General features: G+C 34.9%; 1 protein-coding gene across 2 annotated transcripts; it reads left to right on the forward strand.

Annotated features, from left to right (window-relative positions):
• Nucleotides 1-843: 843 nt before the first annotated feature.
• Nucleotides 844-56,876, forward strand: Pcgf5 (polycomb group ring finger 5). 2 transcript variants are annotated; one of them, XM_015500115.2, is made up of 9 exons: nucleotides 844-1,211; nucleotides 18,469-18,565; nucleotides 23,954-24,009; nucleotides 24,121-24,180; nucleotides 25,235-25,383; nucleotides 34,272-34,370; nucleotides 36,633-36,722; nucleotides 43,747-43,806; nucleotides 51,171-56,876. In XM_015500115.2, exons 1-9 carry the CDS (start codon nucleotides 1,100-1,102, stop codon nucleotides 51,216-51,218), a joined length of 771 nt encoding a protein of 256 aa, XP_015355601.1. In that variant the 5' UTR covers nucleotides 844-1,099; the 3' UTR covers nucleotides 51,219-56,876. The 2 variants fall into 2 exon arrangements, with proteins under 2 accessions (XP_015355601.1, XP_015355602.1); XM_015500116.2 differs by lacking the exon at nucleotides 43,747-43,806 and having other exon boundaries at nucleotides 847-1,211.
• The last annotated feature ends 6,243 nt before the right edge of the window (nucleotides 56,877-63,119 follow it).

The raw sequence follows: 63,119 nt of genomic DNA on the forward strand, positions 1-63,119 counted from the left end.
AAAAAAAAAAAAAAAAAAAAAAAAAGCCCTGAAACTTAGAAAGTAACAGTGCTTAAGCTATATACTTACTAAATGTTACCGGTTTCTATTGAGGATATTTCAGTCTAATAGAGGAGATAAAGAAAGAATATAACTAAAAAGGGAAATGTAATATAAAAAATAAGGGTTAAAAGGAAGGAGAGATACATTGAGGATGGCATTGGAGAAGGGTTTTGAGGGTTGTGTAGGAATGCAGAAGGAAGGCTTTTAGTAGAGCCTGCAGAGACTGGTGAAGGGAAGTGATCCCTTCATTTGCCTTAAGAAAGTTGTTGAAGGATATGTTATGTGTGTGTGGGTGGAGGATTGTGTTATGTGACAGAGCAACTTAAAGATTTTTCCTTTTTGTAAAGAGGAGACACATTCTTTTGAGATGAAGACTCGATTGTAGGAGATATAATAAAATAAATCTGATAGCAGAATATAAGATGGGCTGTAGGTGGAGAGATACTATACAAATAGAGTGGAAAAATGGAAATAGGAACATTCTGATTGGGAGAAAAATGAATTTGGTTTTGAATCTTTTAACTTGTAATGACAGGAACTCCCCTGAAAGAGCGGTCAACAGATTAACAACAACTAACCTGGAGTGATTACATAGATGCCCTCCACCTTTTCATGCATTTGAAGTTAAAATGCATTACTGAATCAGAGTTAATAGCTTTGTGTGTCATTAGTATGAGGTGAGAATTGGAATTCCAAGATTGGATAAATTTGTTATTATTCTGAATTAGAGTATAGCAGATTTGCAGGTTAACTGCATAGTAAAGGATATGTTCTATTCACATTTGAACCATGCAATATTTTCTGTTAGAATAATGATTTTAATATGGTATGAAGAAATTGACACCTTTTTCTCTCATTTTCTTATAATGATTATGGAAACAGATATGGCAAAGCAGAGCTCCCGAAAGGAGTGATGATCAGCGATCTCATGATAAATCTGGATATTAGTTCTCATGCCTCGGGACATCCTATTGGGAACACCACGCCAGCTCCTGGGATCAGACTTTCATCCACTTAGTACCCGTTTGTCTGAGCTACTAAAGCCAGCTAACTACTAATGGCTACCCAAAGGAAACATTTGGTGAAAGATTTCAATCCTTACATTACCTGCTATATCTGTAAAGGTTATCTGATCAAGCCAACTACAGTGACAGAATGCCTCCATACTTGTAAGTATCCTTTATGTCATCTAAAAAATTGTACCTATACCTATATTTGTTCTTTTAAAACTGCCATGTTTTATTTTTATCAAAATTTAACTTTTTAAAAAAGGAATTCTAAGAGTTATCTTTGAATGGATTTTCAGATTATTTGTCATTGAGATATCAGTGGCATATACTTTTTCTGTTATTTGAATCTCAATACATAGTGGATTTTTATTAAAATACAAAATGTTCTAAAAATCAGAAGCATACTATTGATTATGACTTTTTAAAAAAAGTGACCTATTTTAGATTTTTATTTTAAAAAATTGTGCTGAAGGAATTAATGTGCTCAGAGATTTTGTTAGACTTTTCATACTTCACCTCATTGGTTCTCAAATTGTGTGATTCCTAGACAGGCAGTGCCTTTATGAGTATACCCTGGGAACTTGTAAGAAATGCAGGTTATTGGCCCCACTCTAGATTTTCTGAATGAGAAACTCCAAGAGTGGGCCCAGCAGTCTGTGTTTTAAGGTGCCTTCCAGGTGATTCTGAAGCATGCTTAAGTTTGAGAATCACTATTATAATATCATATCTTCAGATATGATATTATCTCATATTTTCTCATGTTGCATTCTCACCTGTCCCATCAGAAGAGAAAGAAACATTTTTATAGTCACTTATGCCATAATTACACATACTTATGTTTTCTTATTTCAATGAAAATAATTCTTGTAAACTCAAGTTGAATGCCTATTATTGCACCAAAGTAGATACTTTGTATGCTTGATTTCATTTTAGCTGTACAGTAGCCTTGAAGCTGTTTGGAGTAGATCTAGAGGGAGAGAGGATATACAGATTTATCTTCATTTTAGGAAATTAAGAGTTAAGTAACTTTCCTGGTCTCATAGTTACTGAGTGGTAGACCTGAGTTCAGCTCCAAAACTCATGCTTTTTCCAATATAGCTTGGTGGGGTTTGTTTTTCACTTGTTTGGTAAATCTTCCTCTGCTGAAGTGAAGTGGTACAAAATAGAATAACCTAGAAGTTGTTAAAATGGTAAATTTTATATTACATATATTTTACCCACACACACACACATCCCCACCCCCACTCACACATACAAATAGAATCACCAGGGGAACTGTTTAGATATACACATGCTCAGGATCTTACCTGGGAAGATACTGTGGGTTTTATGGTAAAGCCTGGGCATGTGTATTTTGGAAAAGCTTTCCCACTAATGCTGCTGTATCATTGCCTCATTTTGTTCAATTAGCAGTTAAATATGAAATGTCATATTATTAATTTGCCATCGCCTTGTTTAATTATTTTAACTTGAATGGTTCATAACTAATAGTCCTTGAACATACATTGATTATCTACTATATGTCAGGCACTTTTCTAGACACAGAGGGTACAGTAGTCTCAAGATAATCAAAGCTTTGTGCTCAGAAAGTTTACATGCTAGTAAGGAGAGGTAATATAAATATGTACTATGTTATGGTTAAATACTGTGAAGAGGAGCAAAGTAAGATTGTAGGTAGGATTTGGGGGTTACTTTATATAGAGTATCCAGGCCAGCCTCTTTGATATAATGATATTTGAATAGAAACCTGAAAGGATTGAACTCTCTGAGTATGTGGAGAAAGCATTCTAAGCAGAGGGAAGAGCAAATACAGGATTTGAAGTAGAAATGTTTGGGAGGTTCAAGAAACAGCAAATCAGAAGTCTGTTACTGTAGGTCAACTGAAAGATTATAGGGCCTCAAACAAGGTAATAAGATGTGAGACTGACATTGTGAAAAGTAGTTAGGTTATGGATATTTTTGAGGAAGAGCTGATAAGATGTGATTATTATAGAGTAGGGACTTAAGCCAGTTGTCTGGCTACTTTTCCTATTTTACCAAGCATGGTACATGGTTTGTAGTTTATCTGGTTTTGCTACTTCTAAAATTTGTGCATTGTTTTTATATTTGGATCTTTCCAGAAAAAAACTGCCAACTCTGGGAAATAAGGTAATTTCCTCAGTTTCTATCTGTATACTACAAATATTATAAATGTCCTTCAGAAAGAAAAATTTGAAATAAAATTCGATCTTAAATGTCCCCTTTTTTGAAGTAAAAGCAAAAGATTCTGCAAGTATACACAGTTTATAAGTAATGATTAGTTTTACGTTCTCAGCAGCAGTTTAAGGCCTGAGAGATAAATGATAATTTAAACTGCTAATTCATTCTGGCCTAAAAGATCTTTTGGCATTCGTCAAGCACCAACATGGAAGAAGTATGATTAAAATACATTGGTAAATAACAAATGTAGCCTTTATCATCAACAGAGAACCTGGGACGATAGACTAAATGATTGAGTCAAGTACACAATCTAGTGCCTGAGTAGAACTAAGAAGTCTGTAGCACTAAATTCTTGGATTTCTGTTTAGTTTTTTAAAAATTATTTATGTTGAGGTTTATAGGCTAAACTAACATACTTGCAAAGTATTTCCTTTTTGCATTGATAGTATTAATAGTACCATATAGCAGTGTTATGCAAACTTTTGATGAGTCTTTGGTGTGTGGTGATACTCTCTCGGTTTTATCTCTTCTGCCTGGTAGAAGAGATAAATTATATATGTATCTATCGTAAATTATATATGCATATATAATTTAGGATAGATACAGTGGTAGTATGATTTGGAATATAAAATTAAGTTATATGATATAAAATTAAGTTAAATGACCAAATGGGAAAGGCAATAAGAAATATTAAATGACATTGTGATATCCTATAATATTTTTAGATCTTGAGTTAGTTTTATTAAAAAATTTTATTAAAATAATTTTGCACAAAGATTACAATTGTGTAACACTATAATTAAAGAATGAGTAAACACTAGTTCTTGTTATGAAAACTTGTAAGAAACTTAAAGATTTTGGTGTTACTATCCAAGTGAGAAATATATAAGTGAAGCTTTATTGTTGATGAACAAAACCAGAGATGGAATCTATGCTCCAGACTATGTAGTCAAGTGAAGAAAGAGTAAATGAGTTAATAAACTTATGAAACAAATTCATATGCTATAAGTGTAATGAAGATAATGACACAGGGTGATGTAATAGATATTGGTGCAGAGTGGAATCTACTGTAATTCAGAAGGAATTAGAATGCTTCTGAAATTCCTAAAGCCATAGACTCTATGGATCAGATGCCCTTGGACCTGGCTTCAGTAAAGATGCCGAGGGCTTCATTGCTGTGGGAGGCAGGGGTCATCCTCACTTTGATGTGGATACACAAAGCTGTTTCAGCCTTCTCTCAAATTACTATGCAAACATATTTCAACTAAATTTCTCTTCCTCAAGCCAGATAGATTGTTGCTTTTCCATTTTCCATAGAAATTCTGGAGCTAACACTGCCTGACTGCCCTGTGGTTATAGAAGGAAGAACCAAAGGCCAAGCAGAATGGTGCCTACAGCACTCTAGCTATGTGGAAGAAAGAAAAAGGGACAAACCTTCCCCATACACACATACAAGGAAGAAGCCCCGGTGCAGTGATACAATTCTACAATCCCAGTGAGAAGGATGAGACAGGAGGGTCACAAATTCAAGGCCAGTTTGGGTAACTTAGTGAGACCTTCTCTCAAAATAAAAATTAAGAAAGGGCTAGGGATATATGTCAGTGGAGAGCACCCCTAGGTTCAATCTCCAGTATTGCAAGGGAAAAAAAGGAAGTAAGGAAGGAAAGGAGGAAGGGAGGGATGGACAGACAGAGGGAGGGACAGAAATGGTGGGGCATCTATGTCCCAGGCTCCTGGCAAGGAAATGCAAAACATCATAGAAGTCACACCTTTAACTAGACTCCCACTCCTAATATCACTTCCCTTATATAGGTCAAGACATTTAATAAATAGATAAAACTTTAAAATGAATTTTAAATTTTCAAACACAAGTGATCACTTAATACTAGATGAACTAAATCTACATTAACCATGGTGAGATAATTTTAATAACCTGGTCTAAAGGAAAAAGCTGTTCACACAAATAATGTCTTAATTTTTAAAATAAACAATTCCATGTCAGGAGCTTTTCTAGTAACGGGGGGTAGAGTGGTAAATAAGGTAAATTTGGAACTTATGCTCTAACAAGCAAACTTTTCATAAACCAAGAAGAGATTCTGACACATATAGTATTTGGATATATCTTTCTTTTCTATGTGTACTCATCTATTCTGAGACTTCAGCTAACTATGCTGATGTCTCCTAAATCTTTCTGTCTTATAGCTGTCTTCTCTTGGCTTTAGAATCCCAATTGAATGTCCTAAGCCCACTTGAAACACAGCATATCTAAAAATGGACAAGTGGGATACTAACATTGAATTGTAGCAAAACTGTGACAGTCCTGTCTGGTCTCTCTCTTTGATATTTCTCAAGACTGTCCCATCAGTTCCATCCCTCTGTTACTGTTCTATTTTGGACACTTCTTACTTCTCACCAGAACCACTGCAGCACATTCTTAACCTGTGTCAGAGTGGTGGTACTTAAAAACTGCTTACTATCTCTATCACTGTGACTTTTAAGCCTACCCCAAAATTTTATAAAGGTACTTTCTTGCCCTTAAAACTACTTAGCTGTGATTGGTTTCTGCCCGTCTCTTTCTGCCACACCACTTGGCACACACATATGCAGATACTTAGTTCAGCTGTTTATACTGTGCTTGGAGTGAACTACTTTTCCTCTGGGCCCAGCTAACAGTTAACCATCTTTTAAAACTCATCCCCCCAAAAATGTGCAACCCACTTGCTTCCAAGACAGATTTGGGTGAAATGTCTTCTTGGTATCTTGGATTTGAGTACTCAATAAAAGCTTAAATTAACTTATGAATGACTAATAAATTATTATTTTATTGTGTTTTTTTCTTTCAAAAATTTTAATGCAGTAGTAGATAATCTGAAAGGCATGTAAGCAGTGTTGGTTAGGAATTATAATTTTAGAAATACTGTCTTGGATAATCTATGTAGGTGTCTTATGGGTCTCAGGAAAAGGGAAAGACTCTGGGGACTAGAAATAGGTGGTCCTAGATTAAGGGATATTCCATCTCTTGCACCAGGATCCTGAGAAATTTTCTGAAGCTGCATAGAGTGTTTGCTGGTGATTGTATAGGTTGTTGACTTAAAATGAAAGACTTTTCACTTAAACTAAGGACAAAGGAGCTTTGTTCAGGCAACTCAAATGTGATGAATGCTGTGCATTGGTTCTTAACCCTTTTGTGAACAGAGGCCCCTTTAGGAGTCTGATGAGTCTTTGCTCAGCACAAAGTATATTTATAGACATGAAATTCTGTGGTACAGGAAAGAAAAGCTTTCTGTCCTTTCAGAGATTATGGCAGTAATCCCTTACCACAGAATGAATTCTTTGGAAAAACACATTATTGTATTTATTTTTTTATTTATACAAAGAAGAAGGGTTCATTGATAAATATAGTTGATGTTACAGTTAGAAGACCTGGATATTTTATGTGGCCATGTGTAAGAGTGAAGGAATAACTTAATCATATGATGGCAAATTGAAGTACTACCAACCACTTAATTGTTTTTGAATAAGGACTTAAATACACAAGTATTAAGGCACAGAGAACTCATGATTATTTGAAATTTAGCATTTAAAACTCTTATGCTACGTACACTTGCTACTCAAAGAGCAGTCTTCAGGCTGGCAGCATCTACTAGCAACAGCATCACCTGGGAACTTATTAGAAGTGCAAATTCTTGAACTTCACCATAGACCTACTGAATCATTCTCTCTGGGGAGACGGCCAGAAATCTGTAATAACAAACCCTCCTGGTGACTCTGTGGTTTACTGAAGTTGAAGAAGCACTGCTCTGGACCAGACATTTATAATACTGACATCTCTGAAACTGGGTATTGTACTTTTAATCATACATAGTTAAAATGAGTGCTAATGAAAGATTAAAATAGCAGCTATTGTTTATTGAATGTTTCTTATGGGTTTTCTATTCGTTGTCTTATTTAATCTAACAAAGAGCCCTCTAGCTAGATGGTATTATTTAATCATTCAGTAAATGTTTATTAGCACCTACATGTCATGCGTCAGTATTTTCTAGCCATATTCTAGGAACACAGCAGTAAACACAATAGGCATAGTCTGAACTTTCTAGAACCTGTGTTCTGACAGGAAAGACAATAAGCAAGTAAAGAATGTAATTTTAGAGTTTGTATATAACAAATGCTATGAGGAAATGAAGCAGAGAAAAATCTTTCTTGGGAGTTGCTATTTGAGAAGACACTAAAATAATAGAAGGAAGTAAGCTACATAAAGGTTTGAGGGAAGAGTACTTCACATTCTTATTCCACATTTTTTTCCGAGACAAGATTGAATAATGTTAAGGAATACAGGCAATAAATGCTTGAGCTGGGTTCTGAATCTGCAAAGTGCATTGTGACATTTCCCTATTTTTTTTCTTAGTTCTACTTAGTTTTATGAAATTTCTTTAAGCAGCATGTTAATTGGTATGCATGATGGGGGGACCTCTTCTATGTTTTGGTGATTATATGAATAGTTATTATGTACCTAATTAGGATCTGAATTTATTATCCTGAATGAATAGTCATTATAATGAAGAAAAAATATATATATAAATTTGCAGTAATGCATTCTTTACAAAATTTTAATTTTAGGGTTAAAAAATCCTACTTTTAGAATAAAAATCATATGCCTAAGTAGAAATTATATTTATTGTATCAGTGGGTTTAAATAAAATGTTTTAGATTACACTCAAAATCTAAGTCATCAGCGTACGTTACATGTTTCAAATAGTATCTTAGCAGAAATATTCATTTATTAAAGTGATTGTAGTGATCATACATACATTTTGATGACTTTAAATATGAAGAAAATTATAGGTTTTAAATAATATGGAAATCATTTATTAGTAGTAATAATATTAAAGATGAAATATATTAGGTGTAAGGTTATTTTAGCTTTTAAAACTGCGTTGGCTAGGAATGTTTCAATAGTTGAGCAAAAGCATCATAGCAGACACTAAAGGACAAAACGGGGGAAGAGCAGTAGTGAATAAGTGATATTATATTCTGTATTGACTTCTTAGGGTAAATAATATCTAGGTCAGAATGAGTTGGGACTGATATCAATGTTAGACTGAGGAAAGCACGTTAACCAAGTGCAAAAGTATTCATGTAATCATGGTGAGTATGTAAGTGTTTTAATAGTCTAGCTAGAAAGTTGGATGTAAGCATTATGAATAAGTACAGTCTAACTTTGTAAAAAAAAAAAGATATTTTCTTTTGATTACTCTGAAGACTTCATAGCTACTTTTGTACATATTGGATTTTATCAGACTATTTGATATTGAGTCAAAAAATTTAAAACCAGTAAGTAGAACTTATTTCTCAGAATACTCAACCATTGACATTCCTTTACTGAATTAATACAAAATTACCAATGTTAGATTTTAGTTAATATTCAATTAGCTCATTTTTTATTTTATACTTATTTTTATAATTCTAATTTGTTATATATGACAGCAGAATGCATTACAATTCATATTACACATACAGAGTACAATTTTTCATGTCTTTGATTGTATACAAAGTATATTCACACCATTTGTGTCTTCATACATGTACTTAGGGTAATGATGTCCATCTCATTCCACCATCTTTTCTACCCCCATGTCTCCTCCATTCTCCCTCCTCCCCTTTTCCCTATCTAGAGTTTGTCTAATCCTCCCATGCTTCCCCTCCTAACCCCACTATGAATCAGCCTCCTTCATTGTCAAAAAAGTCACTGGTAAACTCAAAATTTCTTATCTTGCGTTAGTTGGAAATGTAGGCTTCTTTCTGACTTAACTATAGTAGTATATGAATAGGCCCTTGAGTCTTGAGCCCCCTTTCTATTCTAATCCTCTTTCCTCATTTATTCCATAAATATTTACTGTGCGCTTCCTTTCCCAGGTCCTGTTCTAGGCATTTGAGACACATCAAGAAACATAGTAGGCAAAAAGTAGATCATAATGTATATTAGAAGATGATAAACGCTGTAGAGAAAAGTAAAGTCAAACTGGGCAAGGAGAATTGGGCAGTCAGTGAGGTGCTACAATTTAAAATCAGCCTGTTTCAGGGTGGACCTCACTAAGTTAGTGACTTTTGAACAAAAACTTGAGGTAAAGGAGTTAGCCAATCAGATATCCAGAGGAAGAGTGTATCAGGTAGAAGGAAGAGCAACATGCAAGGGTCTAGGGCGGAGTGTGTCTGACATGTTGAGAAATGGCCTTGAAGCCAGTGTAGTCCAACATCAGTGAGTGAAGGAGTAGTCAGAGAATTGATGGGAATGGGTGTGGCCACAGGCACAGTTCTTAGAGGGCCACTTAAAGGATTTGGGCTTTCATTCTGAAAAAAATGAATACCCCTTTCAGGGAAGGTTTTAGGTAGGAAAATGACAAATTTTTTTCTGTCTTATGTTTAAAAGAATCACTTAGACTGCTCTGTTAAAAACAGACCTATTAGGAGACTACTGTGATAATCTAGGCAAGAGACGGTGATGGCTGGCATCAAGGTGGTGGTGGTGGTGGTGGTAGACAATTGTCAGATTCTGAATATGTTTTGAAGGTAGATCTTTATTTACCTAGTGAATTATATGTGAATTATGAAAAGGATAGCTTTGAGATTTTGGCCTGAGAAACCAGATGGATAAAGATATTGTCAAATAATATAGGGGGATGGGGTTGTGACTCAGTGGTAGAGCACTTGCCTAGCACATGTGAGGTACTGGGTTTGATCCTCAGCACCACATAAAATAAATAAAGGTATTGTGTCCATCTACAACTAAAAGAGTTTTAAAAAATGATACAGGAAATTCTAAGGGTGGAAGTTCAGGCTATTTAATGTTATTTTTTAGAAATTGAATGTAAGTTATTTCTTATAAATGGAGGTATCCAGCTGAGAGTTGGACATATCAACCTGAAAAATCATCTGCATTATAGGTCATACTTAAGCAATGAAAGTGTGAAGGGAGTGTACCTAGGAAACAGAAGAGGAACAAAGACTAAGCCCACAGCAGCTTTAACCCCTCAGGAAGAAAAGGAGCAGTCAATGAATAAGAGAAAAATGGAAAAAGTAGAGTCCTTCAAAGGAAAGTAAATGTGTAGCATGAAGGAGGAGTTGTGTGTGTTGTGTAGCATGTTGTATGTGTTGACTAAGATAGTTCTGAGAACAGACCACTGGATTTAGCAATGCTGATCTTATTGAGCAGTTTCAGTGGAGTGGGAGGAGGGCAAAAAATTTAATTCCTGATTTTGATCATTATACTGTAAAAATATAAACATTTAACTTCAACAAAAGTAAGGATTTTAGAAATGAGAAGAGAGAAATTAAAAGAATAAGTATAGGTAGCTCTTTCAAGGAGTTTTAGTGTAAAAGAGAACAAAAATAGAGTGACTGCTGATAAGGGAAGTATAGCCAACAGAAGTGCTTGTTTCACACTGAGGAAACGATATGTTTGAATGTTAATAAGAATCTTCAGAGGTTTTCGTATAGGTTATGGAGAGGGGATCTTGTGAACTGGGCAGAGATTGACTTTAGATAGGTACATGGTATTTCTGGAAACAGGCAAGAGCATAAGTATAGATGCTAATAGGTGAGTAGGTGTGGTGGTACAAATTCTCTTTGATACAGTTTTTCCCCCTTTTTCCTTTTGTTTTCAGTAAAATAGGAAGTGAGGTCTTCAGTGGAAAGTGAGGATGGAGGAGGATATGATGGGGGTTTGAGAGAGAGGAGAAATATGAAGTACTGGCAAGGAGTATAATGGACGTGGGTCATTGAGTATGGCTGCCTGGCAGATGAAAAACCTACGTCATGAGGTTCATGGTCATATATTTAAGGTGAGAGACCAGTCAGCATGGTTGTATGTTTTTCTCCTGTGATGTCCAGCCATCATCTTATAGAAGCATTATATAGAGAGATTTGGATTTAGACAGAATTGTAGTTTAATTGAGCAAGTATGACCAAGGAAGAAAGGGCATTTTATCAGATTTTTATTACTATAATGAAATACCTGAGGCAGACTGCTCATAAAAGAGGTTTTTTTTAGCTCACAATTTAGGAAGTTTAGAGTTCAAGATTGGGATATCCTCATTGATTTGGCCTCTAGTGATGGCAACAGATGGCATCACATCATGACCAAAGCAGGTGTAGGAGCAGGTGGTCACATCTCAAACCAGGAAGCAGGGAGATGGAGGTGCTGAACCTTCTCTTTTCATAAAAGCCCTTTTGTGAGAACTACCAAAGGATTACAGGAGAGCAGCCTTAATCCCTTTCAAGGTTAGTGCACCCAGTGACCAAAGGACCTCCCACTAGTTTCCACCTCTTAAAAGTCTCACCACCTTCTGCATCATCATTCTAGAGACCAAGCCTCTAACATATGGACCCTGATGGGGGACAAACCACATCTGAATTATAGTAGAGGAATAAAAAAAAAATAGAAGTAGAGAAGAGCAGAGCTATCAAAGTTATATGAAGAAGTAATTATCTTGAGTGATCATACAATTTATATTGGTAAGGAAAGAAGTAAGGCCATCACAGCACTCAAGCTTTATGCAACTATCTAGACCTTGTAGTTCAACTTGACTCCACAAGCCAGACTAAGAAGTAGGTAGTCTTGGGCTGAGGTTGTGGCTCAACAGTAGAGCACTTGCCTAGCATGTGCAAGGCCCTGGGTTTGATCCTCAGCATCACATAAAATTTTAAAAAACAAATAAAAATAAAGGTATTGTGTCCAACTACAACTAAAAAATAAATATTAAAAAAAAGAAGTGGGTAATCTTTCCTATCGCCCCTGGCCTGCTCAGTCTACAGTCTCCAGACCATGCTTAAATCAGACTCTGTCTTGACCCTGATCAAAAGTCTCTAGTCTGCTGCTGTTCCTTTATCCTAGCAAGACAAACAAAAAACAAGAACAAAAAGGAATATAGTGTTCTACTCAGAAAATAATGCCATCCTCAACATTCTCCATGAAATTGCAATTCATGTCAGTCTTTGAAAGAGATGTGCCAGATGTAACAGCATAAGAAAAATAAAGATGTTCATTGGTTCTTTAGGTAAAATAAGGAGATACTGTCTCATGGAAGCAAATTACAGCTATTCTGGATTTTTAAAAATTAATATTAGTTTCACATGTAGGAATACATAAGAAAAGCAGGAAACTGATACCTCTTTTCTTTGCACATGACTTTATCTTACTTATAAACTGTTACAGATAAAGTTTTCAAGACAAATAGTATATAAAATATTGTCAAGAATGGTACATAGAGTTGGGGTCAAGCTGTATTGTTTTAAAATGAAGGAATTTTATTACCGTGAATATAAATAATGTATGTAAAAAGTATGAAGATGGCACAGTGTTAAAATCATGTGAAACTACAATATTCAAGTAACAAGTTGTGGGACAATGTTCTAGGGTTAAAGTGCCAAAGCCATTTCTGTACTGATTGTTCTCTTGTTCAGGTACCAGGGGAGAAGGATGGCCCTTCCTTGTTCTCCAAATCATGTATCATTGTGTTCTAGCAGTAGTAAAGACCTAGCTCTTTTCTTATAAAAGAGGCAGAAACCAGACAGGCTGGTTCAGAAACAAACCAAACTTCTCAAATAGAATCTATTTCATAACTCAAAAAAAAAAAAAAAGAATGGTACATAGGGGCGGAGTATCTAGCTTAGTGGTAGAGTGCTTGCCTAATATCATGAGGCTCTGGGTTTGATCCCCAGCAACACACAAATACACAGAACAAAAAGACAGTCAAGTGCTTAAGAAAGAAGGAAAAAGCATGCATCTAAGTTAACAGATAAAACCAGCACAACCAGATGATTTTAGCAAAGAAAGTCAGCCCTTGGTCAGCTTTCATAACAGAGCATTAGCAATGAAAGACAATGCCAAGAACATGAGAGAAAAGACTATTCTTGTTTTATTATCCATGATATAAGAATTTGTGCTCAAAAAGAAGAATATGTATAGATTGTTTTATGCTATCAAAATTGGTAAGCTTGTTCTGTGTGATACATAAAAGAGATAGGTGGGTCATATATCTAAGACCCACAACAATAAATAGTCTTATACCTGTTGTGGGGATGCCCCAAGCATTTGAAAATACCCCTTTGATAATTCAACTATGAGATCCATATATAATAGTGTGTCAAAGCAGGTATATTCCAAGTGATTGGTGAGAGACAAAATAAGCTAGCTTTTACACCAGTGGGGCTTGACTAGTATTGGCTTAAACATGATGTTAAGAGAAGAAGCCTAACAGAGAAGTGTTGGTGACTCTTAGAAACTCACTCCACCCCATCCCAGAAAAAGAAGTGTCCTACATGAAAAGGGAGGCAGTTCTATTGAGGTGAAACAGTGTGCCTGAAACATCATACATGAGTTTCAAGACTAACCCTGGGTGGGATTGCCTGCAGGGAATTAAGACCAACAAATGAGAGACATTCCATTGTTTCAGATAGCATATCAAAATAATCATAGTTGATTCTATTCAATACTTGATTATCCTTCTTATGATTTTATGTTCATTTAGCAATCTAATTTATAGTGATGGCTTATATTTATTAAGTGCTTCCAAGTTATCAGACAATGCAAACCAATAAACATTACATGCATTACCTTACTTGATCCCTATGAGAACTCTTACTTGATCCCTATAAGAACTCTGTAAGGTAAGTATCTTCGTTACCTGCATTGTACATAGAGGCACAAAATAAGTAATTTATCTAATGGCAGACCTGGGGTACAGAACAAGGCAGTATGCCTCAGGGTTCTTTGGAACAACCATGCTATACAATCTTAGCTTTTCACATAGATCTTCATTGTAGGTACATTAGTCACATATTCTTTCGATTGTATATTGTCCTGTGACTGTGATTTCCTAATGATGATAATAAAATGACTTCTGACTGTGGTTTAGCAGAGAGCCAGGTCCTGGAATGGAACCTAACAAAGAAAGGTACTAGCCAGGAAAGCTGGTTTTATTGTTGTTGTTGTTGTTTGTTTCTCTTTTTGTGACCATCTCCTGGCCTCATTGGCCAGTGTTTCCCAGTTATATCTGGCTACATCAGTGAGAAGTCTTTGCAGAGTCCTGGTGCTAATATCTCAGATATTCTGATTTAATTGGTCTATGGTGGAGACTGCAAATGTATTCTTTAAAAAATCTCACTGGTGGTTGTGATGCCCATCTGAGAAAAACTGCTTTAGAAGGCACGGTGGAAATTTCTCTGTTAATTTGTAAACAACTTGTTCAAATCTAAGAAATGGTAAAAGTAAGGAATTCATGGGGTAGTTTTAAGTTAAATGATATCTGTGATGAGCTAAAAATAAAGATCAATTGAAGATATAAAACCTTGATGCCAGGAACCAAATGTTATTTATTCTAAGATACAAATCACATAGTGGTTTGGATTTTAAGTCTGGAGCTGCACCATCTGGGAATGGATGCCATCTCTGCTACATGGTGGACAGCTGTGGACAGCCTGCTCAGACTGTCCATTCTGAGTTTGTGTTACTCATTTGCCAAAGGGGGATGGTAGCAGTCCATCCTATAATCCATACAAAGCTCTGATCCCTGAGCCTGATATTTAGTTAGTGCTCAGTAAATGTCAGCACTTGTTATTTAAGTGTTTTTCCAACTGGGGATGTTCTTTGGTGAACCTAACTCCATTTCTGACCCTCGTGTTTCATGTGGCTATAGCATCTGTCTTTAGTCTGGTTGGTGAGAATGGAGACTGTAGTTGGTTTTGATTCTTAGACTCAACTATAGACTAGAACCTTTTCAAAATAATTCTGGGACCAGCTGAGTTAACCAGTACAGCATTTAGAGAGCTTGGATTAAATCTTTATGATGTTTCTTAAATGTGCTCTACTGCTAGTATAGATTTCAAATTATTAACTAAGACTCACAGGTCAGTTTTCTGGTCATTAGAAGTTTTTCAAGCATCTAAGGGAAACCAGTTTCTCATTTTACTTTTCAGTTTATTTGAACTTGTGTCCTGGATTTCCTCAGGTTTTAATTTATACAAGTTTATACTTTAATAGCTTTTAAAGCTGTATGGAAGATGTATTTTCTAGATTTTTTTTAAAAAAAGAACAAATAAGCTACTTAAAGGGGATATTTTATGCAAAATATACTAAAAAGAGAGCTAAGTCTATAAATTGACATATGTAAGGATTTCTAAGGCATTCTTATTCTATATATTGTAGATCTATAGAAATAAAATGAAAAGCAAATGTGTCCTATACACATAACGTTGGTTAAAATAAAATGGACTCTAGATTCAAATTCTGCTTTCACTACTTTCTGGCTTCATGACTTTAAATAACTTGCTATAGTTCCCTGATTATTTTCTTCATCTAACTAATAGGGTTATAGTAAGGATCAAATTATTAAATTGTGTGGAATTCTGAAAAAGAAATTTTAATGAAAACAAATTTTTGACCTAAGCCTCTGGAAAAAAACTTTTAAAAAATTTATATCAGAAAACAAGTTGACAGGTGACATCTCCTACAGAAACCTCTCCCTTTTCATCTGCAAAAGTGGAACAATATACTTTACCTCAAATGTTGGTATGAAAGGTAAACTCACTTCTTGATGGGAGTTTCTGTTTCCATCTAGAATAGCACTCTTTCAGTAGAAATAAATTTATTTCTCTTTCAGTAGAAATAAATTTTGAGCCACAAGTGTAATTAAAAATTTTCTAGTAGCCACATTTTTTTAAAAAGAAACAAATGAAGTTTATTGTAACAATGTATCTAACCCAGTATCTAAAATATTGTCATTTCAACATGTAATTAACAAAAACTGAGATTTTTTTCACATTTAATGTTATAGATATAGTATGTGTTCTACAATTACAGCATGTCTCAACTCGAACTAACCACATTTCAATTGCTCAGTAGCCACTTATGGCTGATGATTACCATATTGAACTGTCCAGATCTAGAATATAGATTAGTATTCCCTATCCTTGGTTACTGGTGCTTGTTTTGCCCGCAAGCAATTAGCATAGCCTATTCTTAAAACCTATTCTTTAGATGCTTGAGCCTTATATCTTCATCAGGCAACTTAGATTAGTATCTTTGTCCCTAGTAGGATTGGGTCCTATCCTTAGCCTTTTGGCTGACCTACATGAGGATTTGCTCTGGGCATTACGTGTACCTCTCTGTTTGATCAAGGCTGGTACACTACCAGGGAATGCTAAATCCATTGAGTGTGATAAACATTTGAACCACAAGGATTAGGGCTTCAGGTTAGGCTTTGTAAAACCCCTTCACTCTTGTTTCTTCTCTGTCCTTCCCCCCACCCCCCCCCNCCCCCCCCCCCCCCCCCCCCCGCCTCTTTCCCAAAGTTCAAAGACTAATCTAGTGTTTCTGGGAAAAGAGCAAATACTAGTAATCTTTAAAGGAATTCAGCTTCTCTCTCCTCCACTTCAATTTGGCATAACAAGGCAGCACTCTCTTCTTAGAAATTATTTTTGACTTTTTGAAAGATATTTAGAAAGCTTTTTGGGGTCAAGAGATATGGGGAGCAGTGAAGGTATTCAATTGCACATGTTTACACCAAGTTAATTTTTTGTATCTAAACTTTAAAAAATATTTTTTTCTGATACTTTCACCCATATTTTGGGAGAATTATAATGAAGGGGGTGTTATCCTAAATAGTGATATGAAGTGCAGAAAGGTAGGGAGTATGGGATTCAAGTGTACTCATTCCACAAAAATATCTGCTCAGCTGTCACCTTCTTAGGGAAGCCTACCTCATCATTCTATATAAATAGCTTCCAACCCCCTGCACCCTATCTCTACCTTTTGGGGAAGAAGAAGGTGATAAAAATATTACTTATCACTGACTTAAATTATTTGCTTGTTTTTCTGAATAGACTATAAGCTCCATAAGGATGGGACTTTGTTTTGTTTACTTCTTCATCCCCAACTCCTAGTATAATGCCTAGCATTCAATTAATGCCTATGGAAACAATGAATAAATATGTGAAAATGCAAAGATGTTGTTTTCTATATATACTAAATGATTTTAAAATTAGAATTACCTAGTAAAGTTCTTGTCTGACTATTATTAGTTTGGCCAGTATACGTGATATGTTTGAATTTTCAGACCTAATTTCAATGGTAGAATCCTACTGTTTGCTCTTGACCATACATTTAGGTAAAGTTTTCTTTCTTTTAGAGTGTAGGGCATGAGGAGGGGGAAAGGAGTAGCTTGGAATGCAATTGTAAAAAGAGGGTGCAGTAGCCAGTCTATACCAGATGAGAATTTCAAATTATGCAGGGTAATAACATAGAGGAAGGGTATTAGGATAGGGAATTGGATTATATAGTGCAGGTACTACAAATGTATCCAAAGTTTGAGGCAAGACTGATGGCATAATAGATAAAAGGTGAAAGAGTCATAACCATAGAAATTAGTATTACTCAAAAGAAATGTGGGGTTATATAGGGTTATGGCCCCAAATCCACGAATCATGTTTCCATTGTCTTGTTTAGAATCTGTGTTTAAAATTTTAATTATCCCTCTCAGTTGTTCTTCCGGTTTACTCTCATGCCTTTCTACCAATATGATACTATTTCTGTACTTGGTGCTCCGCAGAACTATGGTACTTTGAACACAGACTCTTCACATTCTGCAAGGACCAGAAATTTCATTGTAACTCCCTACCATTAAAACTAACCCAACATGTTGAGAACTCTCAAATTCTATTAAGTTGTATTAAGAACTATTTATGTTTCATCCAAACTGTTAGCAAAAGTAGTAAAAGCAAATTTATCAATTTTTACTTTTCTCTTTCTTAATTCTTTAAATGAGAAAAATCTCTTTTGTGTACATGCACCAGGTTTTTAAAGAAATATGAATAGAGTAGTGTTTAATAAAAACAATAAGCAAAGATGTTATTTTCTATATATATTTAATGATTTTAAAATTAGAAATACCTAGTAGAGTTCTTGTCTGACTATTATTAGTTTGGTCAGTATATGTGGTATGTTTGAATTTATCTAAATATTTTTATGTTGTGGTAATAGGCTTTCATTTCAGTTGGATTTTTTTAATAATGTTATAAATTTAAGGTTTTATAAAGTTTGATTAGTTAATAGTATTCCAATTGTTGTAGGTAATTTTTTTTACTATTTCTGATTACATTTAATTTAACTTTAAATCAGTGTTCAAATGATGCATTTTTTACCTTACCTCTTCTTTCTTCTTAGTCTGTAAGACTTGTATTGTCCAGCACTTTGAAGATAGCAATGATTGTCCAAGATGTGGCAACCAAGTTCACGAGACAAATCCATTAGAAATGTTGAGGTAAGGAAATGTATTTCATAGTTCAAACTTAAATGAATTGTATAAGCTCTTAGATTTTATAATACATCATGTTTCTTAATATCTTATGGCTTATGAATTTTACGACTTTTCTTTTAAAGAATTTTTTAAAGTATTTTATTGAGTTAAAAATTAAGACTATATACCTTAAATATTTAGGAAATACAATTATAAAATAAAATTATAAGTTTCTCTTAGCTTCTTAGAGTGATTTTTTTAAATGCAGTTATTTTCAGATAACAGATGCTATGGGTAGATATAGTGGCAATAGTCTGTGCAAGTATGTTTTCCATTGCTTTATTATTTTCCATTGAGGAGAAAATATTCATTAGCCAATAGCAAGAATGATAAAAAAGGATATGGAGGGCTAAGGAGAGAAAAAAAGGAAGTTGTCCAAGAGATAAATTGACAAGGAAAGTGTAGTATGATTCCTATTGGTTTTATTTTTCTAATTTGTTATACATGGCAGCAGAATGCATTTCAACTGATAGTACACATATAGAGCACAATTTTTCATGTCTCTGGTTGTACACAAAGTAGACATCATTCATGTCTTCATATATGTTCTTAGGGTAATGATGTCCATCTCATTCCACCGTCTTTCTTACCCCCATTTCCCCTCCTTTTTCTTCCCTCCCCTTTGCCCTATCTAAAGTTCCTCCATCCCTCCCATGCCCCCCCCACATCCCAATTATGGATCAGCATCGACATTTCAGAGAAAATATTCTGCCTTTGGTTTTTGGGGATTGGCTAACTTCACTTAGCATAATAATCTCCAACTCTATCCATTTACTTGCAAATGCCATGATTTTATATTCTTTTAATGCTGAGTAATATTCCATTGTGTATATGTACACATACGTACATACACACAATATGTGTGTGTGTGTGTGTGTGTGTGTGTATCACAGTTTTTTATCCATTCATCTACTAAAGGGCATCTAGGTTGGTTCCACAATTTAACTATTGTGAATTGTGCTGCTGTAAGCATTGATGTGGCTGTGTATTACTATGGTATGCTCTTTTTAAGTCCTTTTGGTATAAATTAAGGAGTGGGATACCTGGGTCAGATGGTGATTTCATTCCAAGTTTCCCAAGGAATCGCCATACTGTTTTCCATGTTAGTTGCACCGATTTGCAGTCCCACCAGCAATGTATGAGTGTGCCTTTTTCCCCACATCCTCAAGACTTATTGTTTGTATTCTTAATAGGTGCCATTCTCACTGGAGTGAGGTGAAATCTTAGTTTTGATTTGCATTTCTCTAATTGCGAGAGATGTTGGACATTTTTTCATATGTTTGTTGAATTATTGTATATCATCTTCTGAGAAGTATCTGTTTAGGTCCTTGGCCCATTTTATTGATTGGGTTATTCGTTTTTTTGGTGTTAAGATTTTTGAGTTCTTTATATATCCTAGAGATTAGTGCTCTATCTAATGTGCTGAGAATAAGCTTTTCAGTTGGAATCCATCCCATTTATCGATTCTTGATTTTATTTCTTGCGCTTTAGGAGTCTTATTAAGGAAGTTGGAACCTAATCTGACATGATGAAGATTTGAGCCTACATTTTTCTTCTGTTAGGCTCAGGGTCTCTGGTTTAATTCCTAGGTCCTTGATCCACTTTGAGTTTTGTGCATGGTGAGAGACAGGAGCTTAATTACATTTCGCTGCATATGGATTTTCAGTTTTCCCAGCACCATTTGTGGAAGAGGTTGTCTTTTCTGCAGTATGTTTTTGGCACCTTTGTCTAATATGAGATAACTGTATTTATGTGGATTTGTCTCTGTGACCTCTATTCTGTACCATTGGTCTACCAGTCTGTTTTGGTGCTAATATTATGGTGTTTTTGTTACTATTGCTCTGTAGTATAGTTTAAGGTCTGGTATAGTGATGCCACCTGCTTCACTCTTCTTGCTAAGGATTGCTTTAGCTATTCTGGGTCTCTTATTTTTCCAGATGAATTTCATGACTGCTTTTTCTATTTCTGTGAGGAATGTTATTAGAATTTTGATTGGAATTTTGATTGGAATCTGTATAGTGCTTTTGGTAGTATGGTTATTTTGACAATATTAATTCTGCCTATCCAAGAACAAGGGAGATCTTTCCATCTTCTTTAATTTCTTTCTTTAGAATTCTGTAGTTTCTATTGTAGAGGTTTTTCATCTCTTTCAGTGATTCCTGTTGGTTTTAAAAACACATTTAGGTTGTAGTTTTGCATTTGAAGGGAGATTATTGTTTTCTTTTCCAGGCATGAGTACACAGTTGATGGAGAGCTGAATTTAATTAGAATTGTGATTATACCAAATAATTTGGAGCAAATGAGAGAGGGACATGTAATCAAGGGTATGTGCAATGGAGTGATTTTAATGACTGCCTGTGGATCACATCACTTTAAACTGTATTAAGAGAGCAGTGAGAATATCAGAATGGTGAGGAATGACCAGGCATGGTGGCATATACCTTGTAGTCCCAACAGCTTAGGAGGCTGAGGCAGGAGGATCTCAAGTTCAAGCTAGCCTCAGCAACTTAGTGAGGCCCTTTTTCAAAATAAAAGATAAAAAGGGCTGAGGATGTGACTCAGTGATTAAATAACCAGGTTCAATCCCCAGTACTGGGGGCGGGGGCGTATGTTGGGAGGAATGGGGATGATGGGATGATATAATTATTAAATTATATCAGAATTTATAGACAGAATTAAACTTCTGTCTTCCATAAAAGGAAGTCAGAAAAACCTAGACAGAAAAAAAAAGTATGGCTTTTAAAAAGTAGAAACATGAAAGTAAATACTAGAAGAAAAAGGTTGGATTTGAAAGTGGTTGCCTCTGGGATTGTAGAAATCATGAATAGGGAGGATGGTGTGTGAGAATGTTACGTTTTAATATAAACTTTGTAGGGAAGTTTGATTTTGAAATTATGTACATGGTTTGGTTTAAAAATGTTAGGAAGGGGGAAAGTACTATTTATTGTGTATAGCAACTATTAAATTGGGGGAACTTTGTAAATGAGTTAGTATTTGAGTTATCTTAAAGAATAAGATTAACATTGGTTTGGTTAGAGAGTAGGAAGAGCATCTGAGCCAGGATGAAAAACATGAGGGAGAAAAACAGATTTGGAAACAGAAGGAATTCTTGGGATAACTGAATAATCCAATTGGCTAGAGAAGAGAGACATGAGAAAATAGCACCAGTTATGATTTATAAGTTGGACTCAAGTTATATAAATACTTGATAACAGGTAGTAGGGAGAAGTTAGTCTTTGAGCAGAGAAACAATCAAATTAGTGCTCCAGGAAGAATCATTGTGAATATCTCAAGTAAAAGGAAAATAGCTCTTTGTCTTGGCCTAATAGGGTAGTGGCTGAGAGAAAGGAAGGGGGAAAGGATAAGTGAGAGAAACCTTGAGGAGCTGTGAGTGAGGCTTGGTGAGAAGTGTATGAATCAAGAGACAGAGAAAAGTTAAGATAATCCTTTCATTTTGAACTGATTTGGTACAGTGTAGTGTCATTTAGAAATTCAGTTTTAAAAAGTGAGACAGTGGGGGCGGGGAAGTGGGATGGATACTCAGTACTTTATTGTAGGAGGGTTGATGAAGTAGTCTGGACCTAGATGAACAAAAGGAGTTGATGGACGTATTTAGCTTCTGTTAGCAATATGGAACTGGAGCTCAGTAGAGATGTGATAGACTCAAAGTTAGTTGCCTAAAAGTGGCTGAGGTCCTTAAGAAAGATGGCTTATTGAGAAGTTCAAAGAGTACAGAGTTTGGAGCAATGGAGAATACTCAGAAGTACAGTCAGTCCTCTGTGTCAGTAGGTTCTACAACCATGTATTGAACTAACCGTGGATTCAAAGTATTTTGGGAAAAAAATTGCATCGCTAATGACATTTACAGACTTTTTAATACAGTATTTTAACTGTGACCTTTACATTGTATTAGGTATTGTAGGTAATCTGGAGATGATTTAAGGTATATGGGAAGATGTGCACATAAGGTATATGCAAATTATACCATGTAAAAGGTTTGACCATCCAGAAATTTGTATACCTGTATGTTGCGGGGGTGGGGGTGGGTGTCCTAGACCAATCCCCTGCCCACATTGAAGGACCACTTTTGTAAAAAGAAAGATACTAAGAAACAAAGAAAGAACAGACAAGAAGAGAGAGGGAAAAAAAACAGGAAAGGAAGTTTTCAGAGAGGCGTATTAAGCAACACTGTCAAACTGCTACAGAGCAATATAGGAGAAAAGTTAATCTTTAGCAATTGAAAACTTTTATAACTTTAAAAAGTTTTAAAATAACATAGATTATGCTTTCAGATTTCTTCTAGTTAAGAGAAAAGATTGTGAAACAGAGTAATAGCTTTGGGTTTGTTGTTGTTGTTGTTTTGTTTTTTTAAAGGTGTGAGAAACCTGTGCATGTTTGAAGTCAGAGGAGAATAATGTTGAGCAGGGTCAGGGAGATGGAGGGAAAAGAGGGTATTGTTGGAGCAAGAGAATGGGTTGAAGAAATAAAACCATGAAAAGGAAGGGTTATTATAGCAGGAAAAGAAAACAAGAAAAAAAAAGAAGTCAAGATAAATATTTGAATATTTTCTCTAGGAAAGTACGATAACTAAATGGTCTAAATTTCTAAGAAAAGAGGAATGGAGGTAATTTCCTTTTTAGGAAAGAGCCAGAATTGTGGTAAAAATCTTGTGAGCATATCCACCTGTTGCTGCATAGCAGATCACCCCTAAATTAATGCTTGAGACAGTTTGCATTCATTATTTTTCATAATTCTATGGGTCAGCAGGTCATTCTGGTTTGAGATGGGCTCACTGCTATGACTGCATTAGCTGTACATTGGGTAGGCTGCTCTGCTGCTTTGGGCTAAGTTCTGTCACATATTGGGTGGACAGTCTGTGGACTACTCTAAGACAGCCTGAATAGGGCCACTTGGCTCTCCTCCACATGGTGTCTCATCCTCTAGGCTTTTTATTTTATTTTATTTTATTTTTATGCTAACAGGATTCTGAGAACAAGTAAAAGTGTTTGATGGCTATTGAGGCAGGGTCAGAACTAAGCACAGGGCCACTTTTGCCACATTCTCTTTGGCAAGTTTCAAGGCCAGCCTGTATTCTTGGGGTTGGAAAATAGACTACCCCATAATCAAGGGAGGATGTCGAGAGATTTGGGGTCTGGTACCATTTTTTGAAATAAGTATCTCACTGGGGAAAGCTAGAAATTGGTGTGCTCCACATGTAGCAGAGTTTGGTGTGCTAGATATGCTAAAATCATCTGTGTTCTGTATTTTGAAATATACAAAATATAAATTGCAAGTATTTACATATGTGATTTTGATGTCTTCATTGTTAGTATATTCTTCCCCTCCCCAAAGGTTGGATAATACATTGGAGGAAATTATATTTAAGCTGGTACCTGGACTACGAGAACGTAAGTTGCTCTTTAGGTTCTTGGAGACTTTTGTGTTTTATGAAATCAACATTTCTCTTAAAAATTTCATGATTGTTCTTATAGTTTTTATACTTTTTTCTTTTAAATTAGAAGAACTTGAGCGTGAATCAGAATTTTGGAAGAAAAATAAGCCTCAAGAAAATGGACAAGGTAACTTTTTATTGTCTTTATCTGATAGCATTTCTCAAATTGGCAACATTTTGTTGCTTTGGTGAACCAATATCTTTCTTCAAACTTAAATTTTCTCATGCGGAAAATTCATGCATCCCTTTACTTGCATTATTAACCTATTTTTCTTCATGAGATTTTACATAAATCTATCAAATCTAGAGTCACTCTGAGAATAATTAAAAATATTGGAAACCCAACTTTGGGGCTTGAAAAGGGAGATAAATGAGGAAACTGATTAGTTGATTATAGCAATAGTTTCTGGAGAGAAAAGAAGTAAGAAATAGCCATAGCTTTCAATCACTTAATCAGGAGTTTTACATTTTTATTTATTTTATAAGTTCATTTTATTAGGAAAGGGAACAGATGTGGCTGAGAGCCAGACCAGGGGATTTTTCTATGTTTTGATCCTCTGGAATGAAGTTTTCATAGGCAGAACTTAGATGACACAAACCCATGTGCCTAGTGAGGAGTGCATCCCTGTACAGTTGCAGTTTTTATAAAAACACAGGTATTAACATGTTAAATACTTTGCCATTCAAGTTTCTCTAATGGAATTTTAACATGTTACATAGTTACATACATGTAAAAAGACGAATTCTACTCATTTTTTTACTAGCTGACTTTATGCATATCTAATAATTTGAAATTTTAAGAACTCAAAGAGAATATTTTATAAAACTTAAAAGTAAATACTTGGTTTTTAATTTAAAGACTCATATATTAAATTTGGAAGTAATTTTATATCCTGTCTGCTTTCTAAAATGGTCTTAATCACTAACTGCAGTCATTCTTGTGACCAGATTTAGCTAATCTAGAATCTTTCCTTTAACTGTCCCAATAAACTAGAAATCTTAGGCCCTGGTAAGTCTCTGATGAGTTCTGTTTGTTTGTTGAGTTCATTAGAGCAGTTAAAAGATATTAAAACTTTTCATTATTCTTCAAAAACTATTAAGAAAGTTGATTTTTGTTGAATGATGTTGATTAATTTGAAATATTCTGTTCCATCTAACTTGATTTCATTTAAATTATGTAGACGATACTTCAAAAGTTGACAAACCTAAAGCAGATGAAGAAGGTGATGAAAATCAAGATGATAAAGACTATCATAGAAGTGACCCACAAATTGCCATTTGTCTAGATTGTTTACGAAATAATGGACAATCAGGGGACAACGTAGTAAAGGTGAGCGGACAAATACAGTTGTACTTTTAAATGATAAGTTTATAATAAACCTTTGATAATTTGTTAGGGAATTGTCTAATGTTTCAAAATATTCTCAAAGTTTTTACTAATATATCCCATTAGAATGTTCTTCTCTGACAATCCTATATCTACAAATGGTCAAGCAATTGTTTTTACATCTGGTTTTTCTCAAATGCTAAAATTATATTGGGCCAATGCCACCATCTAGTGGCTAATGCAAGAATCACACCTCCACTTCTCCACCTCCTTCTATACCTTTGTTGGGAGTTCACATGCATTGTTTCTCCCCTTTTTAAAGTCTGGTAACCTACTCAGGTAATTTCATGCTAGGCAGTGACTCTAACCTATTAATTAATTCTCATTTAATTTTGTCCTTTTTTTTTAAGTTTTAATTTGCAACTTAGCAAGTTTTCCATACCCAGGCTAATGTTGTATGAATAATATAATTAATTGGTTTTGAAGTATTGTAAAGTGCCTATGAACACAAATTGAGTGTTGCAAAGTGCCTGTGAACTTTAAAAGTCCTTGAAGGCTTTTTGATTCCTGTAGAATCTCCATTTCTGATCCTATTTCCCTCTTTGTCTATTAATTGAACCTTTTCATAAAGCATCTTAAAATACTTTCTTGATTTTTTTAGTCTTTATTGCTCAAATGATGTTTTCTGTTTCTTGTACTGCAGTCAACTTTAATTGCATTATAAACATGTACTACTTTTACTTTTTACTACTTTATAATCTCTTTAGATTTTGTCACTTTGTTCTAGCTCATGTGAGCCATTAAAGATTGTTTTTTTCTTTGTATTCTCTGTATTTTTCAAATCCTATATCCATTATTCATTTCCTCTCATTTATTTTACTCCCTCTGTATAAATCTGAAGGCCTGTGTGTTAAACTTTTTAATAATACATTTAATTGTATGTTTCTCTTGGGAAATGAAAAACAAATAATTTTTCAATTCCCTTTAAGTTTTCTCAGCATCTTACACCAATAATATATATGATCAATAATATATATGATCAATTATTATTTATCCACCAGATATCTGTTTTTTCTCAAATGCTAAAATTATCCTGGGCCAATGCAACTTATATCATCATTGCCAATGGATATTAGGCAATGATGATATAAGTTGTAAGAAAAAACCTATTGCTCCAGAAACTTGTTTAGGTCTTACGCATACAAGGAGCCAGAATACATTATGATTGTTGATTTTGTTAATGGGGAGTTGGTTTGACATGGTATGAAATAAAGTATAACCACCTTTAGAGAAATGACCACTGTCCCTGTTTGTCCTTCCAGTCTTCTCTGTTGCTTTTTATATTCCAGAGCAGCCTCTCTCCCCTTTTGTAAGTGTTTTCATCGGGGTCTTTATGGCTCTGTTTCTCTTCCCAGCCACTTCTGTATCTCCTCTTAAAAGTTCTTCTTCAAAGAGATTGTGGTCATCCTTTAGCTTTCTAATGCATGAGTTGTTATCTCATAGTGAAAGTTAAGTAAATACAAAGGCCAAATGTAGTTTCATAAATAATTGGGAAATCATGATTTCTAGTATGAAGGTTAGAAATTTATCTAAGAAAGTAAGTACCCGCTTTAATATCCTCCTTTTTGACTTCTGATTCTTCGTATTCCAGTTGACCTTTTATCCATTTTCTCTTTCCTTGGTAGACTTTTCATCATCTTTATACATTCACTCTCAAAACAACTTTCTTGGCTTATAAGTGACTTCCATGCTACCCCAATTCTAACCTTCTCTCCCAGGCCTTTTCTACTTTGTTTCCACTGGCTCTGCTTTTTGACTTGCACTTGATATATGTATATCCCAAATACTTTAGGTCTCTTCCATTTTTTTTTCTCCATCAGCTATGCAGAGAACTTTTAAATCCCTATTACCAATCCTGCCATTTCTCCTAAGTTGAAGCATTGTAAATACTTTTAAATGCTCATTGGGAGTTTCATTAATACCTCAGACTTAATATTCCTTAAGGCAAATTCATTATACTTTCAACCTAACTTAAATCCAAATATTCATTTGTGTTTTGACTACCATCTCTCAACTAGTTATACAGTTTCAAAACCTTGGGATCATCCTTGATCCTTTACTCTTTTCCTTCGACCAGGCACCAAGTCCTGCAAAATTTCTCCCAGTTTAGTGCCACTCAACCTTTATATCTAATTTTGGAACATATTTTCTTAAGTGTTTTCTATACCCTTAATTTCTCTTGTTATAGAGGGATAGTGTCACTTGCTTGAGTGTGGGCAAGTCAGAAGGTAAGGTCATGGATCATGACCAATTTCAGGGTCAGAGAGTAAATGTTTTAGGCTCTGTAGGCCAGATGGTCTGTGTTATAGCTACTCAGCTTATTCATTGCAGCACTAATGTAGCTGTGGACAATAGTGAATGAGTGGGGGCTTGTGTTCCAATAGAACTTTATTTAGGAAAACTGGTGACTAGCCAGATTTGGCCAGAGGACATGGCCAAGATTTGCCACCTTTTTGCCTACAAACTACTGTTTCACTATTTACATTAGCATTCAGGGCCCTTTATAACTAGCCCATCTCTTGCTACTTTTATCTTTTATTAACCTCCCCCCCATTAAAATTCCATTCTCAAGACCAATGATGGTTGCATTACATATAAGTTGTGTGTGTGTGTGTTAGAAATCATATATCTGACAAAAGATTTGCATTTAGAATGTATAGACTTATGTTATCAATTTTTCAAGGCCTCTAAACCTTTGACTAATTCTTCCTTTTTGGTGTTTTTTCCTCTTTTTCTCACCACTTTATGCTTCTGTCCAGACCCAAGCAAAGATCCTTATTCTTTTCATTAATTTTTATACCTAGTTGAGTCCCTTTTCTGAAATTATGTAAGGCTTAACATTTATCTCTCAATTAGAGCTTAGTTTGTTATTTATGAAGTGTGTTCCTAAGGGTGGTAGGCATTAATAATTATCTTTTAATCATTAATTTTATCTTTTGTGATGTATGGTTTGTCCTTGAAAACCCCTCAGAGGAAGAGATACCATCTGTATTGCTTCATAGCTTTCTCAACTGTCTTATTCTACTTTAGTGGGTTGTGATTCTCAAATGTGGTGGCAGGGTAGTTGCATAGTTTATACAGTATACCTTACTGCTTTTATAACATGAAAATCAAAGTCAAGAGTAAGATGTTAGTAAAAACAGTGGAGTAAGAACCTCCAAAAATTTGTGTTTCCATAAAAGCTATGAAAAAAACTGGAAACAATTTTTTAGGATCACATTTTTCAGAGATCTGATACTTAACCAAAGATTTATAGCAACCCCTGGAGCATTAAATCAAGAAGATGACTGACTCTTGTGAAAACAGGAAAAATTAACAGCCTGATTTTGTATTGCAATCTCTCAGGCACCAAGGGAGCAAAACAGGTAGAGCTCTTTCAGAGCCTCATTACCAAAAACAAAAATTTCAATGTTTGGGGCTGGGGCTGGGGCTGGAGCATTTGCCTCACATGTGTGAGGCACTGGGTTTGATCCTCAGCACCATATAAAAATAAATAAAGATACTGTGTGTTCATCTACAACTAAAAATATATTTTTAAAAAAAAATATCCTGTCTGGTTGTTTCCTGGAAGACCCCACTTTTAAGAATGTCTGTATCTGACCTGACTTGGAATTTGCCCAGTGGAAAAAGATTTATCTGTGAGTGGGAAGAAGGGGCATTTTCCCAAATAATTACAGGAAAATAGTTTAACTTCATGATTCTCTGAGGCATAGGCAGTCAGTAGACTAACCTTAAAAGAAAAAAAAGGGGGGGATTAGATGTCAGTAGGAGCTTTGAAAAGTTCTGACATATTCCTTAGAATCTAAAAGCCATAGGGTTGTGTACATGCTCAGGAAAGTCACGAGAAGACCCTGAGCTTGTACCTACTGCTGATGCTGAGGCTCTGCACAAGCAAAAAGTGGAGAATAAAGCAGAGCTGGCAACCTGTGTTGAGTGTTGTAGGTTTGCCCCAAACAGTGAAATTGTGACTAACACAAGAAAAAGGGTCTCAATTAATAATCCAGTCTGCACCTAAAAAAAAGAAGAGCAAACTTTAAAATCAAACAGAAGAAAACAATAAAGATTAGATTAAGAGAAAATAGGAAAATAAAAGAAAAAATTTCAAGTTCAAAAATTTGTTCTTTGAGCAGATTACCAAAATTGATAAAACTTTTGCTGAATGAACCAAAACAAAAAATAAGAGAGAAGAATGAATTTATCAAAATCAGAATGAAAGAGGGGGCCATGACTATCAACCTTATAGAAATAGAAGTGATTAGGGGCTGGGGTTGTGGCTCAGGTGGTAGAGCACTCGCCTAGCACATGTGAGGCACTGGGTTCGATCCTCAGCACCACATAAAAATAAAATAAATATATTGTATTCACCTAAAACTAAAAAAAAAAATAAATATTAAAAAAAAGTAATTGAAGTTATTATAAGGGAATGCTATAAACTATTGTATGCCAACAAATGAAATGGAAAATTTATTAAAATATAAAAAGGAAGAAATGGAATATATGAATAGATAAATAACAAGTTAAACAAAAATGAAGTGGTAGCAAAAATAAATAAATAAATAAATAAAAATAAAACTTCCCACAGAAGCCCTAGCATTTAAAGAATTAGTACCAGTCTTTCACAAACTCTTCCAAAAGATAAAAGAGGAGAGAACATTTCCCAACTCATTCTCTGAGGCCAGTATTACCCTGGTAACAAAACCAAAGATGTAACAATAAGAGAAAACTATGGATCTTTTATGCATCAAAAGACAAGGTCAAGCTGGGTATGGTGGTACACACCTATAATCCCAGCGACTCCGGAGGCTGAGGCAAGAGGATTCGTGAGTTCAAAGCCAGCCTCAGCAACAGTGAGGCACTAAGCAACAGTGAGACCCTGTCTCTAAATAAAATACAAAATAGGACTGGGGATGTGACTCAGTGGTTAAGTACCCTGAGTTCAATCCCTGGTACCAAAAAAATAAAAAGAAAAGAAAGACATGGTCAACAGAATGAAAAGGCACCTTGTGGGATGGGAGAAAATACTTGCAAATCGTATCTCAGAGAAGGGGATAATATCCAGAACATGTAAAGAACTCTACAACTTGACAACAACAACAAAAAAAAAATCAAGTAATCTGATTAAAAATTGGGCAAATGATTTAAATAGGTATGTCTCTAAATGTGATATATAATGGACAACATCACTAATCAGAGAAAGCATATCACAACAATAAAACATTACTCCAGACCCACTAGGATGGGTACTATACTTTAAAAAAAATGAAACAAAATGTCAAGTGTTGATGAGGATGTGGAGAAATTGAAAGAAACACTTGTTTTCTGTTGGTGGGGTTTTAAAATGGTGTAATCACTATGGAAAACAGTATGGAAGTTCCTCTAAGAATTATAAATAGAACAACCATATGATCCACAATTCTACCTTCAGATATAATTTTTTAAAAAAAAAATTGAAAACATGGTCTCAAAGAACTTTCTGAACATCCATGTTCATAAAGGTACTATTCACAATAGCTAACAGGTAAAGCAACCTAAATGTCCATCACCAGATGAATGAATAAACAAAATGTGATATTACACATACAATGGAATATTATTCAGCTTTGAGGGAAATCCTGTTTCATCCTGCATTGTGGATGATAATCCCAAAGGATATTATGTTCAGTGAAAGAACCCAGCCACAGAAAAACAAACTGTATGATTCCACTTATGTGAGGTAGTCAGAAACAAAATAGAATGGTGGTTATCAGGGTCTAGAGGGGAGGTGAAAGGGTAGTAGTTGTTTATTAGGTATAGAGTTTCAGGTTTGCAAGATGAAAAAGTGGTGAAGATCTGTTTCATAACAATGTGAGTATATTTAACATTACTGAACTGTATACTTAAAAATGGTTAAGATGGTCAATTTTATGTGATTTTTTTTGTCTTTTATTGGTGCATTATAATTATGCATAATACTTGGGTTCATTTTGACAAAATCATACATGCATGGAATTTTATTTACTCCATTTCAGTCCCCAGTGTCCCCCTTTTCCTCTCCTCTCTCCCTATTCTTTCTGTGCTCTACTGATCTTCCTTTCATTTGTTTATTTTTTTTAATTGGTGCTTTTAGATATACATAAAGGTGGAATTCACTGTGGTACATGCACATAGCATAATTTCATTAAATTCATTCTGCATTTCCTCCCCTTTCCCAAACCTCCTTCTCAATCTCCTTCTTCTGTTCCACTAATTTTCCCTATGTCTTTATGATATCCAGTTCTCCCCTGCTCTCTTTTCCCCCTTTTATTTGTCTCTAGCTTTTACCTATGAGAAAACATTTGACCCTTAATTTTCTGGGTCTGGCTTATTTCACTTAGCATGATCTCCATTTCCATCCATTTACCAACAGATGCCAGAATTTCATTCTTCTTTATGGTTGCATAAAACTCCATTGTGTACATATTCTACATTTTCTTAATTCATTCATTCAGTGTGATGTGTTTTTTAACCACAGTTTTTCAAATGTAAAAAAAAAAGAATTTTAGAAAAGAAAAAGTATGAGCCAATTTTCCTCATGAATATAGTTACAAAAGTCCCCAACAAAATGCTAGCAGACTTAATCTATCTAGAAAAGAATATGCACCAACATATACTGAAAATATATATATACACCAACATATAGCCAAGGTCAATTCAACATAATGAAAATCAGTCAATTAATATATCTTTTTAATAAAGTACAGGTGTAAAAAAACCACATGATCATCTCATAAAGTAAGAGAAAGCATTTGACAAAATTTATCATCCTTTCTTTTTTGAAAATGCTTGACAAACCAGGAATTAGATGGGAACTTCCTTACCCAAATAAAGGACATCCATGTAAAACTCATGATTAATGATCAAAGACTGAAAACTTTTTCCTAAAATCAGGAACAAAACAATGATTTCTGTTCTAATCATCTATTTTCAGTGTTGTATTAGATGTTCTAACTAGAGCAAATAGACAAGAAAAAGACTGTAAAAGAAGTGAAAGTATTTGCAGATCTTATACATAGAAAATTCTTAGGAATCTACTGAAAAATTAATAGCTAATAAGCTCAGCAAGTTTGCAGGATACAAATCAATATATACAAATCAGGAGTAAACAATCAAAAAATGAAATTAAAACAATTCCACTTCGAGTAGCATCGAAAAGAATAAAATACTTAGGAATATATTTAATCAAAAACTAGAAAACATTGTCAAAAGAAATTAAAGGCCTGGGGCTGGAGTTGTGGCTCAGTGGTAGAATGCTTGCCTTGCATGCATGAGGCACTGGGTTCAATCCTCAGCACCACATAAAATAAATAAATAAAAGGTCCATTGTCATCTAAAAAATATTAAAAATAAATAAAAGTTAAAAAACTAAAGGCCTAATGAATGTGAAGGCATCGAATGATTATAGATTAGAAGACAACATCATTAAGATGGCAATACTACACAAATTGCTATGCAGGTCCAGTGAAACTTGTAGCAGAATTCTAACTGCTTTTTTGCAAGAATGGCAACTGATCCCAAAAGTCACATGAAAATTTTTAATTAATCCACATTGAAATTTTGTTAGATTCATGTCAAAGCTTATTGAGTTATAAATTTAAAAGTTTTTGACCCATTTTAAAAATGTTGCTTTAACTCATCTGACATCTCTAAAAAAAATATGTTTTCTGAAAGATTGGGTAGTGATATTAAGGTCATTTCTGCATTGATATCAAGGTTCTTCTGCAGTTGAGATTACATTCAAAGGTCTCCCAGTATCCTCACATGCTTTGACTTTACTCAAACTTGCAAAACTGTACTAATGTAACTTTTAACTTGCTTGTTTTCTTTTAATAGATACTTTACCATTTGAATTGTGATCAGTTATCAGTTGTGGATTTGTTTCTGTTAATTTTTGCCAGGAACTGTGTTTTGCTAGGAAGTGAACATTAACTGAAAAGTTCTACTTTTAACTTAGTAAATTTAAAAATACTTAAGGTATTGTTCTGGATGTTGACCCAATTTGTTAGGCATCTAAATAGGAGTAATACTTTGTATCTTTAAGATTCAGTTGTATTTTGTTTTTGTTTCAGTTTGCAGATAACTTTTCAGGTTGTGAGATGTAATTTTGTTTCACATATTGGTTCATATGTTTATAATGTGTGTGATCTCATTTTGTCTCATTTTTAATTTGAATATCTATTCTGGGATATTCTTATATCTTAAAGATGCTCAGGCTTGAAGAGTGAATCGGTACTGCTCTGTGCATTTTACAAATGAGACACATCAAAACACACTGACCTGTTTTTTTCCAGTCAAGTATTATTGTAGCTCCTCAGAGGAGCATGATTTTTTTGAAACCCAGATTCTATACTGTATAGCTTTTAGTTGCTGAGGCATGTTTTGGCCTAACTGGCTTCTATTACATGCTAGAGCTCCTCAGGTCTCATTTAAATCAATGCTCTTTCTAAAATCATTTAAGTTATGGCATCATGTTTAGAAAATGTCCCTAATGCTTTCAGAAGTGATAATAGAATATTTCATGCTTTTTGTGGTATTTTATTTTTATTTAAACTCACAATGTTTTCTGTACTAAAATGTCTTAATAATAAGCCTATTGTCTTTTTGCCAGGATTTTCCTTGAACGCATAGGTATACATATTGAAGAATGTATTGTAAATGTCTGAGAACCAGGAACATTTTTACTTACAAGTACTAAAGAGCTGTAAATTGAAACATTCTCACAAAACATTTTGAAAATACTCAAAATGATAGTATAGTGAAAATGGTTCATAAAAAGTAAAGTAGAATGTTTTAATTAGCCATCTTTATTTCCTTAGGGTCTAATGAAGAAATTCATTCGGTGTTCTACACGTGTAACTGTAGGAACTATTAAAAAATTTCTAAGTTTAAAACTAAAACTTCCAAGTTCTTATGAGGTAAGTTAAATAATGTCTAACCTTGCTTTTTAAATTATTATTATTATTTGGAGGGTGAGGGGGAACCAAGGTTTGAACTAAGGTATACTCGGCCACTGAGCCACATCCCCAGCCCTATTTGTATTTTATTTAGAGACAGGGTCTCACTGAGTTGCTCAGCTCCTTGCTTTTGCTGAGGCTGGCTATGAACTTGCAATCCTCCTGCCTCAGCCTCCTGAGCTGCTGGGATTATAAGCATGCATCACTGCACCCAGCCTAATCTTTCTTTCTTTTTTGCTTTTTTTTCATAACTCTGTTCTGAAGTAAAATTCTAACAAAAAGAATGAGTTTTAATATAATATATTCAAATTAACTTTTGTGGAAACTTTCATCTTCTTATAAGAAATGATAATGATTAATTTGATATTGATTATAGCTAGCTTACGTATTCAGAAAATATTATAAATAATAAGCATAAGAAAAATACAGTGTGATAGGATTTGAACATAGGCATTGACAGGTATGAAATCTGTATTTTAAAGGAAGCCTTTGATCTTAAACTTAAGTTTTCTCTGATGACTGATTAGTCTGGGTTAATTTTTTATTATTATTATAGTTTGGTCTAACAAACACAAAAGAAAAATTCCAAAAACATAATTTTTTGTATTAAAAAAATTGCAACAATTAGATATCAGAGCCCAGTGATTGGTAAAAGTAAAAGATAACAATTTATAGATATAACCACAGTGAAAAGTAGACAATGTAATCATTTTTATGATGCGGTTTTATATTTTATTTTCTTCTTGCAAAATACCATGTACAGTTTTATCTCCTTACTTTTAAGTCTTACTCATTAATTTACCAATTTCTTGTTTCTATTCAGAAAGTTGTTAGAGCTAGGAACACTTACTCTCAGTATTACTTCTGGCAGGTTTATATTTGTCTGTAGACTAAGATGGAAAGAAAACAGATTTATTCCACGGATAGCTCCTTATCTATCCCAAAGAATTTTCCTATGATTTCGTAGAAATATTGTTTGTCTCCCATTATCTTGCTGCCTGGCCTGTTAGGGGATGATTTAATGAAATGCCTGGCAGCTGGAACTTCTTTTACAGACTTGCTAGTTGGGGAAGGATAGTTAGTTGTTAAATGATTAGTAATAGCATCCTATATAAATTTCTTTACTTCTTTGCTTGTGAATTTTACAGGCGATGTAAAGAAAGGGAGATTATTTACTTTGTTTTTTTTAAGAGTTAATAAAATGATGTCTGAAAAGCATTTTGAAGTTCATATAAGTCATCATCAATCATCAAAAGATCAATTCAGTCTCACATGTCTAATACAATTGGGACTATATTTGTTTTAGACTTAATATTCAAAACTGTAGTTTCTGTCTAGCCAGACATAATTATTTAGAACTCATTCTTTGGAACTCTTCTTCATGCTTATGAAATCTTACTAGTTGATTTCAATAGCTAGAGAACGGAAATGTTATTTATAGAGATCTGTTTAATTATGCTTTGTCAAATTAATGAACAGTAGCCAGAGTTCCTGTGGCCTTCACAAGGATTTGGGGAGTTGTTTGGTTCCTGCAACATAGACCAAAAATGATCATTTATAAGTATAACCCTTTATTGACAATTCATGCCTGGTAAGAGGAAGATCCTGTAACTATTGTACAAGTACCAACCAAGTAAACCAGAGAACCCAACTAGCCCTGGAACACAGATCTGTGCTATAGTCCTAAATATTGTGTCAATTTAGTTATCAATAATTACTAGAAATTCTCATATACTTCAAAGACTCTATAAATTATTGTATCTACATTCATTACCTTCTTTAAATTGGAACTAAGTAACCCCTTTTGATCTTGGAAAGTCCAAAGGATTCTGAGAGATGAATTTAGAAGCTAGAGAAGCTGTAAGGAACTATGAGCTTGCTACAGTTTGTTCTCATTCAGCAAGGGCAAAGTGTAGCTAAATCCTTTGAGGTTGCACAGAGATGTGGAATAAGAAGGTCTGTATTGCATTTATGAATTATGTGGTTGAACTTGAGAACCAGGTTATATTGGACAAGATAAATAGTGCTTCTTTAATTTATATCTGAATTGTTAATATTCTGTGAGAAAGAAAAGTGCTAGAAAGTAAAATTATTGAGTGTTCTTTTAAAAAGAAATAGTTCTATTTTGTTATAATTGTTTGGATCTCTTGAAATCTGAAAAAAATTAAAATTTGTGAATTGAAAATTATTTATGTTAATATTATCTGTAACTTCTTTTTAAAGTTGGATGTGCTGTGCAATGGTGAAATTATGGGGAAGGATCATACTATGGAATTCATCTATATGACAAGATGGCGACTAAGAGGAGAAAACGTAAATTGCTTTTATATTTACCTATGTGTATATTTAGTTATATAGTATTTTATTATTAAAATTTAACAATATACTTAGGAATTTTATGAAAATATGGCTTGTGAAGAAGAAACTGGTTCCTCTTGTTTGTCTCAAGCATTCTGAAAACTGGTTCAATTACAAGACCAATGTCTGTGTTATACGTGTTTTTGTTTTTTAAGGTGAGTTCAAAACTCCATTAAAATATGCTCAGGATTCTGCTAACCTCAAGAAAGATGACACATATTTTTTAAAAGCCCAGTAACTAATAGGAACTTATAAGTATATAGATAGGGGGTGGGGAGACTAAGTACTGCACTAACTGGTATAATTAAGGGTCAATGAGAGAATTCATTTAGAGTTGTGATAAGGGACATATTGGGTAGAATCTGGATAATCTCTTTTTCAGGTACCTCCTTAACATTGAAAGTATAAAATCAGACCTAAGGGTAAGTGAATTTGCTGTGGTTTCTGATACCAGAATTTAATTATTGTGCCTATGCCCTAGGAGAAATTATTTAGAGGAGAAAATCTAAGAAAACCAAAAAGTAAATTTTGTATTTTGAACTCTCATCTTTTTTATTAGTCCTAATATAGGTTTGAGTACATCTGAGTTTAATATGGGATATTAGGGAAGTTTGAGGCACTAGGGATTATAAGACTGATTTGTGGGAGTAAGGAATATTGCAGTAATGCTACCTGAAATTCTCTTCATGATCTGAGTGATGAATAAGCCTTAATGAAGACTGATTGAAAAGTTGGACTAGATAACTTCTAAGGTCACCTTTAAGATATTAAGATTCTGTGGTGTTTATGGTACAATATCGTACTTTCCAACTCTGAGTAATGTAATGCTTTTATTTTGTAAGTAGGTTTTATTATATTTTATTATAAAATGTAAGTTACTCATAAAATAAAACACAAAATTAAGAAATGTTACCTCTCCCAAGGAATAGGTAATGTAAAATCCAGACATAACAGGGGTTGCCATATTTCAGTAGTTCAAACATACTTACATTGAACGTAAATATCTTTGCAACTGTTAAAAAGCAAACAGTGGGTAAAACATTTGGCTGTTTTTCAGAAGAAATATCTTGATATGATATAATAATACATGAACCACCTAACTTCTTAAATCAGAATTTTTTCCTATTTGAGTTTCACATGGGTGAATCCTTTTTGTGAAGCTGAATGCATTAGCCATAGCAAAAAGAGTTCAAGACCAGGAAGAAAAAATTACATTTAGTGTCAGTCATCAACTAGTTTGTTGATCTCAAAGAATTCATCGAATCTCTTTGTTTTTTTTTTTTTTAATTGTCTTTGTATTTGGTAAATAACTACTTGCCTTTCTGTGACATTTCATAGTGCTTTTAAAGGGTTGTATATGAATTACTTTTGTTTTAAGTATTAAAACCAAAATCTGTCAGATACCAGGTGCAGATTTCAGAGAGAGTAAATTCTCTTAGCCAGTACTGTTGGGGAGGGAATATTGTAATGTTACCTAAAACATTAGCATTGTATTGGATGTCCTTTTAGCTTTCTTTAGTTCAGTGTTAAAAGAGATGTAAATGGCCATCAGTGTGAGGCCTCTGCTGGTGCTCACCTGTCCTTCACAAGATCCCTGTCAAAAGTTACCCATACTGCTAGATATGACTTCACAGAAATTGTGTATTAATACACTATAAGTTATATCAGTTTTTAATATAATTAAATTTCTGGTAACACATTTCTGAATAGTTTGAATTCTTTAGTTATTTGAGTCATATTTTAATAAAAGTTCAAAAAGTGATTCAATATCATGATTTATCATTTAGGTGAAAAACGAAACAATAAGAAAAATTACCACCTTTTACATCTAGTACATAGTAAAATAATATATTAGTCTATTTTTTTTTCTATTTTCATGATAATTCTGGTTGTTTGGTTGTTCTTCTCCAAACCTATGTCTCCCTCATTCTTCATAGTCTCAGTGGTTTTGAGATTGGTAGCTTCATTTTTCCAATTGCTCAGACCAAAATTCCTGAAATCAGCCCTGATTACTTTCTTTTTATTTCATTCATCCTTAGCAAATTCTAACCACTGCCATCAAAATACTAGAATCAGAATCCAGCTGTGTCTTACTACTACTCTGGTCTCATTCACCATGGACATTTTCCATAATGATTCTGAAAGTCTCTTAGCTGGCCTCTACCCTACCCACATACTCTCCTCACCTGATACCACAGCTAGAGGACATGTCACTCTGTGCCATTCTGTTCAATTTATTATCATTTAGATAAAAGGCAAGTCCTTCCAAAGACCCATAGAGATGGCTCCCACATAGTTCTCCCTGTCACTCCCACCACAACACACACTTTACCATTTCCTCTCTCTTTGGCTCACAGCCCTCTAGCCACAGTGTCTTCTGTGCTTCCTCAAACATGCCCTACTGGTATTGCCTTCCCGGGTATTCATCCAGCTAGTTCCTTCACACCTTTTACTTCAAGAATTTTGCTTCTGTGTCACCTTCTCAGTGAGGCCACTGGCCTCCCTTAAAATTAACAACTCCCTCTCTGATGACATTCTTTAATTCCTTTTCATACTTATTGTTTTTCATAGTTATTTTAAACCATCTGACATACTGTACCTCTTGTTTATATGTTTATTATTTGTCCCCTCACTTAACTGTAATTTAAAACCTAAGATTTTAGCCAGGCATGGTGAAGCATGCCTGTAATTGCAGCAACTCAGGAGGCTGAAGCAGGAGGGTTGCAAATTCAAGGCCAGCCTAGGCAACTTAGTGAGACCCTGTCTCAAAATTAAAAGAGAGAGAGACAGAGAGACAGAGAGAGACGGGCATGTGGCTCAGTGATTAAGTGCTGTTGGGTTCAATCCCTGGTACCAAAAAAAAAAAAAAAAAAAAAGACTGGGATTTTCATTTGGTCACTGTTGAATTTCCAGCACCTAACACACTGCCCAATACATTTGTTTGAAGACTAAATTAAATGAAAATTTTATCTTTTATAAAGTAGTAGTTACATGAAATATATCCTAAAGATAATTTTATTTATTTGAATCTTAGTTTCTTGTTTGTTTTCTGTTAAACAAACTTTAAATTCTTGCTCTGGTTCCAATTAAGTACAAAATTATTATTTTAAATGAATTCTGGCAGAAGAGTGACCTGGACAAATGTAGCAATAGTAATAAAACAATCATTTCTTCATTAAGCCCCTACTAGCCTATTTTTTGTGATTCATTCCATACTATCTCTGCCATCAAGAGGCCAGGATGTCTGAAAAGCTCTCATTATTCCATCTACTGCCATGGATAACTAGTTCTGCTTTGGGCTGGGGTTGTTTCCTAAACTAATGAGTATGATGTGGTTGTTTCACTTCTTATCCTTTCTAATAGTAAACATTTTAATCCACCTGGGATTGATCTATTTGCATACACATGTTCACAAGTCCTAATTCTATTTTATTCTAAATTTTTTTAATCAGAAATAAAATTTATTGAATAATCCATACCTTACCTTATTATTTCAAGATATCAGCATTATCTACACATATGTATACATGTATATGAATGTATACACACATACACATATGTGTATATGCCCCTGGGTATTCTGGTTTGTTCTTTTGAGCAGGTCTTATTCTGAACCAGCATTACACATTATATAGCTTCTTAAAAATCTGATTATATAACACCCCTGTCTAAAAACCCTTTTAGAAAATTGTCCATTTACCTTCGGATAAGTTTGGTTAGAGTCTAAACTAAAATGTCTTATAAAACAAAAAGGTCTTCTAAGTTGCTTTATGATGTATATTAGTACCTATTGGGGCAAAAAAAATACCTATTTTTAAAAAATTGTTTAGTCTGGAAGAATGGGTAAAACTAGACAAATCTTTGAATGGGATTGTGATTGGCAGTGAATTATATTTCTAGGTTGCTTCACTGGAATTGGCATCATTATAGTTTTTCATTGTATTTGCTTCTGTGAGACATCTACTCATATGTTCCTTACTCTTTATCTATGTCTCTGAGTAAATCTCTTTATCTATATTTGCTATTTCACCTCTAGCAAGGCTACTCCATATTCAGATCACCCCTTACCTTGTCCCATTCCTACCCTACTGGAGGAATCTCAGGACAATCAATTTTGCCTGAAGTCCTCAAGTAGTGCAATGTCTCCCTGCACCACACACCTTCTGCACCACTGCTTTCCTCTGTCCAGGACTAGTTCCACTTCAACCTTAGACCCTTTTCTTTAGCCCTGCCCTTTCTGGACCCACTTCTCCATTTTGATCTTTTTTTGAAAGATTTTTATCTTTAGGAATCAAAACAAACATCCAGTCAAACTTAGATGCTTCTTAGAAATTTTTTCAGTTCTTAATGATATTGTCACTTTGGAATTTCTTGTACTCATGGCTGACCATGATGTTTGCTTCTTAGTGGGAGAAAATATACGTTAAAAAAAATAAACGGTACTTCTCAAACTTTAACCCAAATATAAATCATCTTGGGATGTTGATAAAATACAGATACTGACTCAGTAGGTCTGGGACAGAGCCTAAGGTTCTGTTTTTCTAGAAAGCTCCCAGAAGAAACCAGTGTATCTGATCTTTGACCATCCTTGAGTAATAGGATTTTAGTGTGATAGGACTACTTACTTGTCCTTTGGCTTCTACATCTACAAATTGAAGGTGTAGAATTAGTTTGGAAAGGGCTCAGTCATCTAATAACATCATCAATCTAATGCTTGGATTTTGTTCATAATATCCATGCCAGTGGTCATCACTGTTGTCTGAAATATGAACAGTATATATTGTTTTGTGACTTCTTTTTTTGCTTGGCAATAAATCTGTGGAAAAAATAAACTTTGAAATAATTCTTTTTAATATAGTGATAAAATTTAATATGTGTGGATGTAGCACTGTTTAATTAATGAAATAGCTTGGTGGACATTTTGATTTTTTTAAGGTTTTTTTGATGTATATTTATATACATTGCCATATATTTTTGGGTACATGTATTTTTTGCCCATGTGCAAGCATATCTATTGTCTGGATTCCTAGAAGTAGATTTACAACAGAGTATGTATATGTTAAATTTTGAGAAATGTTGAAAAAATGTTCTCTAAAAAGAACAGTTTATAATCATACCAGTAATATACAAGGGAGTGTCCCTTTTCTGACATCCTCACCAACTCTGCATATTATCAATTTTAGATTTCATGTGTGAACTTTCATATTCATTGTCTTATTTTTTCATCATTATGTTTGACTTTTTAAAATTTTCTTCAAGGAGCTTTTTATATATTCTAAGTATGAATCTTTTGTTACAGAGGTTGCAGTAATTTTCTCCCAGATGTGTCCTGCTTCCTAGTTTTCCTTAATTGATCCTTAAAAATTAAAGTATCAATGCCTGTGTTGAAAAGTTGAACAAGAATTAATGAAATATTATATACTCAAGTTCTTAGCAAAGTGCCTGATATAATAAATGTTAATTATTTTAGTAATAGCTCATGTATGTTAACTTTCCTTATGATTATAGTTTCCTCCTCCTTCACTTGGTTTCACCTCTGACCTCTGTCAGTATCTTTCTATTCAATCTTTTTGCCATGGAGTCATGTCTTCCTGCTCTTCCCTTCTTGGGTAGGGTAAAGAACACACTGTCAGTGGTCATCACAGTCTTTTCCTAGGTGATCCTGATTAGTTTCATCTCCTCCAGCAGCATCTGCTAGTCCAGCACAGAAGTGACTGTACCATGCTTATCTATCTTTGACTTATTTTTGTATTATTTGCAATTTTAGGAAAAGCAAAGGTACCCATCTTGACTGATACCAAAGAGACTAATAGAGAAAAGAACAACTAGTGAAATAGCATTTTTCCACTTTAACTCTCTAATAGAATGCTATGTACAACTTGCCTCGTTAGGCAAAGTCGAATAGGCCAGAGCTTGGAAACTCTTCAGAGAAAAAGGAAGTCACCAAAAAATCATACTACTAGTCACATTTTATAGCATGTTGATGAGCACTATACTCAAAATCAAGGACCAGCTTCTAAAGAAAAAAATTTGCCTAAGTATTTTGGGGAAATAGAAAATTTATAATCTTTCAAAGTATATCTTTTAAAAGCTACTCTGGGAAGTTAGAAATATTCTGATTTATTTATAACTTTTATGTATTTAATTTTTCCATTTGAAGAATATGCAATGTAGACTTCATATATGCATAATTTAAAATATATATTGTTTTATAGTCCCATTACAATGAAAATTGTATTTTTATTTAACAAGTTGTAGCATATTTTGGAAATCAAGATTAATAACGATTAATAACGATTTCACATGTGGTTAAACTGTTACAAATGAATCTAATCAGTAGTTTAAAAATATATTCATTCATTTATTTACTTATACAACACTTAATGAAGTGGCTGCTGTTTGTCAGTTCTGGGTCTTAACTATATAAGACTGCAAGTGTAAATATGAAATATATTCAAGGAGCTCATAATCTAATGCTATTAAAATAGATATGGAGACTAAGACTCTAATTTGGGCAATATAAAGAACCTAAATAAAACAGGAAATGGATCCCTTATAGGTTGAGCGAAGTTCTGTGCTCTGATCTCACTGAACAGTGCTGCTTTCCGGGGTAGTTGAATAGGAGACCTAGGAGAGACTGATCGCAGGAAGGGATGGAAGAAAGAGGGTGCCCTTATATACCAAGAGATGAGGATTTTCTCAGGAACTAGTATTTGGAAAGGGTAGGATACCATATTGGTATTTTCAAAATATTAACCTAACTCATAGCTAGTTGCTAAAATTACTTCAAGCTAAATTTTACCAATCACTAAGTTATTAAACCTATTTTTTTCAAAACCAACTATCATTTTCTCAGTGTTTTTTTTTAATTAATCATGTTGACTCTTAATGTTTGACGTTAAAATATTTTAAATAATCAATTTTAAATATGTATCCAGTTGTGGATGCCTCTTATCTGATGAGTTCATCTCCTCCGCAGTTTCGGTGTCTGAACTGCTCAGCTTCGCAAGTCTGCTCTCAGGATGGCCCTTTGTATCAGGTAAGAGGCACTCACGACGGTACATATGACCATCATGATGCCATGGCAGTGATCGCTTCATCCCCAACTTGAGTTACTGAGACATGTCACTCTGTAAAACTGATGTTTTTATGATCTTTTCTAAACTTAAATCCCCCAAATTCCCCATTATTTTAGTTGTCCTGAAATAATTATTTAACTTTATTGAATATAAATTGAAATTATAAATGTTAAGGCCATTATTTATGAGTCAGAAGTTCTTAATAATTACTACTTTCAGTCCTTGAGAAATCTCTGATCCATATTGGATCAGGATGTTGCCTTCTTTGTATAAGTGTGATTTTATTTTTAATTTTGCAGTGCTGGGGATCAAACCCACACCATCCACACACTAAGCAGTGCTCTACCCCAAACTATCTATATTCCCAGCCCAAAATGTTGTGTTTGGGCTTTTTTTTTTTTTTTTTTTTTTTTTTGATGAGCCATTCATCCATAAGTAAAAGATGAAATGCCAAGTTAGATGACTAAATAGGAGCAAGAACAAAATCTAATTGTGAGCTTGCTTATAGGGCATTGCTCTAAGTTTTTTAATCCTATTACCTCTTTTAATAAGGAAATGATAGTGAGCTAATTTAATAATGTGCTGATAATATTTGAATATGTGTCTGAGAAAAGTTTATCTAGTAAAAATACACTTAAAATTTTTTGGAAAGTAGAGACTTAAGTGCCCTATAGTAAGGATTATTGTTAGGTTCAGAGATGATCTATGATCCACCTTAATCTTGTGGACTAATCATAGCATTTGTTTAAAATATCCAGATTTTTTATGCCAGCAATTAAGGTAGTCTTCATCCCTATTTCCTTGGAGCCAAGAAAGGAGAATTATGTAAACTTTAGAACTAGTAAACTTCAGTGTAGCAGTTTTGGAGTTGGACAAATGAATGAATGTTAAGTATTAATACTTCAATACTAATCAAAAAATTTGAATTAGCAGCTTATCTAAAATTTCCCTCAGTCTTTTGGTCAAGGCTATGTTGTAGGAATCCCCATGCCTTCACTAAGATGTATGTTTTTTTCATATACAATGTTTAAGTCCTAGTTTTTTTAGCAGTGGAATAAGCAAATATAATGACATCTATAAAGGCCAAGAGGAAATCATTTAGGGGGAAAAAAAAATTATCCTTTACCTTCTATTACACAAATTAGGGTAAGGGGTGAACAAATAATTTAGTTAGAGTTGGCAAAGTTTATAAAACTCTGAAGTTTATAAATGTTTTAGCTTTAAGCTTTGTAGCTGATTTGGGGCTGATCCATAATGGTATATTGTCCATAGCTAGAACCCACATACACACAGCTTTTTTATTTTATTCTTAGTATCAATGTCTGTGTCCTTAGAAAGAAAGATATTCTTAAATCTTAGTGCAAAGTATTAGAAAATGACTGGAATGAGACAAATTTTCAAATCTACACAAAATTCCATTTCTTTCTTCAATACTTCATTACAGATAATAGTCTCATATATGTAGATAGATAGATAATAGTCTTTTAAAAAAATTGAATTTGTAGTTAATTGTATGTACCTTTGGCCAAAACCAGAAATTTTCTAGGAAAAGTTTTCACTTTTTTATTACAAGAATATATTGATATATAGGTAATCTTAGTGATTGGGGAGGCTGAGGGAGGAGGATCAGAAATTCGAGGCCAGCTTCAGCAACTTAGCAAGGTCCTGTCTCAAAATAAAAAATGAAAACGCCTGGGGATGTTTATCAGTGGTAAAGCACCCCCAGGTTCAATCTACAGTACCAAAAGAAAAAAAGAGGGAGAGGAAAAAAATATGTATTGTATGTACATACAGAGCTATATATTATTGAGTTTTTAATTTTGTGAAAATTTTCTGAAATAGAAAACTTTCTAGGAAAATATTAGTGGTTCAGATTTACCCAAGAAGGGCTAGGAATGTAGCTTAGTGGTAGAGTACTTACCTTCTAGCATGTATAAAGACCTGGAATTGAATCCCAGCACCACCAAAAAAAAAAAAAAATTAACCCAAGAAGAAAGAGAAGTTAAACCACTAATTCACAAAAGGCATAAAAAAAATTTAAAGAATTAATTTCCTCAAGAGATATGTAAGTGGGCCATATATGGTAGTACACACCTGTAATCCCACTGGCTCGGGAAGCTGAGGCAGAAAGATCACAAGTTCAAAGCCAGCCTCAACAACTTAGCAAAGCCCTAAGCAACTCAGGGAGACCCTGTCTCTAGCTAATAATATAAAAAGGCCTGAGGATGTGGCTCAGTGGTTAAGCACCCCTGGGTTCAATTCCCAGTACCAGAGAGAGAGAGAGAGAAACAGACCTAAGTGGTTTTATGGTCACATTCTCCAAATTTCAAGAAGTAGATCTCTCCCATGCTGTATATAGTTTTAAATCACTGAAAAAGAATTCTTCCAAATTTGTTTCACAAGGGTAACATAAACATGATAGCAAAACTGACAGAGAACAAAACTAATACCAGATCTCATTTTGAATATAAGTATGAACATAAGCAATATACTAAAATATACTAAATATTCTTTTGCATAAATTTTTTTGGTAGTGCTGGGAATCAAATTTAAGGTCTCACACATGCTAAGCAAGGACTCTACCAGCTACATTCCTTGTCTTTCTTGAGTATATTTGGTCCATTAAACATACTAACATATTATACAAAAAGAATAACAAAGACCTTGTATAATTTTTATCAGAAATGCGAGAATGGGTTAATATTATGGGGTTATCTCCTCAATTTTAAGTCTTTTAACATATATGTATGTATACATATATGTATGTATATATATATAATATTTAATAAAAATCAGTGTTAAGTCCTTATTTTTTCCCTAACTTGTTTTTATTTTGAATTTTTTCAAAAGAGTGGGAAAATTGAAATAATTACTTAGGAATAGCCTTAACCTTTACTTAGATTTACCAGTTAACAGTTCATTACATTTTCTGCCTCTTTTGTCCCTCCCTCTCTTTTCCCAAATCTTTCTCTTATTTCTTTCTTTATATATTATTTTTTGTAGAACTATTTAAAAATAAATCAGGTATTAGTACAGTTGACCATTAAATACTGCAGCAAATATTTCCTAAGAACAAAGATCCTTTTATATTTATCCAAAATTCCATTTCACACACCAGAAATTTAAAGAGTATATTAAATATCATAAAGATGTCAGTTTACCCATGATAAAATTATGAACTTAAGCATAATTTTAGACATATTTTTTCCAGGTTCTTATCTGACTTGACAAATTCAGGCATTCTAGAGTTCATCAAAAAATACAGATGCTTCTGCTGAGTGATACCAAATGGTTGTAATGTCACCAATTGTCACCCCTCTTGAAGACCTTTTCACTGTCTTTCCTAATAGGAAGAGAATAAAATCTCTTTCCAAAAAAAAAAAAAAATATATATATATATATATATATATATATACACACACACACACACAGATGCTTCTGGTCAGTTACATTTTTAAAATGAGTAATAAGGGGACAAGTGCACTGCCACATACAAACATGTATCATAAAGCTGAAATAGTTAAAATCATGTAGTAACTTAAACAGACATGAATAAAAAAGAATAATTTAGAAATAGACTCCAGCATCTATGAATCTATGAAAACAGTATCTTAAACTAATGGAAGAAAAACAGATTCATTTATCATTGAGCATATTAGTATTGTGCATTTAGTAGACATTGGTCACTCTTCTAGACCTGGGGATATAGAATTAAAATGAACACAAACCTTTTTTTCTCATGGAACTTATACTCTAATGACTATAACAGATGGGGAAAAAACCAAGTAAATTTTTGTGTTAGAAGAAATTGAAAATAGATTAATTGAATTTACTTTTAAGATAATCAAGGAAGGCCTCTTGATATGGTAGATTTTGATCAAAAGGAAATGAGAGACATAGCTATATGAATTGAATATCTGTCTGTAGAGCACTCTGGCCTAGGGAATACACTGCAAAGGCTCTTAGCAGTGGGTGAATCTGGTTGTCTAAGAATTGCAAGGAGGCCAGTGGTGCTAGAGCAGACAGTACAGAAGAGAGGGGGGTTGGAAATCATGCATTCAGAGATAGTGTTGACCATTGGGTGCAGATCTAGTAGGGCTTGTTTTCATTAATTGTACTGAGACAGGGGAGTTTAATTCATAACTCACATTATACACCAGTATAAGTTTCTGATAGTTTAAAGTGATAAATATTCCAAATGATACCATAAAAGATCACGAAGAAAATATAGTTGAGTAACTGATCTCAGATTGGGAATGGTCTTTCTCATTGTACCTATAAAAAAGATAAAAACCAATCAAGTTAACTGTTAATATTGAAAAGTAAATGGTAAAAATCTAAGTAAAGATTTGTAATAGATAACAAAAAAGATTTAATGTCCTTAATACATAAAGAATTCATATAAATCTATAAGAAAAAGCCTAACTTTCCATAGGAAAAAAAAATGAACAAAGAACATATTAGGCAAGTTACAGAAAAGGAAATACAGCTGGCTAATAAGTGTATACAGATTCTAAACATTAACTTCTTTGAAAGTCAAGAAATGCAAAAAAAATAATAAAATACTATCTTATGTTTATTAAATTGCCAAATTAAGAGAGGTAAAGGATAGTACTTGGACATTCATATTTCTTAGGGAAATGTAAAAATAGAACAGCTTTTTGAAGACCAGTGTAATAATATTTATCAAAACACCCTTAAAAATGTATGTGCTGTTTAAATCAGTAGTTCCATATCCAGGAATATGTCCTGGGGGGAAGGATAGGAAGCAATGGGTCAAGATAAATTTATAATAGCATAAAAATTGAATAATATCAAATGTACAGCAAAAGGAGATATGGTTAACATATAGTTCTTTTTAAAAATATTTTGTAGTTGTTAATAGATTTATTTATTTATATGTGGTGCTGAGAATCAACCTAGTGCCTCACATATGCTAGGCAAGTGCTCTACCACTGAGCCACAATCCCAGCCCCTACTTCCTTTGTAAATAGCATAAGATAGAGACAACTCTGTTTCTAAATAAAATACAGAATAGTGCTGGGAATGTGGCTCATTAGTCAAATACCCCTGAGTGCAATCACTAGTACCCAAAAAAGAAAAAAAAATGATCATGTAGGAATGTATTAAATGGTATGGAAATGTGTATGTGAGATTTTAAATGAACACAAAGGTTTTGAATAGACAAAATTGTTTATGAAAAAATGTTTGGCATGAATCCACTTTTGAAAAAAAAGTGTAGATAAAAAGACTTGAAGGATCTTTAGATGATAGGATTTAAATAATTTTCCTTTATTTATTTATTTATTTACTGATGCTTTTCTGTATTTTTCAAATCTAAAATAAAAACATTTTTATGATAAAAAGAATTTATTCTTTAAGGGAAAAAGTTAATCAAGGACAGTTTTAACCATTGCTAAAATTATCACATTTAAAATGTACACTTTTATAGTGTGTTGCTATTGCACAATGAGTTGTGAGAATTAGAAACTATGAAACAGAATCAGTGCAATAATTTAATGCAAAGAGAGGCCATATTTCATTTAGTAAATGGGATGCCATCTTATTTCAGAAAGTAACTGAAACATAAATAAAACTTACAGTACAACTCAAGAATTTTCAATGTTATGACACAGTTCAATAAAATTACTGATCTCCATACATGGTCATACAATCAATATAAATGGTTTTTTGGAGAGGAGAGACAAAACCATCTTCAGCCCAAATCTGAGAAAATTTCAACCAATAACAACCAAGCCATTTTATTCCCCTCTCTGCTTTCATCCATTGTTGATGGATACTTCTGTATATGTTAAGTGTATTCTAAAATGAGTAACTTAATTACAGAATGTGTGCACATTCAATAGTCAGGAATGGAAAGAAAAAGTGAAGATTATTATAATAAACAGAAAGCTGTGGGTTGGAGTGAAGTAGAATGGGAATTAATGAAGTAAGGCTAGGAGTGTACCTATGTTAATGGTCTCAAAATGTGGCTCAGCTTTAGAAACTTCCAGAGAGTTTTATAAAATATAGATTCCTGTGCCCCACTCCTAGATAATTTGATTAAGTAAAATTAGAACCAAAATAATTTTAGGCCATGAAAATCTCAAGAGAATAAGATTATTATTCTAGTTCTTAGAAAGCTAGTAATGACATATCCATTACTTCTTCACCTCGGAAAGCATTTTTGTTGCTAGCCATCTGTAAAAGATACCCCAACGTTGAGTCTTATCAATATGTAATGTAGTTAGAAGTGCCTCAGTGGTCATTTTCAGAATTGTAAAATCTCAGTCTGTCCCTTTATTTATGTGAAAGAATAAAGTTCTCTATTCTGGATTTTTTTTCATTCCCCTGCACTGATGAAGAAACATCAGTGAGTGGCCATCTCCCCTTTTCTTGATTCCATGAAAGTAGCTACTCAAATTTCACTTTAAAAAGGGAAACCTACAGCTTTACGAAAAGGAAAATTATTGGTTCTTCAGACCTTTTCCAACTTTATGATGTTTGGTTCTATATTATTACAGAAACTGGAGGTAAAAACAGATGCAGAGGTGGCATGGCTTATGCCTTTATCTGCAAAACATTCTTTCTAGTACTATATGGTAGCCAGATTTATGATACCTTTTCTAAATAGAGCAACATCTAGGACAATATGAACCTTTTAAAATTATACAATGGATCTGAATATACGATAGTATCAACTGACTGTTGAAAAAATGTAGTGACCTAAATAGTATTTCATGTGACATTAGCTACTTGTTTTCAATATTTTTAAAAGACCATTAAAATAAATTTTAAATGCTAAAATGACAAAAAATATCAAACTTATTTTAAAAATGTGCTTTGTGAAAACTACTCCAGTTTCACAGATTCAGAGCATGGAGTCTCTTAATATGTAACTCAGTGGGTTCTCAACCAGCAGCAGCTCCATTTTTCAGCCCCTACTCCTAGTACCCCCACCCCAACACCTGGTTTACTAGTGGGATACTTGGAAATGGGACATGTAGCTTATAATTCTCCACAAGCCCTATCTCTCTTTGATCACATATGCAAACACTGCCCCCCCACGGTTTCTACAGGCTTTGAACTTGACCTCTGCTGCATATTAGTAAAAACTTGACTGATTGAAGAAAAATAATGGCAACCAAAAGAAATAATGGTAATACTTTAAATCGTAAATAGTAACGTAAATCTTAATTGGTATAATCACTAGCATCAGGAAATGTAGTAAATTATAACCCTAAATGCTTAAAATCTTTTGTATGTAAATTATATTGTTTTTATGCAAACATAATCTTATTCATCATCTGTTTTTATTTTATAGTCATACCCTATGGTTTTGCAGTATCGACCAAGAATTGATTTCGGTTAGACCAAGGGGCCTAGATTTCACTGAAATGAATCCTGCACTATTTGTTTACTCGTCAACAGATTGCACAGTGAACGGTGTTGGATTAGAGGGACACAGATTCTCAGCATGCAAATAAGGCCATTGTCTGTCTCTAAAATTGTCAGTAACATTCATGTTGTTTCTATTAAGAGCAAACCAAGTGCCATTCTGCTACTGATCCATCTGCATAAGGTATTTGTGCTGTCTCACAGTGTGCACGTCATGGCTGGAATCAGTTAGTTGTGCAGCCATGATTCATCCTTCTGAATATTTTGCTTGCCTGTTCCAAGATTGTTCAAATGTTTAATTACACTAGTAAAATGGCTCAATTTTCGTGGTGTTGCAATTTTCACATACTTAACTATTTTATTCTTGTTTAAATAGGGTACTGTACAAGAACCTAATAATTATATCTTGAAATTATTTTGTATGGAACTGTATTTAGATAAGTGGTTTCTGAGCCACTGTCCTATTCTTCGTAAGCTTTTTGTGTAAGAAATAGTTCATTCTTGAGTGTGCAAGTCCTTTTGTGAAGAATTCTAATTATTCTTTAACATTGGAGCACATCATAATTGTAGACATTCTAAGCATCTCTCTGTGTAGTCTACCAATTTGCACAAGGAAGGCATGTTAGCCCTCCAGATCAGAAATGTAGGTGACTTCTTGGACAACCTAAGTTAGATTCACAACCATTCACAATGTTGGCAGCTGATCACATTTACTTCTAATAAAATTAATGTGTAAGTAAGGTTAATCTTTCATAATGCCTTATGACAAGCGGGTGCTGCTTCATGAAACTTCATTGTATAGCCCATTTGATGTATGTATCATTATGTTGTTGCTGTCATTTAATGAATGCTTTTTTTAAAAAAAATTGGCCTTAGGTGTATGTCATTGCGGCATGCAGAAGGTTATGTCTGATGATTTTAAATGTTAGGATTTTTAGAGCAGATAACATTTTATGGCTTCAAAATCTCAAAAACAGTTGTAGATTCAAACTGTTAGTTACTGGTCACATTTCCAAACCATATGCATCAAATAGATTAAATACAGTGTAGTGGATAAACATGCTAACCAAAATTAATGGTTTAAGGATATTTTCTTTTAGATACTGTAGTAATGGGGGGGATTATTGTTTTATTCATGATCTCAGTAAAGGTCAGAACTATGATGATGTTGGTTTTGCAGTTTTGTTAAGTCTTCCATTCATTTCAGATTAGTCTGCAAGTCAAAGTCTTTTTACCTTAAATTAGATTAAAAACTTTATTTTAAAGCTTTTGAAAATCACACTTTTTTTCACCAAACCTCCTTGGAAATTGTTTTATCAGTTGCTTTGGAACAACCTTGAAATTTGAAATTTAGGAAAAAAAAATCCTGGAGATTAGGAGAAATTGTTTTAGAAATCTGACATGAGCACAATCTATATGTTACACACATAGTTTTTATACTGTATACATGGTAGCTGTGCTACATTTTCCAGTAACATGTATCACAGTTAACACCTCTGGATGTCAAAATGCTTCATAGAAATAAAACATTGTATAACTCTAAGAAATACACAATAGACATCTCAACTTTGCTGCATTTCACAATGTAAAAGCTTAAAGTTAATAATTATCTTTTACATATGTTTTATCAAGTCCAAAAGTCTGTATTAAAGTTTTCTGTTATTGTTCTGACTTTGGTGAAGAAGTTTACAGCAGTACTTTTTTAGCTTCATTTTGTTAGATTATGTGTGTTCTTGGAAGGGTTCATAAGCGGAATTTAAAAGGCAGTTTTTATTAACTATCAATGCTTGGAAAAGACCATTACACTCCTCCAAAAAACTGAATTTGTTCTTTAGTTACAGAAATTATTTTGCTATACTGTGAAACCTAGTTCCTAGATATCCTTGAGAAATTTTTTAAATAATTATAAATGCATCACATCTGGATTAATGATTTAAGTATTTTACACATATAGAAGTTATTTTAATTTACTTAACTCAAAATGAATTACAAGTGCATTTTGAAAACCACAAATGAGACATGGATATTTTGGCTTCCTAGCCAAAACTTACGGCCATAAACTAGTTTTATATACAAGATTTCTTTAAATTTGACCCTTGCCTAATCATATGTTTCACTATATTCCAAGGAAATATATAGGAAACAATTATGGAATTGAGAATAGTTGTATATAAAATTATTTTATTTAATGTTAAAGCACTGACATTTTATTTAAATGCAATGGCATTTGTGCCAAAACATGTTTAAAAAAAAACACAACACAATAAAGTAGGGCATCAATTGTTATTTGGACAAAGGTTCACATTTGTTGATGGTCCTGAGTAATGTTGTATTGCCACTAGAGCCTCAAATTCTTCATCTGACCTCTTGGTGTGTCACCTATGAGTTTCTAAGTATGGGACTGCCGTCATGTCCAGTAATACACTAAATCCCCAGTTAATTATTCCTTACATCAGGTCATAGAATTTGCAGGCAACCAGGTATAGAAAAAATGTACAGGCACCTTTTATGGTTAGCTTTATAAAATAAGGTGCTAAGAAACAAATGCTTCATATTAATAATCTATAGGAGTAATATTGTGAATCTATAAAAATCAGAGAATAACCCTAAATTTACTCTTTAATCTGTTGTTTCTTAAGCAATAAACTGAAAAAACTTTACTTCCATAAAATATTTTGGTATCTGTTTTATCTGCCTTAAAAATCAGATACAGAAGGGTCAAAGAATCTTGGATATAAAGAGTGTGGTTTATAAATGTCACATTAATTGAACTAATCACATCAGTTAATAGAGAAATCAAAACATGGCCTTCTCTCTAGATTAATAAGACTCCTAAGATGCATGAAAAAATAAACTTAAAAGGTTCACTGATGAAGTAATATTCAATTTTGGGTTTGGGTAACATCTTTTAACTACTTTTAGAAAAGTGTATTATTTCTTTACTTATTGAACATCATCTATCCCAAACTAATATGCCACATTTTATAAATGTAATGGGTTTGCTAAACTATATTTTACACTCAAATGTCACCTAAATTAGAACTTATTCTTTAAGGAAAAAAGTATGTTATGTTATATTGTGAACTGTTTAGCTTTATTGAATATTTAAGAGAAAGTGCCTCATTGCTAAAGTGCATTTCTGTTTTAGATTTACTGCATCAATTTTGAGTTGTCTGTATCTGTCTCTCATGAATGGTTTCATATCTAAATAGGCACTTGTAAATTAGTTTCTTTTTAAAGATTTTCATAAGAATATAGATATCACCAAAGACATTTTATTGTTAATAATTGTGTTAGAGAGACAGTTTTAACAGTTTGGAGGTTGGAAGTTTTTAGATAGCAACTTGATTTTATATAGTTAGGCAATAACCTTAATTGTTAAAACATCACCAAAGAAAGGCTTTAAACTGAATTTTCTTGGTGAGAAGGGTCAAATGCAGGTTTTTCTTGCAATAATCAGAGCACACTTCCTTTCAAATATTTTCACTGTTTTTCAGCACCATCTGACAGATTTTAGGAATCCTCAAACATGAGAAAGCGATAAACACATTTTTCTGAATGAAATATGGGAGAAATACTTTTAAAAGAAAATTGAAATTGAAATTTTAAATTTTAATTTGAGAAGTCTTTTCTTCCGTGGAGGTAGTATAAAATAAATCATACTTATTTAGCTCCCAAGTTCTTAGTAATATGAGAAATTTTCTTCAAGACAGACTTTGGTAAAAATGTTGACATCCTTACTTGTGAAGAAGATAGTACATTCTACTGGATTTATATAAGTGCTTTTTGAATATTCAGAAGCAAAATTTTCTTAAAGGCCTGTTTTTGTCTTGTTTTCTTAAAAGGGCCTGTTTGTTTTGTTTTCTTAAAAAGTAACTCTTTGTCTTATTTCTCAGCAGAAGCATTATTATTAGAATTTAGCTATACAAGAGCATCTATGTACATCAAGAGAGGTGTACTATTATGCCATTTCTCCTTCAGTTCATTCTGTGTGCCACCTTTCAGGTAAAACTCATTTTATGAAGTCTGTCTGATGGATCACTAGGTAAACCTCCTCGAATCAATTAAATGTGAATGTACACTCTATTATGTACTGTGGACTATCATAAGGAACTTTCCAGCAGCTAAGCTTTATACCAGATGTTGATTGGTTATAGGAATTTCAAAAATGACTGAGTTTGCCATAACTTTTCTTTCTGGATTAGAAACACAAAACCTTGAAATACTATTATCATTATTTTAAGATATATATCCCTATGGTTTGGAGACCAATAAAGAACATAACATGTCTGCTAGGTCTGGTTTTGAAAAACATTAAATACACTAAAGACTCTGAAGCCCTTTCAAAGCACAAGATAAACAACTGTGTCTGGATTTACTTGATATACCTAGTTCAGTAATATTTTGGTGGAAAACATGAAATAAAGTTTATAAATGTTCTTAAACATACAGTATAGGGTTTTCATAGTGTTGGTTTTTTAAAAAGCAATGGTGGTTTTCCAGTAATTTAAAAGTGATTCTCTTCTTGCAACAGTTTTCACAAATAGTATGTTTATTTGCTGTCCTTATTATATTTTCAAATAGAATCAAATGCTTGAGCACTTCCTCTTCAGAAAGTTATAAAATTAAACTTAAAATAATTTGATCACTTTAAATGCTCATGCAAATGTGTCTGTGTAGTCATTATGTCCTTTTTTCAGTGATTCAAAACTGAGACTGACTTTTCAGAAATGCTTTTAAATAGTTTTAAATCTAGAATCAAGTGAAACATACATGTTATATATACTGGATCTAGTTTTCTTCCATCTTACAGAACTTCATGGAATAAGCAACTAATCTAGTACAAATGAAGATTAAATATTTCTGGGTATTGTAGAGATAGTAAAACAGTTTAGTTTATTTATCCATACACTTCGCATCAATCCACTGGAGCAGGAGTTCTACACATTAAAATGTAATGGGATCAGCCTAACATTGTTTGAGATCAGTTTTCTTTTTGCCGTATTTTTTAGAATGGGGGTGGGGGCCTAAGTGTCCTTATGAAGCTGTGGTCCAGGACAAGAGCTTGTGGGGGGAGTATCAATGTTCCGCTGCATTCCTGCATCTGGCAACACAACAGCGATCATCCGTTTATATTAGGGTAGCCCTCACAATAAATAAAGCTATGATAGAATATATTGTAATGTTATGTTGCTAATTTTACTTTGAAATATGAAATATTTTAAGCTTTTTGTCAAAAGTGGTAACATCTTAATACAAATAAAAACCTTTTTGTGGTTGTAAGATTTAGCTTATAAATCATTCAAATTGAAGTGAAAGAATTACCAGGTCATTGTTAATGACTTAGTCTATTAAGAATATATGTATTTTTGTAAAGGAAAGCACTTGTAGATATTTAATCAGTACAAGATATATGTCTGTTTTGCAGAAGTAAAAAGCTGCTTAGAGATTCTCTTTAAATATTTTTTATTTTTGTGCTCAAATGTATTTTCTGTTGATCTATGGAATGTTCTGTACAAAGCTGTATGATTGTACTGTTGGGCTAGATACATTTTTTTAAATCTGGACTTAGCCAAGTATATTTGACCATGTTAAAAATAGTATCTTTGTTATTAAAATTTTGATTGCATAATTTGTTGTTTGTCGTATATTTAATATTATCACCTGTAGATTGCAGCCTTGGTTAAAAATGTCTCCTTTAAGTACTGCTCCGCAGCAAATTTTATTGAAATTCATTGTGCACTTGAGATCTGAAGCTTCTTCAACTATTTAATTTCAAGGTAGCAGACTGCCCTTCAACTAATTCTTCAGGTGTCTACACCCAGAGAGAAGAATTTTATTTTGTTAGATTAATCAAACCTAATAGAAAGCAATTGGAGAATCAAAGAAGGGATTTCCTCCTTCAGTCAGAGAACTTGGCTTGTTTTTTTGTTTGTTTTGTTTTGTTTTGTTTTTAATACTCTCCATGTACACTTAGCTGGGGATTTTTTTTTTCTTTTTTGAGGCTAAAGCAAGACCTTTAAGTCAGGAAGGCCATGATGACTTATCTCTGCCTTATTGTTAATTAGTGAAACCTCCAAGGTGGCTGGAAACCCCTGCCTTGAGTAAGATATGGAAAGAGCTTTCCCAGGAGCAAGATTTGGCTTCCTTCCATCTTTTGCCAAGGCTGCTGCTTGATGGGAAGATTGTCCATGAGAAGTGCTCAGAGGCAGGACACCTTCCTTTCCTCTCATGTCATTAGCCAGTCCTTGGCCTGACTGTGAGGAAGGCTGGAGAACACTGTGAAGCCATGTCCCAAGCAGAGGAAGAATAGTTACTTGTAACTGACCAATTACACTTCTACACTTCCATCTGAGAAAAGGGATCATACTTTACGCAGGTCTTGAAGTGTTTTTGTGAACACAGGCTCAACTTTGACCTCTTCATCAGTTTCAAAAGATAGGGAGGGGTCTTGTACTCAGGCTAGACCTTAGAAGCTCAGCCTTATAACGTAGCAGGGCAATCTGCAGGTAGTATTTTTCTGGAAGCCATGTAAAGCCCTTCTTAGCACCTAATTCCCTGCTGTGGAATTCGGGGTTCCAGGTTTGCTACCCTAAAATTCAAATGGAGAATCATGGCCAGAAAGAATAGGCAGCAACACTACCCAGTGAAAATAAAAAATAAACAAAGCCTATTCATAAACTGTGGCCTCATTCCAAAGCTCTGCTCCTCTTATAGATCCCTATTCTTTTCTATAAAGCCCTGTTCCTTAAAATCCCCAGATCCTCCTTACAAATCCAGCTCTTCCTACAATGTCCTGTTCCTTCTTTAAACCCTACTCCCACCAAGCCTTGTTCCTCCTACAAAGTGCAACTCCTCAAATAGCATCCTGCACCTCTTACAAAGACCTAAGCCCTGACTTTCAGTACAAAGCTGCACTCCACCTTCAAAGCCCCACCAATAACAACATGCCCTGCACTGTTCCTCCTCCCAAAGCCACAGTCTCCTTTAAGAATCCCACTCCATCTAACAAAACCCCACATTCCTTACAACACCCTGCTTATCCTACACCTAACACCCCTAATAACTACAGGCCCTGCTGTTCTATAGGGTCTCCTTCCATATAATCCCTGCTCCTCCTGCAAACCTTATTCTTCCTTGTCCAGCCCTGCTCTTCCTAAGAAACAGACTCCTTCTTAAAAAATTTAATATTCCCCACCAGGCTTTGCCCTCCTGCAAACTGCTTTTCCTTTAAAAGGCGAGCTTCTCCTACAAAGCCCTGCACTCCTAGAACTCTGCTCCTTTGATAAGGATTGCCTTCCTATAAGCCATGCTCCTCTTTCCAAAACCCTGCAATGGTCTGCCCCTCCTATAAAGCCCAATACTAAGCACTGTTCCACTTTAACAATGCTTTGTGCCACCTAGAAAATGGACTCCCACTCGGAAACCTTGCTGCTCCTAGAGAGCTTGAGTTCTCTTAAAAAGCCATGCTTCTCATTAGGGAGCCCTGTTCCTCACAAAACCTGCTGGTTGTACAGAGCCCTGCTCCTCCTTACAAAGCCCTGTCCATCCTATAAACAGCTGGGCCTCCTGAAAATTCCCCTACTACTAACAAATTTGTGCTCTTCCTTACAAAATCCAGCTCCTCCATGCTACACTTGATTCCTCCTACAAAGCCTGCTCCTCCTTACAAACACTGCTCTAGCCACAAAATCTACTGTTCCCTACAAAGTTCTCTTCCTCTTCAGGAAGCCTGCTGCTTCTGTCAACAAATTCCTGTTCCTTACAAAACCCTGTTTGTCCTATAAACTCTGTCCCTTCTACAAGGTCCAACTCCCTCTTATAAACCTTTGCCCCTCAAACAAAGCGCTGCTCCTCCAAACAAGCCCCAGTCCTGCAAGCTGACTCCATGTGCCTATGCCCTGCTCCTCCAGACAAAGCCCTATTCAAAGCAGGGAGCCCTGCTCCTCCTAGCAGAGTGCAGCTCCTCCTTACAAAGCCTTGGCTTCTCAAAGCCCTGCTCCTCCTACAAACCCTGCTCCACCTGACAAAGCCCAGGTGTGGATCCTCCTAGGAAGCCCTTTTCTCCTAGAAACTTCTCCAACTTCTGCAAACTCATGTGCTTTCTACCAAGTCCTACCCTCCTTATGAGCCCTGCTCTTTCTACAAGACCCACTCTACCTTCAAAGTGTCCCTATTCTTTATAACACTTTGTCCTTAAAAAGCTAAGATACTCCTTGCAAAGCCCTGCTTCTCTTCACAAGGCTCACTCCTATTTTAAATGCCCTTCTAGGGATGGTGGGGTACTCCTGTAGTCCAGCTACTCGGAAGCTAAGATGGGAGGATCGCTTGAGCCTAGAAGTTCAAGATCAGCCTAAGCAATGCTGGTCTTGAGACCCTGTCTTGGGAGGAGAAAAAAGAACTAATACCCTGCACCTTACAAAGGCCCCTTTCCTTCTTAGAAAGTCCTGGTCTTCCTGCAATCTTCTGCTTCTACTTATTTACAAAGCCTGTTCCTTTTTCATGGCCCAATCCATATCCCACCTCCTCAAGGGGGTGGATCCATATTTCCTTCCTCTTGCACATCACTTGGCACTTTTATCACAACCAGTCACTGATGTCTTCCCAGGAGATGAGTTTTGAAAAGGAATGTTGACTTGGTTGCTGTGGCATATCCCTCACATTCACAAACACAGAACTCTTGCAGAGTAACAGGCCAGTAAACAGTAGTAACTGAACCGACTTCAGGAGGAGGAGCAAAACCCATTCCATCTTTGCACTTCCTCCAGCTGTCTCCTTTCCTGGCACTGTCTGTACCTCTTACTTCAGAACTTGCACATGGTCAGTACGAAAGGTGTAAAGGTGCCAGGTGGAAATCTTTTCAGTTTAAAAATAAATGCTGTTTCCTTTGTGTAAGATCCCTGTAAGTGTGGTGAGGGCAGATCTGTCTTCCTGTTCCCACCACAACCCCAGCATTACCTAACACCTGGAAGTATTGGGGTGAAGAGGGAGACATGAACACATTCCCTATCCAAGCTGTGGGCCAGGCACTGGACCTGAGGCTCCAGAGACCTTTCATTTGGTCATGATTCCCATTGTAAGTAGGTTAGTCAGTCATGAGCAGGGGATAGGGAAGGACAGTAAAGGGCAGAGACACAGGAAGACACCAGACATGGGCATCACAAAACCGTCCACAGGGAGCTTCATCAAGACAGGTGAGCATCTGGAAAATGGGAGCCAAAGTGTCCAACCTTCCAAACCCATAGTTAATTATAACCCCTTAAGGGAACTATTACTTGAAATCTTGGGAAACTTTGCTGAAACAGATAAGCTTCAGGGGATGTGGTGTGTCAAAACCGCCCCCAGTCATAGTTAATTATAACCTCTTAAGGAACTACTGGTTCTAGAACATGTCACCATCCTCTCTGGTGATCAGTTCTCCAGGACACCCTCCCTTATCACCTAAACCATGTCACAGCCATCCCTTGTGACTAGGTCCCATCATGGCCCTCACATAGGAAATTTGCTAAAGGTCATACAGGGAATGATTAACCATTTATGGGGGTACAAGAGAACAGAAAGAGGCCCAAAACCCTCAGACCCCTTAAAAACTCCCAATTCTGTTGAGGGCCACGCCATTCTCTTTAGAGATGGTCCAAGCCACTCAGTGCCTACACTGTATGCTTATCTCTCTTATTCTCATTTTCCCAAATAAACTCCTGCCTACTTTGATATGGGACTTGAATGAAACCCTTCCTGCAAAATCACAAGAAGTGGTGGCCGTAGATTCCCGCGGTTCCTTCAGCTGTGCAGACGGTGGGTTTCCTCAGCAACAACATGATGGTGTCGCAGAGCTCCCTGCCAGCTCTCTCTCCTCTCTCCCTTTTTCTCTCTTCCTTTCCCCTTCTCCAGAAATCAGCTCAGCCAAGCCCTCAGTACCTAGGTCCTAGCAGGAGCAATGTTGCTGCATTTTTGCTGAAGAGCTCAGGCCTGAGGGCCTCAGCCATGCAGGGTGTACTGCCTTGGAGCTCATGGCTTCCTGCCCATCCCCAACTCTATGTCCCCAACCCTAGATGGCTGGCTCACAACCACAGAGCAGCACGGACTCCCCTGGAAAAAGGAGCAAAGACAGAGAGTCGGGATAAAGCAGTGGAATCCATTTGGCTCTTAGGGAAAGCAGAATCCATTATTTCTATCTTCCTTGCTCTCTGTTCGTTTCTGCTTTGTTTTTCCAGTTTCATTATCATCTCCTACATTTCTCTCTCCTTATATTCTCTCTCCTTCGAATTCTTTCCTTCTCCTTTTCTTCTCTACATTGCACCTTTAATATCCTACTCCCCTCTTTTGTCTCTTCTTTAGTCTCAGCCACTTCTAACCTCCTCCTTTCCTTTTCCCATCTGTTTTTCATTCTTACCTCTCTTTTCTCCTCATTTATGTATCCAGTGCCTTTCTGTCATTTCCTGCGTTCTCTCCATATGCTCTCCTTCTTTCTCTTTTTTCCCGTCTCTCCTCCTCTTGCAGGTCCAACTCTTCTTTTCTTCTGGTCTTCTGCCCTCCCCCAGGAATCCCCCTGCTTGGAGGATGATTAGCTGGAGAACTACCTGCCATTTGCAAGCCAGCGTGTGCCCCAGAAGACCTGCCATGTGTGTCACTCCTGTCGTCAAAACGCCGTTTGGGGGCATCCACCAAATACCAGGCTCTGCACTAGGCTCTGGGGTGTGACAATGAACCAAACAAACTCCACCTTGATGCTAGCAAAGCTTACGGTGAAGAAGAGGCAGGAGACAGGAAGACGCAGACATGAAACAAACACAATAAATACATGATAAAAAGACCGGTGAAGGTTCTGAAGGAAATAAGTGCCATGAAAAAGCATGTGGGGACAAGAAAATGACATTGAAGCTGAGACCTGAAGGATAAGCTACTGTTTGCCAAGCAAAAAGCAGGAGGAGAATATTCCTGAGGAAAAGTCATTGCAGCAAGGTCTTGGGGCAGCCCCAAATCTGCAGAAAGCCAGTGCAGCCAGAGACAAGGGGAATCTTGGAGAGGATTCTGGAGAAGAAGGCAAGACAGGGCCAGGTGAACACCATCAGGCCAAATTTTAAAGCTTCATTTGTATTCTGGGCACAATAGGAAGATTTTAAACAGTGGACTGACATCCTTTATATTTTAATATTATCACTCTGGGAGCTTGCTGGAGAGTGGGCATGAGAGGGTAGGAGCTAGGACAGAGAAACCCAGTGCAGCAGTCCAGGCAGAAAAACAACAACAGAGCCCCAGGGCAGTGTCTGTGGGGCTCAAGGTGAAAATAAGTGCTGAGAAAGGACAGTGGGTCTCTGCTCATCCCACCCCCACCCAGTGCATTGTGCTTACCCTTTGATGTAACCTAAGTTATTAGGTCCAGGGTGAAGCTCCAGACATGGTGGGGAAGATTCAGACCAAGAGGGTGGGAAGACGACATGGAACCTGAGAGGAGCAGCCATAGCCAAACTCCTACCACTGTCTCTAGAAACCTGGAGGGACAGGCAGCTGAGCTCAATTTAGGGAAGTTTGGAGAAAAGCCTTCTCTACCAACCCTGTCCAGAGCCTGGCCACCAGCACTCCCTACACAACCAGAGGCCCTGCCAAGTACCATGCCTTACCCAGCTCAGCCCCTTCTCCCCTGAGCTCTGCTCTGGGAGGCCTTCTGTGTCACCTGCTCCTCCTCTTAGAAGTTTTGCTCTACCATATGCTATCAGCCATAAATCTGAGCTTCTCATCAGCCAAGCAGTAACCCTCCTCCCCCTCCCTCTCCCTGTCCTGATGCCTCCTGCTGAGAGGACCACCAAAATATTATAGATTAGCGGGAAGCTCTGCAAATATATGTACTGAACTGTAATCTGTGGTTACTGGGGTG

Source organism: Marmota marmota, unplaced genomic scaffold (assembly GCF_001458135.2).
Source record: "Marmota marmota marmota unplaced genomic scaffold, marMar, whole genome shotgun sequence".
Lineage (NCBI taxonomy): Eukaryota > Metazoa > Chordata > Mammalia > Rodentia > Sciuridae > Marmota > Marmota marmota.

Bases quoted from the DNA above. Each gene is read 5' to 3' on its own strand.
- Pcgf5 (XM_015500115.2), top strand. From the start codon at position 1,100: ATGGCTACCCAAAGGAAACATTTGGTGAAAGATTTCAATCCTTACATT. The intron at 24,181-25,234 runs GTAACTTTTTAT...TAAATTATGTAG, and splicing joins GCCTCAAGAAAATGGACAAG to ACGATACTTCAAAAGTTGAC. The intron at 43,807-51,170 runs GTAAGAGGCACT...TTTATTTTATAG, and splicing joins AGGATGGCCCTTTGTATCAG to TCATACCCTATGGTTTTGCA.